We start from the raw sequence: 72,089 nt of genomic DNA, 5'->3' as shown, positions 1-72,089 counted from the left end.
ACATGGAGTCTTTAACTCTGTGCACCTGATGTGAGCTTCAGTGGAAGGTAAAAGCGGTTGAGAGGGTCATTTCATCACTAGATCCACACACTCCACACAGAACACAAGTCTGTGCCGATGAGTTAAAGGATTTAACACAAGCCACTGGAATCACCTGACTAAGACATTTATAAATGTTTATCAACTTAAAAACAAATGAATTACTCTTCTTAAAAATAGTGCTTTAGCAGACCTGCATGTTTGTGCTTTTGAACACGGACCAGCTATCAAAATTTGCCAATAAATCATATACTGATCATTTACTAATGGTTTATTCATCATTTGAGCATGAGATAATTATACAAAACAATTTTGACAGAAATACTTCAATGATTTATAAGTGATAAATAATGTATCAACTAATAACTTATAAACCATCTACTAATGATCCGTTTGATTTATTTCATGATTTGAACTTTTTTTAAGATAACTTACAACACATTTGTAAATCGTTAGCATACTCCTCATTAATCATTTATGAACATATAGTCATGTTTTGTAAATGATTCGTTCATCATTAACCAATAACTTATAAGTGACTTATAACTGAATTAATAAAACATTACTAAAATGTTAACTTATTACTTATTAATCATTTATGAATGTATAGCCATGTTTTGTAAATGATTAGCTCATCATTAACTAATAATTTATAAATGACTTATAACAGAACGTTATTATAAAGTGTTACCCCACATTTTGCTGCTTTACAGCCTGAAATGAAGATGCACACAGTTTTTGTTTTATCCAGCTGTATTTACTCAGTGCAACTTACAACTTTCTTATAACATGCAAGGACATTCACCTTTTTCTCCTTCAACCACTGTGTGCTCAGTTTTGCGGTGTGCTTTAGGTCATTGTCATGTTGGAAGGTAAGCCTTCTTCCCATTGATGATAAATTCCTTCTATCCTGACAAGTGCTCCAGAACACCCTCATAACAGGACATTACCACCTCCCCAGCTAACAGAATTTTGTTACAAGAATATTCTCCAAATATTCAGTGTTGGTTCTAGAAACATAAAATATGTCCAGTTTTCTTGATGTTAGAGGAACGATTTTAAAAGGTATGATGTTCCTCAAAAATTCTGTCGACTTAATTTTGATTTAAAATTCAACATTCTAGGAACATTGATTTGTAACATTCCAAGAACATAAAAATATCCAGTTTCCTTAATGTTAGTAGAGTGTTATTTAAAGGTTAGTGTCAGGCCCGGTTCTTGAAGGCCATAAAAGGGTGGACTGGCAGATATCCTTGGTGGGCAATTTTTAGTTGTCATATCATCACATATTCACATAGAAGATATTTATACTGTACAGATTGCTATATTAACTATATTATATGTACACTGAAAAAAGCTTTCATGGGCAGCATAGAATATCATGCACTTTCACAGAAAAATTAACTTTTCTTTCTTTATTGAATAGATAAAAAAAACCCTCTTTGTCCTTTTTCTCTGGATCGTTTTTTTTTAATCCAAACAAGGCTGTAATCATATCTAGAACATTGAATTGTTTTGAGGAAAATATAAAGTCCAGACCACTATGGTAATAGAATTTATTTAAATAAACTAAATAAATAAAGGATTTAAATGGATTTAGGGGAATAAATTAAAAGAAGAAAAAATAACAAGAATAAGAATTTTTTGTTAAGTAATCAATCTGAACTGCAAATAATATTTTTATTTTAAAATATGTACCCATTCAATTTCAGCTGTATTGTTGAAAACACATAGTTGAAAATGCTATGGTCGTCATAATCAATTATAAATTACTGCAATTTTCTGGTGTTATTTTATTATTGTTGGGGGAGTCTGCAGCTATATCTTAAACTTCTTAAATTACAGTCCACTTCAGATTGATTTTAATCACTGCATAAAAAAAATTCTGATTGGGTGGGCAAGACATTTGGGTGGGCTTAGCCCACCCCTGCCCATGCCTAGAGTCGGCCCGGTTAGTGTGATGTTCCTGAAACATTCAATCATTCAAACACCTGCTGTGAACAAGCACTGAAATAAAGAGAAATAAGAACACAAACTACAGCTTTCTTCAGCAACAGCCTTAGATGAACTGAAGATAAAAGATATGAAATCTCTCAAGATCTGATTAAACAACTCCACAAACAGCATTACCAGCTTTAGTTATTACTACCCAGATTGACTTTATTTCAGTTATACGTCTACATGAGTTCTTATTGAGAATTAACAGCAGTTTAGATGTTGACCTCTTGTTGAAAATGTTTAATTCATCATCATGGAGATCAGTGTTTGCTTTAGTTGGGCTCTTGACCCTTGACTTTTCCTGAGTTGCTTTTTTTGCAGCAATTGCAGGTGTTTTCAGAAAACATTTATGTGTTACAAAGCATGACATGTCTGTTTTAATAACAGGCAAATGACTGCTTTAAAGTAGTTTAGACAGCTGTCTTATCTGTTGTTTTGCTTACTTTTGGAATTGAAATGTTATATGAGAAAGAAGTAACAAACTTAAATGTGAAAAAAAAATTACACACTTAAATGATTTCTGTAAGCTTGCACAAAACTATTTAAAAGTCTAATACTTTACACTTAGATATCAGCACTCATCATACAAACCTCAACAATGGTGACAATTGCAGCAATGCATGCTGGGAGCCATGAATGTGTTTTGTGTGCTGGCATGAAGTATGTCACCATTGTTGTGTTTCATATTCCGAAAGTTGATGTCTGTGAGTGTATTAATGACACAAAACATGTTTTAAACAAAAAGTTAACAATGACAGTATTTATACACTCCCAAACATCAACGTTCAGCATCTAAAGTACAACAAAAGTGTTACAAGTTATTTATTTTCACAATGTTTGAGTTTAATCTAAAATTTAAATTTAAACGTTATTTTAATGCCGTCTTTTGTCTGTTATTAAACCAGACATGTTGAGCTGCTTTATCACTGCAGAAATGTTTTCTGAAAACACTTGCAATTCTTTATATGACTTAATAGACAGCAAGTTAATAGACAGATTTTTGCTGAAATTCATTGTGCTGTTATTGTTAATATGTATGGTTTATTTGCTCTGCCTTAGGATTGCAAGTGTCCTGGGACAGGTGAGGGAGTGAGTGGAAGCTGGTGGAGCTACTTAGGGAGGACATCAAAATCCAGAGAGAGACAGAGGACAGAAGAGCACAGGAGAGCAGGGAGAGAATGGAGAGACTGTTTTCTGTTTTCTTGTTTTCTTGAGAGAATGCTTAACAAATACATTATTTATTAGCCATTATTATGTAAGAGAAAGCAGTGGAAAAAAACGTGTACATTACAGTTTTTCAATATCTTTTTTTAAATGTCACATTTTCAATGAAACAACCTAATTTCTGTAGTTTATTTTTGTGATGCAAGTTAAAAGTGAAATGAATAAGTTGTATACATTATTCATTTTTGTAGTGTAATTTATTTGTAAATGAGAAAGTACATTTTGTATTTTTGTTTTGCAAAAGTAGTCATGTACATTGTTTAATTTTTTTATGCAGCTTATACTTTTTACACAAAACTTTCTTGTATATGTTTATTTTTTGTCCTGTAATTTTTTTACAAATTAAAACAAATTGTTCTCATTGGATCATGTTTGATGGCGATAGGATCACCCTTTGATGGCGATGCATGCATAATCCTTCACTCTGCTCACTTTATCAAATATTCTATAATCCTGATAGTAAATTTCGAACCACTCTCTATCTAACTCATCATGAGTACTTCAATGGTCAAGGACAATTGGAAAAGAGAGATTGAGCAATCACCAATAAAGAGAGGACCTCGACGGCGCCATTGCTAACGGTATCAAGCTAGCACTTAAAGAACAACAGAGTACTTTGGATTTGGTTGTGGCCTCAACAGTAAAAGATGCGATAGACTCTGTACTGACCCCAGCATTGTGTGACCTACATATGGACATACAAGCGACCAACAATTCTGTTAAAGAGCAGAACTTGAAAAGTTAGCTAGTGCGACAAAACAGACACATGACCGGGGAGATTCTGTTCAGGCAGCTGCACATGAGGATAGGAGCACAGTCATGAACTTGAGAAAACAGCTAGAACAACTTACCAATAAAATGACAGACATTGAGGACAGAAGCAGGAGAAACAACTTACCACTGGTGGGGTTACCAGAGGGTGCGGATGGTTCCGACGCAGCCAGCTTTCTCAGAGCTAATCTTTCCAAGTGGATTCCTGCACAGAAAGGCCACGACATCGAGATTGATCGTGCTCATCATGTTTATGATGGAAGAAAAAGTAACTCTGATCAGCCACATACTCTCATCTTTCGTGCACTAAGATGGCAAGACAGATCAGCGATCCTGAAGGGTGCACGGCAAGTGTACCCAAAGGTCAAAAGAAAGAGCTTCAGCTCAATCCTGAAGAATATGACGGCACTGGGTCTGCAGCCTTTTCTCATGTATCTAGTGGCAATTAAATTACGGCACAACGGTGAGCAGATGATGTTCAACTTTCCTTAGAAAGCGGAGGATTTTATCAGCTCACTGCAACAGAAGATAACATATGCTGCTCTACAGAGCAATGGGAAGGCAACGGATACCGTCTCCATCTCCTCTGCCCAGCGAGGGGAACTTAACGACCGTGATGGTGGTGGTGATCTTAACTGCCCATGAGAGGAGAATAACAAAGTGGACATGGACACTTGTTAAGTTTCTGCTGTGATTTTGTACTCTTTATCCTGCACACTTGTCTAGTGACTGGTAAGCTTTAAAATCTTTTCTTGGGGCTAATGGAGAGAAGGTTAAATTACTAGTTCTTGACACTGTAGGCCTTTCGGGGACATGTTTTGCGTTGGAGTGGACTGGTCATGTATCAAAATATTTTACTGTTTTTTAGTCAGACCTATATTTGGAATTACGAAATCTGCAATACGAGGATTCTGTATAGCTTTTTCTTCCACTTTTGCAAAAGCGAAAATTCATCAGCTTACGCAATTAGAAAGTAAAATCCAATCATTAAAAAACCTTCAAAAACTAAATTTTACTGATCAACGGGCCACACAATTGTCCTCCTTGAAAGAAGAATATGATTTACTTTCACATTCAAAGGCGGAGTTTATTTTGCATGGGATTGGGCAAAAATATTATTTCAAATTGGAGAGACCTAGCCACTTACTCGCTTTTAGGCTGAGGGAATGTGAGTCCAAAGCATATATCAGCGCAATAAAATGATCAGATTCATTCAGGTCACCACAAACCCTACGATGATCATCGACATATTCAAAGATTTTTATATAAATTTGTATAAAGATGAAAAAGATTCTGAGGAATCAGTTTGTAAACAGTATTTAGCTAAATTAGAATTCTCTATCAATAAAGAATCTTTGGAGGCCCCATTCAGTTTGGAGGTGCTCTATAAATCACTAAAAAGCCTACAAAAAGGCAAATCGCTGGGTCTAGATGGTCTTCCCCCTGATTTATATTTAGAAATCTAGGAGTTGGTAGGGACACTCATGCTAAACTCTTTTAATTTTGCAGTTGAGCATGGTATATTTCATAGAGATCAAAACACATCGCTGATATCATTACTTCTTAAAAAAGGGAAAGATCCATTAGACTGCTCCAGCTACAGACTGATATCACTTATCTCAGGTGATCTAAAGGTTTATGCTAAAGTTCTTGCCTTTCGCATAGAGAAGGTAATTCGTGGTTTCATCAAAGAGGATCAAACTGGTTTTATAAAGGGGCGCCACGCATCTGACAATATGCGCCGACTCTTCCATATACTTGATTTTGCAGACTCTCATCAGAACCCATGTGCGTTTTTTTCACTTGATGCAGAAAAAGCCTTTGACAGGCTAGAGTGGAACTATATGTGGGCAGTTCTGCAGTGTTTTGGCTTCAGTGAACATTTCATTTATATGATTAAGACTTTATACCACTCACCTGCGGCATCAGTCTTGACTGGCAATATTATTTCTCCCCTGTTCCTTCTACAACAGGGAACGAGACAGGGATGTCCACTTTCCCCTTTATTGTTTTGTTTATCTCTTGAACCACTAGCACAAGCCATCAGGAAGTCTGAAGTAGCATCGATTAAGATTCATGATCAAAATCATATTATTTCACTGTACGCAGATGACATTATTTTGTATTTAGATCATTGATCATTTTAGTGGTTTATCAGGATACAAGATCAACTGGACCAAATCTGCTTTAATGCCAGTTATCAATGTTAAGTTTAATAATTCTATTCCCCCATTTATTCCTATTAAGGATTCTTTCACCTATTTCTGCATTACCATATATAAAACATACATAGGATTGCCAGAGACAATTTTAATAATATTCTAGTTAAGGAGATAAACTCTATACTTTCCCATTTTATATGGAATGGTAAGCACCCCAGAATCAAACTTACCACGTTTCAGCATCCTATACGCACAGGAGGACTGGCTGTACCAAATTTTGAATTGTATTATTGGTCGTTCCAACTTAAGGCTCTTCATAATTGGGTTGACTCTCAATCTAAAGTTTCATGGAGAGTGACTGAAGCTGACAAGGTTAAACCAAACAGACTTCAAGATATTTTATTTGCTGGCACAGGGAAAAAAGGCGATAATTACAAATTTTGCCCGGTTATAGTTAATTCTATTAGAACCTGGATGTCTGATAGGAGGACACTTCAAATGTTGTAAGAGTGCACCGTCATGGCACAATCTAAATTTTTTATGTGGAAATCATCCATTTGTCCAACCATCTTGGCCTTCTTTAGGCATAAACACGTGCAGTGATTTATATGATGACCAAGGCCTTTGCTCGTTTTAGGCATTAAGAATTAAGCTTTGTTTACCAGCATCATCATATTTAGTCTTTTTTCAGTTACATTCTGCTCTCAAAGCACATGGAGTTACTTGGGCATCTCCTACTTCCTCTCTCCTATGGGAGATTGGATTGCACCATCTTCTGGTCGACCATCTGTTTCCTTAATATATAGTAAAATTATTGATCGCATTACAAAACCTCTTTCTATCAAATCTGTTTGGAATCGGGAACTATCTGACCTTAATTTATCTGTCGACTGGGAGAGGGTGTGGTCTAACCTCAGTTTAACCTCTAGAAACTTGGCTCATTGTCTAATACATTTCAAAGTTATTCACAAAGCATACATAACTCCTTAAAAAAGATTCAAAATGAAACTACAACCAAATTACAACTGCCATATCTGTAATACTGTGTCATCAGGTACTTTTCTTCATATGTTTTGGGAGTGTCCTGTTGTCAATAATCTGTCAATAATCAATAATCAACCAGGTCTGAGCCCAAACAACATAGGGGTCCTGGTCTGTCTCGGTCTGAGGATCAGAGACTGGCACAGAAGGCTAGTGTTGCGGCTCGCGCTCCTCCCCCACCTGTGGGTAGATGTAGGAGGAATCGCAGGTCAAAGGAAGATAGGCAAAGGGAGGTGATCCAGACAAGGCGTCATCACTTTCGTCCGGATCAGAGTGATACTTGAGTATCTACTCACTCCCTTTGGGGGTTTTACATCTGCCTTTATCTTCCCCTTCCTAATTCCCCTATAACCACCAGCTCTCCACCTGACTGAGGTTAGGTGGGAACTTCCAGCGCGGGAACCAGGGTGGGTGAGTATGATCCATTCTATATATACTTATATATGTATTAAATTGCTGGTGGTTATGTGTGTGAGTTTTCTTTGCAGTGCTCAATCACAGTGTTTACTAAACACTCATCAGCATTATGTCCAGCCGGTATGATAGCCCTGATTCTCAGCTTCATGCTTCCCGTGTCAGGTGGCCAGATCATAGGTTTCTGCGGGAGCCTTCTTGATCATCAGGCCCGGTGTAAGGGAAACAGGTCAATTTATCTCAAAGGGAATCATTTAAGATTTTAAAGGGAATTTGAACAGAATCACTGTTTCACGGCTGATCACTGAAACGGCCAGCGATTCACTGAACGAGCCGTTTAACATCAAATCTGCGCTGGATATTAATATCCAAAGTATAGTGAAAACACTATTAATTAGCACAGTAACAAGATCGGCAGTTTAAGACATTAACTTGTAAGCACAAAACACAAGATACTTCTCTTTTCAATATGAATAAGGCTTTATTAGATAAATCTAAGACATATAAACTAACACATAAGCACACGCACTCACATTCACACAAGTTGCAGGAAGATAGAAAGTTAGGGAAGAATGAGTTTAAGAGAATGAAAATGTGAAATCCCAAGTTTACAGCAATACGTGAAATTGCATAGACATGAACAACCATATATCACTTAATTAACCCTCGCAATGAGTTCATCAATTAGGTTAAAATTATATTAGATAACACCAGTACAGATCAGAGTCTGGAGGTACGTTACTTGTGATGCCTTTGTAACGGGGTTCCCTTTGTTGTCGCTGAAAAGGGGGTTTCCCGAGGTTGCTGATTGGCTGGAAGTTCAGTAGTCATTGAAGTGACGTCTTGGGAAGCCCGTGGTTGGGCGTTGGCTGAAGATGCGGAGTTGTGGGCTGGTTGAAGTTTCAGACGGGCACGCGAGGTCAGACTCGGAGACACAGCGTTACAAAACTTAACTCAGAACACGAACTCTCAAACGGAAAAGAAAAGAAACTAAAGTAAAAGAATAGAGGTAAAGTTTGACGAGACTAGGTGGTGTTTCTTCTCATCGTGGCTAAGTAGCAGCAGGCATGCAGACCGAAGCACGCTGGAACGGTGCTCGAAGAACGCTAAAAGTGATGACAAAGCATGACTAAAAGCAAAGGCTAAAAGCCGGCCTGACTGATAGCAAAAGCTAAACGCAAGCTAAAAGCTAAAAAGCATGACTAAAAGCTTAAACTACAAGCAAAGCTAAAAGCAAAATTTGATGGTGTCCTGAGTATTTAAACTGGCATTTTGGCCACACCTCAAATGTTGTCTTGACCAATTAGATATTGTCTTTTCTCGGGGTGTTGCATTGTTTGTCGCACCCATTCATAAATCATGTTATCTTATCAAGCACGTGGTCCGAATTTTCCCGCTCTTGCAGGGTATAATTTGGACATGATTCCTATAACAAGAATATGATACATTTGACAAATAACTGATGGTCAGAAACGTTTCAAGCAAGAAGATTCGAACACACACATACTAAACATGAATATGATCCCTTAAGCTATTCAAGAGTTATTTAAAAAGACATACACAATAAGTGATTCGAAACATTATAATCAAATATGTGGGTTACATGTATAAAATGGAGTTAAGCAATGGACTGATATCCATTTAGAAGTCTTTTTTGAGTTCATTTTGGTGCATATATGCATTGGAAGGCATTCTCTGTGCCATTCTGGGGAGTAAGGATATGTCCTGTGAAGACCAGAGGGGTTAACAGGTCTCCTTAGGAATTTCAGTCTGGTTCTGCTAGGGGGGGGGGGGGGGGGTCAATCCAACGATCTTGTTTACTGTCATGGCTTTACATGTGAGGGTCAGACTGTCCATCTCTTCGATTACTTGCCCCAAATTAGACAATCTCTTCTTCGAATTGAAATTGTCAATAATTGTTCTAATGGTGTTAATGTTGAAAGCTGTTCTCTGAAGGAGTTGGTTAGTTATCTTGCTTCAGACTGTGGTGCTAGGAGTTGATTTACAACATCCTGCCTTTCTGTGGAATATTTTATTAATACATTTCAAGCATCGCTTCCCTCAACATGAAGGGCTATTGTGAGCCTGGCGCTTCCCCTTAAGCGCCCGAGTTCTCTCTCCTTGTGAGGAGTTGAATTCCTCGCTCCATGGGCTGTTCTCGTGGTAATTTAGCAGTGCTCCCCTTTACCAAAAAGGGTTTCCTATAAGCGCTACTCTCTTTCCGAATTCGGAGTTCTCCTCTAACGTAAGAGTTGAGTTCTCTGTTTTTCCCAGAGCACCTGGCATCCAGCAGCATCAGATAAACTAGGCCCTTCCTTCGCCTCTCTGATGCGCTGAGTTTTTGGCTAGCTTGCAGTACGCTTACCCTTCTGATTCTCATGATCAGGCTGTAGGTCGAGCCCCCTCTACTGCTCCCTCAGCTAGGTAGCCTACTGCTGGCCATTCCAGCATGTAATATGCTGCAGGTTGAGCCCCCTCTCTCGTGAGAGTTGGGTTGTGCTCCCTCAGCTAAGTAAATTATTGCTAGCTGTTCCAGCTTGGAACATGCGGTAGGTCAAACTCCCCCTCATTTGAGAGCTGGGTGTTTGCCCCTCCCCTCAGCTAGATATTTACTGCTAGCCACTCCAGCATTATTACCATAGATTGAGTTGATGACTCTCAAACGTATTGTTTTGGGATGCACCATTCCATCTATGAACTGCCCTATCAGAGTGCCATAAGAGCCCCCCCACCCCCCCACACTTTAGAATAGTATTTAAACACCATGTTATGGTAAGTGTGCACATGAAGTCTTTGCACACTTTCTGAAATCCACACTGTGGTAAGTTTGCAAGCTAATATTCTGCGTTCTTTCTAAAAATCCTATATGGTGAGGGCTTCGCACGGTTGCTTCGTGCCCTTTCTTGAGTTGGTAAAAGCCCCGTTCATCTTGGGCACCGCTCCACCTATGTATCCTCGGATACCTATCTAAACAGGGTGTTGCTCCTAGGGATCTGCTGAGACAGTTCCTTCAGCAAGCTTATGCAAGAGCAAGCGGTAGCTCCTGTGTGACAGGCAAGACTTAGTATAAAATGCTAGGCTCTTTGCCGTATCCCTTTAAAGGAATCTTTCTTGATTCCAAGCCTTGAGCTCTATCCCGGGCCGAGGCCCTAACAGGTAAGTTGGGTATGTAGCCTAGGCCTTTGGCCGTAAGGGATAGTGTCACGGACAGCCGTCTAACGTCCCAGGGACAACTCCCATGGGAATGGTAGAGTTGGTACTTAGTGCTCGCCATGATTCTGGCCTGTTCCCCATAGCAACCCCTAGAGGACGCAGTTTGAAGTTCCCTTGAAAGGGAACGTCTCAGGTTACGAATGTAACCATGGTTCCCTGAGTAGGGAATGAGACACTGCATCCTCTAGCTTCCTGCCATGCTTCAGACGCAAGCTTCAGATGAAGAAGTGAATGACGTGTTCTCCCGGCGCCTATTTATCTATAGTCGCACCAGTAGTGACGTCAGGGGCTGTCGCCGGCCAACTTGTTGGTGTTTTTTCAATGTATGCTTCAGACACGGGTCACGATGAGGCGTTCCCCATAGCGACCCCTAGAGGACGCAGTGTCTCGTTCCCTACTTAGGGAACTAGTTTATACCACACATGTGTGGGAAAACGTATATTGGATCCATAGTCTTCTTAAAATGGTAGCCTATGAATGTACAACAGTACAAATTAATAAGGCCAAACCTAGTACTTCTAGTGTTTGGCAGTATTTTTTTTTTTACATTGTAAAAAACAAATAAACGAATACATGTAAAAAACGAATAAAAAGTTGATCACAAAAAAAAAAAAATTGTTCTATACATAACTGAAAGTACTTTTTACAGCTGTTTACAACATAGCTTAGGTTTAACATCAAAAAAAAAAAAAAAAAAAAAAACTTCCTTTTTGAGCCCAGCCCTGCCTCCATGTGTTATGGGGTCTTCTTGGTGAATGGCCAGCACCTCCTCAGCGACTCGGAGGACAATGCGGTGACAGTGGAGCGAGGCACATGTCAAACACTCTGGAGACCACTCTGTATGATGTACGACTGGCAGACAAAAGAAACAACAGGGTCTGGATTGTGGCACTTCTCAGTAGATCCAGCAGCACTGTCAGGGCCTCCCTGCTCAGCCGAAAACTGTTTAAAACCTGTCCAGCGCTGGCACATTCAGTTTTATCCTGCAGTACAGGGGTCTGGTCTGATTTTGGGAAAGAAGGAAAAGAGAAACTGTTTAGAGCTATGACAAATTAATTAGTAGAAGAAATATTGAGGTACTTTAGTAAACTACTTTTAGTAACTAATACCACATAGGGGAAAAACTACTAGTCATATTTAAAACCTTAGCTAAAGGAATAGTTCACCCAAAAATGAAAATTCCAAACCTGGAACAATTTAAGGGTGAGTAAATGATTACAGAATTTTAATTTTTGACAGAAATATCCTTTAAGTAAAAGTATTATCTTGCATACTCTAATATACTTAAGGTATTGAGAGTAAAAGTAAAGGTATACGGTATTGTTTTGAAAAAAGAATTCATCAGGATGGCTTTGCATTAACATTACTCCTGCACTAATGTGTATGTTGCATTTTACTTCTGAATATGCTCAAGGTTATTAAATTTAAAGTTGCCTACTAAATATACTGCTGAGTAGTTTAATCTACATCATTGCATCATGTTGTAAAATACCATATTTTTAGTGTTGTCTGTGAGAAAAAAAGAAAACTTAGTAGGCCTACTTCATATTTGTTCGAGAAAACTTAACGAATGTACTTCCATACAGTCCACCTCTGATTATTTTGAAAATGAAAGTATCAACATTTTGTCAGAATATTAACACATTTTGCTAACTATATCAAAGGCTGCATCTGAAGGACTCGGACCGGTCATACAAAGCACTGTTCATCTGTCACTGAACATTGAGCTGTACAATGCTCTATTTTTTTTTTTTCACAGTTTTATTTTTGCTAACCTGTCTACATATGATCACCATGGTCAAGACAATAAACTATATAAAATCGCACCTTTGTAAGATATCAGTCAGCATTTGAACTGCTATGTGTATGAGTGTGTGTGTATTTTGTAGTTTTTTATATGTATCATTACATTATTCAAGTAAATTCCAAGCCAATTCCTGCATTTAAAGGGGACCTATTATGCAAAATTCACTTGTGCATGTTGTTGGCAATGTGTGTTGGCAGTGTGTGTACACAACCACCCTATAATGATAAAAATCCACCCACTCCTTTTTTTTATTACCATAAATCACAAGCAGTGTCTCCCAAATACCTGAAGACAAGGTGGATTAATTTTGTTTTCAAAGAAAATGCTCCCTCAACTCTACTGAAATTTGTTTATGTCTGCGTGAATCATTTTACACAGGATTGCTTTGTGAATGAGGGTCAGTATAAAGCAGGTTTTGCAAGTTGCTCCTGAAGGATGGAGCAGTGCCAACTGTTCGTGATCCAGCTACACCTCCAGAAGAAGTATCACGTGTTAGTTTTCCAAATTCCATTTCTGAAAGAGCTTCTTGGCAATTTGTAAGGCTGATGTTGCTAAAGCTACCATTCTCAGTCTGTTTTCACTGATGCTGCCTTCACGTGCTACCAGAATGATTGTAAATAGGAAAGTGGGAGTTAAAATTGCATATGAAAGCAATGTGAAGTTGACCGTTGGAATTAGTCAAGCTCATAATCACAAGTGGGCCATATAAAGTTTGTATGGCACCATGAGTTATTTTTATTGTGCTGTGCTCCCACCTGTGTAATTCATAAAGTGCATTTTTTATGCACAGTACAATCAGATGACTGACTTTTAAACTGAGTGTGTTTTCTGTAAAGATAACTGGCTTGTACTAATAGTGGAGTGTTTATTTGCAAAGGCTAGCACCAGAACTGCCAGAGCTTGAGCTCTTGAAGCTCCGCCCTCTTCTCCCGATGCACCAGCTCATTTGCATTTAAAGGGAAAGTCGAAAATGGCGCATTTTGGCTCATACTCTAAAAGTTTTAAATTTTCACAAGCTATTAAAAATTATCTTTAAGGTATTTTGAGCAAAAAACTTAACACACACACTCTGGGGACATCAGAGACTTATTTTACATCTTGTAAAACGGGGCATAATAGGTTACCTTTAAAGTTGTAATCCGACAAAGGATGCAGCAAACCAGTGTAACATACCTGGCCTCGGCCTTAGCTAAGCCTGAGGTACATCACCGTCTCCTCCATTATGACGTAAATAATAAAAACAAAAATGACCAATTATGGCTCCACCTATCCTGGCAGCTCTACTCTCAGACCGTTGCTATGTGACAGGGTGCTAATCGGGAATCTCTGGTGTCGCAATTAGGAAATCTTGCAAAGGCGGAGCATCCTTCATGCACTCAGCAAAATGTGATTATTTTAAAGGGGGCTGATTTTACTATACACACTGTAAATAATATTTATATAAAGAGTATAAGATATTTTTTTGTTCATTATTATTCATAACTGGTCACGTTTACAGACATAACATTTAAAGATTTAATGTTTTAGTGCAAAAACATTGATTAGTCTCATCTCACACTTATTTCGATCAGAATATATCACATCCAGTCAGGCCATGGCATACGGCCTAGCTGCAAAGGTTCCAATACAGTATATCAATGCACCTAAAGCGGATAATAATAGCCCACATATGCATATGGTTGGAACTCTGTGGAGCTCCTGTACTATTCTCCACTGTAAATGAAATACTTCCAGTTTGTCATTTGTCAAAGATAGTGAAAAAGGTGGCTTTAGTAATACCACATGCAACCAATAGCGACAGCACATATCATGGTTTGCACCTGTTACATAAATTCAAGGTGACTGGCCTTTTTTATCACTTTTAATATGTCTCACATCAACTTATTGTTTCAGAAGTTTGTTTCAACTTATTGTTAAAGCCATTTAATGGAGTCTTTTATTCCATAGTCAGATTCCTTGGATATATCTAGTCTCTTTAATCAGCCTGAAGCTGAAACAATAGAGGATGTTAGTTTTGGCCCAGTACCATTTCTTCCTTCAAAACAAAAGTCTTTTCTCCTTTCTTATGTGACTTTAACTTATACCAGACCAAGCAGACATCTACCGGTTCTGATCTAGAATGAGAGTAAAAAAACAAAGCTTTGCCCCTGGCTCAGGGAGAGAGTGTTTCAGCCGTATTACTGTCTGTATAGTTCTCCTCCTCATCTGTCCTTTAGATTTATGAAGTGCAAGGGCTGTGGTGTTTTCTCTCGGCAGACTCCCCGAAGTGTGTTTAAACTAGATCATACCGGAGAAGCAAACACCACTAGAATACCAATGCATGTGAATGTAAAAACAAAGACAAGGAGTCAAAGGCTCACTCCTCGGAATTTTGGCAGAGCTAAACATGGTGCAAGGTGTAATCCAATGTTCAGAAATCTGAGCCATAGTATTCTGCACAGGATATGGGTTGTGGAGTATCAGGAATGATAAAAATGTAATGGTAAAACAGAATGTTTGAATAGTGAAAATACATACACAAATAAAAATAAAATAAATAATAATAATAATAATTTGTGGTTGTATGGGCTAACAAATCAGTGAAGTTAGGAAAGTAAAGCAAAGTGGAATGTTGACCCAATTCAGCTGATGCTTTAGGCACTTTAGGGTATCTCGTGAAGGGGAGCGCGAACTGATTGAGGCCCAGGATTTAAAAGAAATTTAATAAAAATTATATTAATTAATAAAGAAAAATATAAAATGAATTATAACTTACTAAAATGCATTTGAACTATTTGCAAATAATATTTTTATTTAAAAATATACATAAATTGACTTATAATCATATGACTAATATGCTGAATGCATCACATTCTTCTACAAATTACACGAATCACGTAAATTATATGTTTTTAATGTCAACATTTGACAAAATAATTTAGTAGTTTGTAGCACTGGATTACTAATGGTCATTTACCATTTCTTTCATAAAACAGTTGTCATATATTAAATGTTTAGCTATAGCATATGTCTTACCTTTGAACTCTTTCTCTGTTAAAACTGAAGCTTCTTGTTGGAATCCGCAGCCTTAAAATCCCAGAGTAACATACCTGGCCTCGGCCTTAGCTAAGCCTGAGGTACATCACCGTCTCCTCCATTATGACGTAAATAATAAAAACAAAAATGACCAATTATGGCTCCACCTATCCTGGCAGCTCTACTCTCAGACCGTTGCTATGTGACAGGGTGCTAATCGGGAATCTCTGGTGTCGCAATTAGGAAATCTTGCAAAGTCGGAGCATCCTTCATGCACTCAGCAAAATGTGATTATTTTAAAGGGGGCTGATTTTACTATACACACTGTAAATAATAATTATATAAAGAGTATAAGATATTTTTTTTTTCATATGTCTTACCTTTGAACTCTTTCTCTGTTAAAACTGAAGCTTCTTGTTGGAATCCGCAGCCTTAAAATATATTTTTAAATTTTTTGTCATCCTAACAACAATGGTGTAGTGCAGCAGAGCAAGAATGTTATATTGGGGACCCCTCAGGGTCTATTGATACTAAAATCATCACCAATATTCTATTTATTTTGATTTTGAAATACGCAATAGGTAATGTATTTTTTTGAACTTTTCACCTCTAAATCAATACTTTTTTTCACTTCATCATGCTGTATTTTGCATCTGATTTCTATAATTTACAAATATTTATTTTATTTTTCTACACAATCAATATAAAATACAAAATTAAAATAAAATTAAAGAACATATGGGTGGGCACAAATGCCTGGCATTCTCTGCAGAACAGAGAGGGGAGAAATTGACTGAGAGGGGCCTTGTATCAACAAACTCACACTGCAACTCGCCATTAATACCTCTATTAATTCATTTAATATAATTAATAATTCTAACATGATCTACAATATCATGTTTCTGTGTTTTAAGCAATAATTTTATGCATTATGAAACAACACTTATTTGTTCAATGGAAACCAAGAAAGGGAAAGAATTCCATTTAAAACCAGCTTTCCGTGTAGTTTTTTAGGAAGTTTCTGTTTAAGCCCCACCTACATCTATTTTGAGCCAAATACAGATCATTTTAGGATTACACATATATAGATGTTGGCTTTGCTGCACATCCCTTGTCCGTAATACAAATGGTACAGAGTTACACACCAAACATTAATACTTGCCTTGGAAAGGACCATTAACTAAATCAACATGGACCCAAAACTGGGTTAGGACGTCACCCGTTTAACTTCATCATGCTGATAATGAGGCAACATTATTGGTCAAGGAGCCTTACCTGTTTCCTCAGGTCTTTATTTATTTATTTTTATTTTTTTAATAGACTGCCCACTGGGTGCAGCCAGTGCTTGCTGGCACACTCTGAGCACAGGACTGGGTAAAATGCTCCCCAGACAGCAGGTATGACCCACTTTTGTACTAATGCTTCGTTCTTCATTCATCTCTTTGCAATCTAAAGCCTGGGAGCATTTACCTGTGAATCAATGAGAAATTAATCAGAGCTGACATACAGAAACTGTGCGGCCTGTACAAAATGTGCTTTCAAACCTTTAAAGGCAAAAACCCCAGGAAAATACATGTGCGCTGAAGTAGTGTTAAACAAGGTCAGCAAAGATGTGAGAAGTTTATCAAATCAAGACTACAGCAGAAGTTTAGAGTTGGCAAAAAATTTCGGACACTCACATTACAAATAGTCCGATTTTGAATGCTGCCTTTGTGTACTGATCACAGGTATCCTGATAAAATCAAGAAACTTTATTTTTTTTTATTTACTAACTACCCTAATGAAAAATAAATATACTTTACATTTACATTTAGTCATTTAGCAGAAGCTTTTATTCAAAGAAACTTACAAATGAGGACAATGCAAGCGATCAAAAATATAGCTGCAAGCAGCAATTACGGGGCTAAGCACTACAGAAGCAAGCCTCAGACCAACTGCAGGAATGAGTAATTAAAACCATTTTAAGATTATTTTAGTCAAAATGGCTGAAAGATCATAAATACAACCACTAGTAATATAATTTCTTGGCTTATCACTTTTCACCAATAGGTGCTGCTGTTACCAAATTAATGTGGCATGGTCAGTGTGAGGTGACAATGGCACATACAAAGTTTGGTGTCAATATGTCAAATATTTGTAGAGATACACCATCAGATGGAGTTTGGCACTATGCCTAAAATTTGTAGCGGCGTTGTACACAAACCGTTTCGTTTATCGACACGAAATCCATAACTTTTTGTCACCACAGTCTGAAGATCATTTGACTCGATTTTGTTGAAAATCTAACCAACGGTTGATGAGAAGTTCAAAAAAGTAGGTTTTCAACATACATCAAAATGATGGACAGGGAGTTTGGAATGTCTAAGTGAAAATTGGTATCTATGTTGTCGGCATGACCCAAGTAATATTTTGACACCAGTTTCATTATGATAGGCTAATGCAATCAAAAGTTATTAGCATTTATGGAAATGTAATAATTAACAGTTAATTAATGGTTTATTACTCTTGACCATAGGTGGCGCTGTTACCAAATTGATGTGGCGTGATCAGTTTGAGGTGACAATGGCACATATATAGTTTGATGTAAATATGTCAAAGTGTTGCAGAGATACAGCCCTCAGATGCAGTTTGGCATCTTTCCAGCAAATTTCGTTGATATGCTAAATGAGAACAGTTTCTTATATCGACACAAATTCCATAACTTTTTGCCAGCATGGTCTGAAGATGATCCGAGTCAAATTTATTAAAACTCGGGTTGACGGTCTAGAAGGAGTTCGAAAAAGTAGGTTTTCAACATAAATCAAAATGGTGGACAGGAAGTTCAGTCAATTTTGGCAAAAATTTGTATCAATGTTCTCGACATGAACCAATGAATTTATCAACATCAGTCCCATTACAATAGGCTAATGTAAGCAAAAGTTATTAGCATTTTTATAAATTTCATTATAATTTCTGACCACAAGGTGGCGCTGAACCAAAACTTTTTGAGTACCATCAGGGCATAGTGTCAAAGATGCTTACCGAGTTTTGTCAATGCGTTCATAAATTACAGCATTTTATGGCAAAATGAATAATGGTCGATGCCCAAAATGGCTGACATGGGAAAATTGGATATCATTCGACTTGGCATGATGCATCAAGTCTAAAGAGACTTGTCATTTTTGACCCACCCATTCAGAAGTTATAAGCAAAAATATGCATTTTTCATATCTCCTGACGACTAGGTGGCACAGTGCCTAAATGCTGCAGGTAGTCTCAGGTCATGCTTGTAATAACACACACCAAGTTTGGTCTCAGTATGCCTTACTGTTGCAGAGATATAGCCTCACATGCATTTTTGCATGCTCTTCGTAGAATTCTTTTGTGTGTTATTCAAGAACGGTTGGACGAATCAACTTGAATTCCATAACTTTTTGCCATCATGGTCTGAAGATAATTTGGTTCCAATTTTCGTGACAATCGGTGCAATGGCCTAGGATGAGTCCGAAAAAGTAGGTTTTACGAACAACTAAAAATAGCGAAAAAACTAAACCTTACGATTTTTGAATTTTGAGTTTATTTCACTCGACATGATCCAAGGATTCAGAAGAAAAGGAATTTTCATTTTCTGGCTTATGGTTCAAAAGTTATTAGCATAAACATGAGTGCAAATTTGGACAGGTGGAGGTACTAAAGAGTTTGAGTAAGAGACTCCAAATTTGCTATGGTGACTTTTCTGACTGTCCTCTATCAGTGTGCCAAATTTCACAACTTTCCCTCAAGCGGTTCTATGGGCTGCCCTAGACTTGCGACAGAAGAAGAAGACGAAAATGACGCTAACGGATACAATATGTGCCTTTGGTGCTTGGCCCCAATCAACAAAAGAGCAGTGATATGCAAGTGCTATAACAAGTCTCAGTAAGCTTTATGCAGTACACGTAACAAGTTTTTTTTCAAATCATATAATGAATTAAAAGAAAACACAAAAATAAAAATAAAAACATAGAATAGGAAAAGATAAATAAATAAATATTCATTATAATTTTTATATCAGTAAGTCTTGAGTTATCTGTCAGTAAATATGTTAATAAATTTGAACTATACTTAGTATGAAATAAATTTATTTTAAATATATTACTTTTTACTAGGGTATAAATATACACGTTGCTGTGATTTGTGCTTTTTCTGTCATGGGAAACCAGCAGAAAAGCAATGAGCAGACATTATATTTACTCACTGTTATTTCCAAACCTGCATGACTTTTTCTGAATTCTGTGGGAAACAAAAGGAAGCACCAAATAGGACCCAAAAGTACCATAACAGTATCATAAAATAATGATAAAAGTGGTTCGTAAAACTTGTGTGCTATATTCCAAGTCTTCTTAAGCCATATGATAGATTATTGTGACAGACAGAAGAAAGTTTAAGCAATTTTTACAGATACTGCAGTAGTCCAGTGGTCAGTGAGCTAAACTTGAGAACTGGATCAGTCCAATTCATGAACAAATCATTCAGATCAGTTTTGAAAAATGGAGTTGACATTCATGAAATGGATACCCCTACTTGTCTCACCTATGCAGCAAGAAAATCTATGGTCGGATGTCAAGATTTCCAGTGCATAACTGCTTAAATTCTGTCTATTTTTCACACAAAGCATGTTTAAAGGTGCCATAGAATGCAAAAATGATTTAATAAAGTGTTTGAACACAAATTGCATTTGAAAGCAAAAGTCAGTAACACGGTCACCACCAGTTAAACCGTAACACTGGTATGCTGGGTCACCAGCTCATTTGCATTAAAAGGGACAAAAACGGTGCATTTTGGCTTATACCCTAAAAGTGGCAATTTCAACAAGCTATAAAAAAAATTATCTGTGGGGTATTTTGAGCAAAAACTTCACATACACACTCTGGAGACATTAGAGACTCATTTTACATCTTGTAAAATGGACATAATAGGACACCTTTAAATTTGATGGGGTGCTTACAAAAATAATGATCATATGAGATTATTTTCCTATTATATTTCCCTATTCATTACTTATACATACAGCGCAGCTTCTCTGGCAAAATAAATAAATAAATAAATTTCCTGGAAAACCAAAGATTTAGAGAGACCATGGTTGTAATGTAAACAGATATTCCTACTGACACACTAACTGGCTTAAAACCTTTTTTTATTTTATGTTATTATTATTATTATTATTATATATATTTTGATTATTATCAAATTAAGTACAACTATGTAACACATAGGTGTGTGTTAAATAAATGGGATGGCATTGCGCCATATAATTAAGACCACTGATTAAGTAAAACCTTTTAATTCCATGAATTCACTATTCTGAGCCTAAACCTGATCGTATTTGTAAGTGCATGTCTAAAGTTGTGCTTAAAACGCATGTTTAAGATATTGTCAGTATGTTTTTAATGTATGTTTCATTAATATCATTAATAATAGTTTTTGTATGTGAAGTGTGTTCTAGAACCACACTTTAAATACAGATACCAACTATTGTTAATTATTGTTTTGAAAATGATAATGAGTAAATAATGCCAGCATTACTGTAATTTTGATTTTAAATTTTATTCACTAGAAATAAATTGGCAGTCATTCTAAAACATTAAAAGGAGATATCTTCAGCTGACTTTTAAATCAGATGTACCCAAGCCATTTTCAATAAATAATGTGCCATTAATTTCCTATTGCAAACTTGCATCATCCGCATTGCTACTGTGCAGGATCGCATTTAGTACCTACAAGGCCAGGTTCATCTTTTGACTTTTGCATTCTGTTTTGATCATAATGTGTCAATACATGCCATAAATGTTCAGTTACCTAGATTCAGTAGCCTTGTAAACTCTGAAAGAATTTCCAATTGAGGAGAAACTCTGTGAGTGTGGCCTTACTGCTGAGAATGTGGTCTGGAGCTGATTGGGTCTATTAAAAGTGTGCTTATCCCTGCCGAGGCTGTGTGATTGATCTCAGCTGACACGTCCTTTTACCCACTGTCACATTAATAACTTGGTGTCTCTCAGGAAAATGACAGACTGCTCAGTCCTGGGAGAACATGCTGCAGGATGCTCAAGGTTAGAGAGCTCACTCATCACAAATCAAGAGCCCAAGTGTCGCTAAACACAGCAGAGCATGCAATTTTCCTTTCTCATTCTACAGAAACACTACCTATTGCACACTGAACTTTAAGTATCCATAATTTATCCATGTTGTTGGTTCTTACTTATTTTGCACCCATTTTAACAGCTTAAAGCATTCATAATGCAAGAGTGTGGTTCCGGTAGTGTAGCACACATAAAACACATTGAAAGGGTACTGTAAACTGATTTATCAGCATTTATGTAGAAACTTAAAATAATGGAGTCAACTACTCACCTATTGTTTGAAAAAAATTAATAAAAAATTGTCTGTCAAGCTTTATGCTTTACACCGTGACAGACACACAAACAGTACTTTCAGCTTACAAGCTCTAAGTGAATCTCGACAATTAACCCTGTAATGTCTGACATAGGAAATAATAGTCAGAAAAAATATTTTGTAATATATACTTGCAAATGTAAATCAACGATATATTTATAAAATTATGGAAGACTAGTAAGACTACATAAAATGCATAGAAATATAAGTTGTCACTATATCTCGCAAAAAAAGTCTTAGTTAGATGATATTTATTTATAGTTATAGTTTTATTTTATATTATAGTTTTATTATCAAAGCTCTGTAGGTTTTTTTTAATTATTTTTTTGAGGGGGCCAAACATATAATTCAATGCAGTACAATGATGATTAAGAAATAAATGGCAATTAAACATTCTTGATGTATCATCATTTGATACTCACATTTTAACAGGATTTTTCTAAAAAGTCATGTATAGATAATACCGTTTTTTTTTTCAGTCCAGTAAGTGTTCATCTTGAAATATTATTTACAATATAAAAGTTATTCTTAAGTTTACTTTATAAAATCAGTAAAAGATTTCACGGCTTAAATGTCTATGACAACCTAAAAGGGAACATTTCTAGAATTATATTAAAGGCATTTTAATTGCTAAAATGTATAACTATCAATCTGAGAGCAGAAGGCATGTAGTATGTTGTAAGTTTTGGTCATGTTGATGATTTAGAGGCCTTAGAAATTTGCGTATAAAATCTGATACATTAATCTAGGCTTTTTATGGTTATGCAATTTACATTTGCAAAAAGGTTAAGCTCCTGAAAGTCTTTCCTTCTAGGTTCTTTCATCTGCATGTTCCAGATTGTTAAGGACCTTCTGTATACCTACTTCAGGGCCTCATCTGTGCATTCAAGAATCTAGGACCATTTTGGCACTCCAGGATATCAGCATCCCACAACACTTCATGTTCAAGGCTGTTGAAATGCATTCCTGCTCTGTTCCCCATTGCATTGTTGTCCAGGAGGAATTCACTACTGGACTAGTTACTCAACTATATGGAACATAAATATCACCTAGCCAGACCTCTTTCCAGGGGTCTCTTTGATCAGATGTTATATAGCTGATGTTAGTTAATAACAAGTAATATTTCATTTATTTGACTGATGCATAATAAGGTTTTTCACCTTAATAGTTTCAGAGAAACAACAGTTATGTAACTCTCTCTCTTTCTCTCTCTCTCTCTCTCTCTCTCTCTCTCTCTCTCTCTCTCTCTCTCTCTATATATATATATATATATATATATAAATATATATATATATATGTGTGTGTGTGTGTGTGTGTGTGTGTGTGTGTGTGTGTGTGTGTATGTGTGTGTGTGTGTGTGTGTGTATGTATGTATGTATGTAACACCTATTGGCGATTTTCAGTTTCCAGGTCACCAATATTCCTTTGTCTTTGGATTGTGGGGGAAACCTGAACGCAAAAATGGTTAGAACATGCAACCTTGAAGGAACAATCTCTATTTGGTATTTATGACTTTCCTGAGCTGTCCTTTCCAAGTCAGGTCTGAAACAGGGCAGGCTACAGAGGAGAAATTAGATACACAGCATCTATAATAGCTGGTCAACCCAAGAAAAGTTACTGCTTTTTCATATATGGTCTTAGTGAAATCACTACTTTCCATTTGGTTTAATTAATCTACAGCCAATCTGAACCCAACCTACAAAAACACAATAGTCTGCACTAAGTGTAGGCTACATTTAGTGTTAGTCTACAGACTTGCAGGATTGGCTTCATCCTTCCTCAATAAGGAATTTATGGATTCTACATGTACTCTATAAATGAACTGCCTCTACCAAAAAGTCAAAATCTATAAACTTTATAGCACTATTAGCAAAGTGAACATGGTGAACTGGCTTTGAGCATCTAGTGTCTCATCCTGCATTATCAACAATCAACGTTTGGAAGATTCACTTTGCAAAGGGATCTCAGTATTGCCTCCAACACAAACATAAATGCCAATAATGAGACAGAAAACTGCTTTTCCTTTTATCATGCCATGGTTGCCCCATGATTCCCATCTCTGATTGTGTGATACTGAGACAGGAGATGACCTGACTGACATAACTTTCTATTTCTAATGCAGAACTGTCCTCAGAAATTATACAGCTTGTTCAAAACAGATACTTGCTTAAATGTTGTGTGTAGATCAGAATTAAAAGATGTTTGCTTATTGTCTCTGTGGAAAGAAGCAATGGTGTAAGTTTTTCATCTCACCTGTAGTACCTTTTTAATGCTGTATTCCACCAGTCCACTTAGAAACCTAGAAAGTTGTGCCATCAGGATCTAATGACTTGATGTTGTCAAAGTTGATCAGGTTATTTCCATTAAATAAGTATATACTGTATACAGTAGTCAGACTTGCTTTTTGCTGTAAATGAATGTGCCTGAAGAAAGTTTACATAAATATTATGTGCAACACAAACATCATTAAAGCAAAGAAAGCAATGTCCCAGCTGAATTGTGTCAAGCGTGAATGATACTGTTGCACAAGGCCTTGGTCATCTGTGCATTCAGCCAAGCTGTTTTAGTCAGTCCAACCTGTTGTAGACACACTGCTGTTGTATTTGTTTACATGAGTTTTATCCATAACAGTTTATATTTTAGATACTTATATATAACAAGTAAATTTTATTCAGTCCGACAGAAGTTCCCTGTCTCAGTGGCTGGTTCTTGGCAAGAATAAACTGCAAACTGGACTAGGCTTTGTTCTGATAATCAAAAGGCAGTGCTGGTCATGCACAATAACTCCTAACAGCATTAAGACCAGTGCCTGGATGCAGGTCCACTCTGTATCCTTACGCTCTGGCTCAGCTGTGATCTCAAAAGTGTGGCGTTACACCTCTATAATATTCTGTAAAATCAGCATGATCAGAAGTTAATAGGCTACCTCTTGATCAGGCTGAGAAATGCTGCTCACAGTATTTTGAGTCCTACTAACTCACAGTCACAGTCGGTGCACTCAATCAATTTTTTGCAAGATCTTTTTAGGTGATCAGACTGCTGTTCTTTTTCCATTGTGCTGGGATTTTCTGACACAATTTTCCACCAATATAGCAGGGGAACGAGGAAGCAGAAATTTATCAGGAACCAAAGACAATGGGGTGTCACATTTGTGAGCTCTGGAAGAAGTGACAGAATTAATAATCAGTACATTGCAAAAAGTAATTTGGTCTTTCTATCAGTGACTATACTTATCTGGTTCGGGCTAGTTTAATTTTGTTCGCTCACCTGTCAGGCTTTACTGTTGGATCTATTTTCATGGTACTTGAGCAATGCTGACTGATGAGCAGAGGGATTGAAATCACAATAATTAGCATTACGATATTCTGTTAGATACAGTTACTGTCTTTTTGAATACACTGGCGTGCAATAAACATTTACAAATGATCCAAAGTTTTGGAAGAAGGAAACTATCTGTCTTAGTAAAGATTAGGGCGTCATACTGAGGGCAGAATATGTGGGTAGTTTTAAATGGAAACTGACATTTGCCGTGGCTAGAGGAGTCCCTGGTGGCCATATTGCTGAGATAATGGTAACTGTCTTCTTTGGTTAAACTGCCTCATTGCTCAGTGCAGGGTGTAACACAGGGTGTAGGAGTCCAACACATCAGTATTCTGAGGATACACACAGCTCGGAAGCCCTGTAAATTAACACTCAATCTGTCTTCTGCAACCAGTGGAATATCCGGGAAGGCTAATGCAGATGGATGGGAAAGAGCCATTAGCTGAGGAAGTGATGTATTAACACAACACTGCTTATGTCTCTAAACTGCTTTATAGCCATAGCAATGTTCTTTTAGGTGAAACAAAATACCACTTTTTATGAAACATAAATGCATTTAGCAATAACATGCTGCCATGTTGTCGCCAAACCTAGATTTAAGTGTAATGGGGTCAGTAGGCACCATAGTTTTCAAAACTCTTGGCTTGATAAAGCAAAGTTTAAAGGTCAGACATGGACATCCCTTTAGTTAAAGAGACATGGTGAGGACATCACTTTCGAACAAGACACTTTTTTGAGCTTTTCATCCCAGGTTTCACCACAAATTCTCCAGTTCTCAGGACCCAGATTTTAAATTTGGAAAATTGGAAAAAGCACAACCCCACGTCACTCATGAATATACCTTTGACATTACTAAAAAATATATATATAGAAGAGTTTTCTCTTTGCTTTTTCCATGATAAGTTTCTTTTTATTCTAATAATGCATGGTAATTTAGTATTGCTTTTTATTCACACTTCATATTTACATTGTCTAAATTAATTACAAATGTGAAAACAAACAGATGCTGTTTTAAATGGAAAGTAACCACTGCCCTGAAATTAAGCAAGTTGTTTAGACCGGATTAATCAATAGTCTTTAAATTGTTTGCCTGAGTAATTAGATCACCTTGGTCTTCATTGGAGTATTTGTCATGAATTCTCAATGACAGTGTCCCCATAAGATATCACACCAATTATTAATTTCACAGACAGAACTGGATGACTGACAGAAGGACGAACATGATGTGACAGATGTGATTGTCGAAGTCGATGGTGTTCACGGATACAATGTCTGTTCTCTCATTTGTTTCTATATGTCATACTCTTATCATGCCATTTTTATAGGAGAAAAGTTGTGGTGGTGTGACTTAGAGTTTAAATGGCTGTGCTGAAAAAAGTTGTATGTATAATGAATAGCTATGCTCTTCTTAAATTTGTTGTTTCATTCAAATATCAACATTTGTTAGATTTAGGCAGACTAAATAGTCTTTTGGTTATTTTATCTGATTTTGTGTCTGTGGAAAATAGTTATCTTTGACATTGTAAAAAAAAAAATAATAATAATAATGTTGTTATTTTGAAGTGTAAATTTACAATGAGGGTAAGATGTGCTCCCATTTGGCACAGAAGGCCTTGAGTGGTGTGTTGATGCTAGTGTTATTAATTTTTTTAATTTAATATATGGGATTATTATTCAATATCTTCACGATATATACTGAAATCGTTCAATTTGAATTCATAATATTGCTATTATGACATGTCTTCAATTAAAATATGGGCAATTAAATATTTATATATTCATATACCTTTATGTCATTAAATAAATTTACCATCCAGATTAATCTTTTTAACTGGGATTCTGCTTTGTCTGTCATCATTTATTCAATTAACTAAATTGTCAAAATACAATTTAAGTAGAATAGTTGATTTAGTATTTTATATTAATGACTCTTTAAAAATATAGAAATATTTATAAGAATGATATCAACAGTTATTTGTACATTATGCAGTTGTTTACTCTATGGGCTTCTTGTTATAATCTGCTTCCCTTAATAACACATTGGTTGACTCATCATCATCCTGCCAAACATAGCATGCAATTTTATTTAATTTTATTTTATTTTATTTTATTTTATTTTATTTTATTTTTAAGAACAAAACATATTATACAAACCAGAGTACATATAACATTACAACAATACGTAGCAGGTATCTAAATATGTTTTAATTTAGTCTAAAAGAAGATGAACATTGTGGTGCATCTTCCACCAGTCTACCATATTAATCAATTTTTTTTTTTCGTTATAACAATTACATATGGTATATGATACGCCTATATAAATTCCGTACAATGTATGCTGTACTCTTTTAATGTATTTTTTTTCCAATGATTTGACTGGAATTGTCCTTCTCTTCTCCAAACATCGCGAGACGGTATTTCAGTGGCGTGACGTCAGAACACACATAAACAGTGAACATGTCGCTGGCGAGGTAAGTGGTTCCACTTTTGCATTTAAAGTTAAATATTAAGCGATTTACGTATTTTTATTTGGCCACGTATGATTTGCGGTCTTCATTAGCTGAGTTGTGTTATTTGATGCGTTGAGGCCTGCGGTGTTGTGCTCTTTGTATCACAGTGATGCTAAAAAGCTAATGCTACGTCAACAGCAAAAAAAAAAAAAAAAAAATACTTTTTTTTTTAGTTGACTATCAAATACCTGATAAAAATGTTTCATCCCCATCCATGCTTGTAAAACTCTTTATTAAAGGCTTATAACGTTTGTTACGTCTCCATTCTTTGAGGTAATATGTAACGTTACGTTACCTCTTGTACGTTAGTTACGTTAAGGAGACGTTTGTTTTAACGTTAGCCTTTCTTAATTTCTCTCTGTTTGAAATACTCGGTGTTCACATTTTCTACGTCATACACTCATATACTAATGTGTATAAGTTTACAACAAATATATAGGGATCATCACCCGATGATTTAATATTTGCTGTTTTCCTCACTTGCTTTGTTTTTCCATCTTGTAGTTTTCTCCCTGCACCCACCCAGCTGTCCCAGGACCAGCTGGAGGCAGAGGAGAGGTCTCGTGTTCAGAGGTCCCAGTCCACTGCTTTGGTCTCCACCCGCAGAGAACCTCCTCCTTACGGTTTCAGAAAATCATGGGTCCCCCGGGCGTTAGAGGTACTGCACAGGAGATATGCATATTTTATATATTAGACAAACATACCAAGTGCTTTCGAAATACTAATCTTATGTTTGATATTGTTTTAAAGGACTTTGGAGATGGAGGAGCTTTTCCAGAGATCCATGTGGCCCAGTTTCCTCTAGAAATGGGTAGGAAGAAAAGGACCTCCAATGCTTTGGCAGTGCAAGTGGACGCAGAGGGCAAGATCAAATATGATGCCATTGCTAGACAAGGTCAAAGCAAAGACAAGGTGCCTTATCATCTTGTTTATTGAATTATTAATTTTTTCAGTGGCTCACAGTTGAAGAGGATATGATGTCTTTTTTATTTTTTATTTTTTTTTTTTACAGGTCATTTTCAGTAAATACACAGACATGCTTCCTAAGGAAGTGCTGAACGAAGATGATCCTGAGCTGCAGAAACCTGATGAAGAGGCTGTAAACGAGGTGAGATCACAAAAGAACAAAACATTTATTAAAATAGTGGTTTTCACTGCTTTTCAGCGGTGTCTGACAGATCCTGGTCTGAACTCACTATCTTTAATATAATGCGATTTTTCTTAACTGGTATCAAAAACATTATTAGTACTATTTTGCCGTGCATCGGAGAGGTTTAGCCAGACTGCCAGATTTCCAGTGTCCTACCTATAACTAATTTGGCTGGACCAATAAAAATCTTTAATTTTTTTCAGTTTCACACTCTAGTGTGTTAAGCCTTTGTAGGGCAGTATTGTTGTTGTTTTAAAGCATTTTTAATCAAGCAATAATCTTCAAGAATTTCTCATACTTATGAAGTCAAGCCAGCGTGATACTACTGTTCTTTTTTTCCTGTTGCTGTAGCTTACAGAAAAGACCAGAGCAGCTCTGGAGAAACAGGTCTCGCAAAAAATTGCAGCCGCCATGCCTGTACGTGCTGCAGACAAACTGGCCCCAGCACAGTATATCAGGTAAGAGTAGTTCCACTGACAAATGCTCTTAAATTTGGAGTATATATAAATGTGCTGGGATCACTAAAGTTAAACTATATTAACAGTACAATGTTCATTAGCACAGCAGATTATTTAAACTGGTCCCTTATTTAAAAAGTGGAGCTTGTGCATGAATTATTCGGTACAAGCCAGTTTATTGTTTGAGCTTTAAAGTTGTCTAAATCATCCTTTATGAAGTGGTAATAGTGGCCCCTTTGTGCTTCCATTTTAACTGCATTACTATAACAATTTTTGCTTTAAATACACTGAAAGGGGAGTCAGTTATTTTCTAAGGTAATAGACATTATAATAATAATAATTCCTTACATTTTTATATAGCGCTGTTCTAGGCACTCAAATCGCTTTACATTGTGAGGGGGGATCTCCTCAACCACCACCAATGTGCAGCATCCACCTGGATGCCACAGATGCTGTCGACAGAGCTTATATCGAACCTGAAATATTTCTTTAAAGTCAGTCTGAGATTTTCTGATTTTCTGTGCAGTTGTCTTTGTATTGCAAGATGTTGACAGCATTTAGTATTTGAGTTTAAGTTCACAGAATGTTTCATTGTTCATATATATATATATATATTATTTATTTATTTATTTAGGTACACACCTTCGCAGCAAGGACTCGCATTTAACTCTGGAGCAAAACAGAGAGTCATCCGTATGGTGGAAATGCAGAAGGATGCAATGGAACCTCCGCGATTCAAGTATGTCACCTTAATCTGAGATTTAAGATTTAAGAGTGAGAGTGAGTGTGATCTGTTTGGGGAAACTCACAAGAAACACAGTGTTTGTGTTTTCTAACAGAATCAATAAGAAAATTCCTCGTGGACCTCCATCCCCTCCTGCTCCAGTCATGCACTCTCCAAGCAGAAAGGTAGGAGTTTGGCTTCCGACAACTATTGATCTCAACATCGATAGCATCGGCTTTGTTTACACTCAGAATCCACAGAAACCTGTCTGGAGGAAATATTTCTGAGAACATCTCAACTAACCTCAAAGTGTCCCTGTTTTTATCTCCGTTTTTTTTTTTAGATGACAGTGAAAGAACAGCAGGAGTGGAAGATTCCACCTTGTATTTCCAACTGGAAGAACGCAAAGGTATCACTGAGCCTCCATCAATTATTCATCTTTTTATTGTTGGTTAAAAATATTGACAATGAATACAACTGTGTTGCTTTCACACATCTCTCATTGTTGCTTCTCAGGGTTACACCATTCCACTAGACAAGCGTTTGGCTGCTGACGGACGAGGACTTCAAACTGTCCACATCAATGAGAACTTTGCCAAGCTGGCTGAGGCTTTGTACATTGCAGACAGAAAATCGTCAGGACTTCGTCAACCTTACAGAACAGTTTCTCAGGCCAAAATTAAACCCGGTAAATTAACCCTCTGGAGTCGATTAACGCGTATACGCGTTTTGGGGTATTTTCTCCTGATAACCCCGAAAAGAACTTAAATTACACTTTCAGTTTTGATCGTACAGATAAGTGCAATACATCAATCGAATCTGTAAAGGGTCTACTTTTTTTTTGTATACAGACATAATAACAACAAAACTTTGTGCACTTATAAAATAAAGATAACAAACAAGGAGTGCTGTCTGCAGCCTTTGTCTGCGCTGATCTTCATATACAAATGCGTCATTAAAATGAACTGTAACTCAGTGAATACTCAACACAGAGACATGAGATAGATATCTATAGAAAGCCTGACATGTCTACTTTTAAACTAAACAAGTGCTGCCGAGAACAAATATTCTGTGATAAAGTAATCCATATGAAAACAACGCGATGTCCGTTTTTCACGTCTCCCTTCATTATCTTCTAATGCGACCACGCCCCCGCGCTGAACGCGCTTTTGAGATTCAAATGTTTCACTGAAGCGCGTGGCTTTTGAATACGCCCACACAACAGAAGACAACAGCGAGACTGTTCTTCAAGTTTTTATTATTTTTACTGTTTGCTTCGCGATGAGAGGAATAAGACATAATTCACCCCAAAAAGATGTGATGTGGTTTAGGATTTGAGATTTGGATTTCCTCAGAAAAAAAGAATGAAGCACTATTATTCAGCAGAGATCACAAACATGAGTAAGTCTCTTTTTTTTATTTATATACTTGTACTAGTTTTCACATAACGTGTAAACATTTTACTGGTTAGACTTTTTTCCAAAGACTTTTTCCAAACTATAATTCCTGACTAAATGTATAATCAAGTGAAATATTATGAAGTTTCAATAACAATATACACTACTATACCATTCAAAAGCTTGATGTAAATAATATAAATGTAACAATAAATGTAACTGTAACAAATGTAACGATCATTGCTGTTCTTTCAATTTATCCCCCCTAAAAAACCTAAAAAAAAATATTCTCAGCTCTTTTCAACATTAATAATAATAATAATAATAATAATAATAATAATAATAATAATAATGATAATAATAACAATAAATGTTTTTTTGTAGAAAATAAGATTGTTAAAAGGATTTCTGAAGGATTGTGTGACTGGAGTAATGAGGCAAAAAATTCAGTTTTGAAAGTCAGCTTTGATTTTTTCCTAATAAACTGTTTAACTGCACTCACAAGTGAATATTAAATTATGTTGTGGGATAATTAAATATATTCTAAATAAACTACAAACATAAAACTATATAGATTTATTTTGTCCTCACATTCTTTCTTGTAACTCATCCCTCTCAGTGACACAGGTGACTGAATGGCTCATTATGCAGCTCATTATGCAGGCCTTTGTCTTCTCAGGTGTGAATTCATGATAGTTGACGCCTACTCGCATATGACTTTTACCAACAAAAAGTGTCTTAGAAAATTTAAATCAATATATTGTTTTCTGTAAGTGAGTAAACAAGATGATTTTCACATCATTTAGAAAAAAAAAATTCTAGGCTACAAGCTCCAGTTCTCAAAATTCCTGGGAACCAATTTTCTGTATGTGTTTTATTGCCTTTTTCAAGTGATTTAAACATTTTTAGATTTTCATTAACCACGCATAAATTTTTTTTCTCAAAAACACAATCATGTACATACATGCTGCTCACATATTATTATAGCCTAGTTTGTGCTGATTACAGTGAGATTAGACATTAGCCATTTAGATATTTATAAGAAACTGAAAAAAGCACAAATGTCAGGGCATGACAAAACTTCTCCAGGCCCCAAAAATACCCTTAGACTCCAGAGGGTTAAGAAATCGTCAGGACTTCGTCAACCTTACAGAACAGTTTCTCAGGCCAAAATTATGTCTGGTAGAGGTCGACCGATTGATGGGTTTTGCTGATAGTTGATCGCTGGAACTATCGGCTATGGGCAAAAATGCTGTTCGTATGTATAATGACTTCACCCTGGGCTGGAAGATTGTGTATTGTGCACTTTTCAGCGAAACGTTTATTTTTCTGTGGCTCTTAAAGTCTGTATGCTTCATATAGAGAGCTTCAGTACAGATCGCACCTTTTTTTTTCTGTTTTGCTCTAAACTTCAAACTCATCAACGCCACTTCATTCCTATTGTGAACATTTGCCTGTTTGGTGATTAAATAAGCTGTTCTGGACAGCTGTGGTGTGTGATACCTGAGTTATATGAAATAACACTTAACAATTTGTAAGATTCCATTTGTAACATTAGCTAAGGTTAATATAAGCTGTAGAAGTATTGTTCCTTGTTAGAGTGTTAATATCAATACCAATACTTTTTTTAATTGTAAAGTTGCATCTGTTAACATTAGTTAATGAAGTATGAACTAACATTAATGATCAATTTATAATTAATATTTCATATTAATATTTTTATTCCATTTAAAAAGCATGGTTGTTGTTTTTTGTTTTTGTTTTTTTATTAAAGATCAGCACTATTTAGTTTTCATTCAGTATCCATTTTAAAAACTATTGGTTGTGTGATGTGAACAGGCCAGAGAGGCTGTGGAAATGAGAGCTCAAGTGGAAAAGAAGATGGCCCAGAAAGAGAAAGAAAAGAAAGAGGAGAAGCTGAGAGAGTTGGCTAAAATGGCCAGGGACAGGAGAGCTGGTATCAAAGCCCACGGTGACAAAGGTAGAAAATAAAAGCAAAGAAATGCACACACCATCACTGAATGTTTAGTACGAAGTAGTTTAGTGGCAGTGTCATACAATGAGAATTGAGAATGCCTCTTGAATTTTAATTGAATTCTTAAGAAATTCTGTATCAAACTGGATTCAGAGTTATTTAAATTTGGTTTTAAAGTTTAAGTAGCATAAAATGGAATGAATTTAAAATGAATTATTCAGTATAAATGACCCTTTTACATGTTATCATTATGTATGGGATATTTCCTGAAACATTAGTAAATGGATATTGCTGCCGGAATTTTTTTTTTTTTTTTTTTTTTTTTTTCATTTAAGATGTATTTTAAAAAAATATATATTTTGGAATTCAAAAGGAAGAGAATTTGACCTCAGACCTGGTTTTGACTGAACCTTGTGTCAGGTCATCATCAGTGTGCTGTCACATCTATTGGCAAGATCGCCATCTGTGTCTTTGATTTTGTCTCAGGTGGTGAGGACACAGAAGTCAGGGAGCGTGACGAGATCCGTCACGAGAGGAGGAAAGAAAGGCAGCACGACAGGAACATCTCCAGAGCCGCCCCTGATAAGAGGTACATGCATTTTTTACACTTTTGCCCTGAATCATTCATGTTCCGGTAGAACTGGTGCACACATTGCACTTAACCTACATGATTTAGCGTTATTTTCTGTCCTCTGGTCTCAAACGAGTCCCACAGGTGTTCATTTTTACATCAGACACCTTTTAGTGAAACAAACTGACACATACTTTAAGCAGACTAAGTTTATTGGACTTCTTAAAATGCATTTGATCTGTACTTGTAATCACTTGAATTATTCATGCTTTTTCCTCAAAAGATGTTCGTGTGAGAATTCCCGGTTTGAACTTCCAGTTTGAGACTTGTGTAATGTAGCGTGATGATTGTGGCTGTATGTATAAGGTGTTAATGCGAGTTTAACTGATGTCAGTGTATTTTGGTCTGTCCAGGTCGAAGCTACAAAGAGATCAGGACAGGGACATCAGTGAGCTCATTGCCCTGGGCCAGCCGAACCCCCGTACCTCCAGTGAGGCTCAGTATGATCAGAGACTCTTCAATCAAAACAAGGTAATTAACCCTCGGCCTTTGCTAATCTCAGATTACTGATTTCAGGTCAGTAAGGAGATCATTAAAATGGGAAGGTACTTTTTGTATGGAGCGAATTTTGTGCCAATATTCATCAAACAAATCCAGCATATTGTAAATAAACAAAATCTGCTTTGCAAGTAAAAACTCGACTTTCAAACAAAACGCAAAGTGATTTGCAAATGCAAAACTCTATTTGAGAGAAAATGTAGAGGTATGGACAAATATATGTAGTGTGCGTTACAACTGTGAGACACATTTGTGAGGGAAACTTGGCTTGATTTTCTCACAAATGCAGGCAGATATTCCCACATGTATTAAAGCAGATTTTCTCACAAATGCAATTGAGCAACTATCTTTTCCAAAAACAGGAGATGGCGCTGTCCGTCAATTTATGCTAGTCCCCTGAGACCTGAAACACCTGTTTACCTTTTCAGGGAATACAGCAGACCAACATGAGTTGGGAACAGGTGAGTTTCTGTCCATTCTCCATACCTCTTATCCTCTGTAGGATCACGGGATATAGAATATATACATGTTGATAAAATTGTTCAATGTATAACAAAAATATTGTGTACCAAAAAAGAATGCTTAGACAATTTAATTTAGTATCAGATATATCACCCAAGAGGTCATTAATTATTAATAACATTTTTAAAGCAAATCACATTATTTAGTACAATATCTAAAACTTTTTAAATGTTTTAACATTGTGCAATCTAATCTTTGGGGTCGAAGACCGTGCCAGTGCGTTTTGTCCTGTTTTGTTGATGACCACAAAAATAATTTAAATTACAGATACGAGAATGGCATCGTTTGAAACTGCAAAGGGTCTGCGTTTATTTGTGTATTGTCAACAAAACAATGGTACTTTTGTAAAATAAAGAAAACAAACAGGGCGCGCTCTCTGTCCAGTCTCAGTCTCTGGGAACTTTCTTGAATAAAACAACCTGAATCTCAGTAAATATGTGCCTCACATACATGGTACATCTATGTGTAGAAAGCCTAAAATGTCTAATTTTAAAACCAATTCAAATTGAAAACAAATATTCTCTGATTATATAATCCGTATAAAAGTAAGGAGAGGTAAAGATTCTCCTGTTTCACCTCATTATCGCTAGCGCTCTGTTCACATGTTAATGATCTGAGGTCAGCCAGGTAAGCATGTAGATGAACCCCGAAAAATGCCATCAAAACGTCAAGCTTCATCATAGAATTTAGCCTACTTTCTTTTTCTGCCCATTGGATGTTGGTGCGCTACACGGGTGAAGACACACTCTGGAGAGCAAGGATATCTTCTCATATTGGTCTGAAAAGGTAAACAGATGTTTCGGATCTCAGGAGACTAGCGTAAATTGACCACACAGCGCCATCTGTTGTTTTTGGAAAATAAACTTGCTCAGTTTGCATTTGTCAGAAAATCCAACTTGACGCATGTTGAGAAAATCTGCCTGTATGCATTCGTGAGAAAATCAAACCAAGATTTCCTCATAAAAATGCAAATGAGTCTCACAGTTGTAACACACTATAAATATATTTGTCCATACCATTTTCTCTCAAATAGAATTTTGTATTTGCAAATCACTTTGCGTTTGTTTGAAAGTTGAGTTTTTCTTTGCAAAGCAAATTGTGTTTATTTGCAAAATGCTGGATTTGTTTGATGAATATTGGCACAAAATTCGCTCCATATTTTTGCCTTTTTGTATAGATTATTTAGGTGTGGAATTAATTAATTAATTAATGAAATAAAACTATACTTTTAATGTTTTTGTTGGTCTTACTGTACATGATTTATCTGTGTTTAATCAATAAACTTTCATTAAAATTTAAGAACTTTATCTGCCTCTGAAACTTTTCTGTTAATGAAACTATGACCTTGTGAGCGGGGAACTTGTTCTTATCAAAGCCCTTTTATATCATCTAATCAAGTATTGAATTCCTTGAGAAGTCCTGTATTACATCACTCATCACAAAATGTTATATTTTGGTGTCTATTTGAAATACATAGCAGTGCTTGTCTTATGCCAAATGGTGGTCTAAATAGACATTACTAATCTAATTGTTTTCAAATGATAATCAAAATATGATTTTTAGACTGGGGAAATTAAGTCAGGAAATGTATACTGCATAGGAATGTTTCTAGTTGTTTAAAATATTTTGACTATAAAGTGTTACAAAATTAAAGTCCAGTAATTGCAAAAGGCTGTTAGATTATCGCTGTTAGTTTGGAGTATTTTCTGTAGGTATGAAACTCACTCTTTGTCTGTGTTCTTCAGGGGATGGACAGTGGTTTTGCTGGTGGAGAGGATGAGATATATAATGTGTATGATCAGCCCTTCAGAGGTGGCAGAGACATGGCACAAAATATTTACAGGCCAAGTAAGAATGCGGATAAGGACATGTATGGAGACGACCTGGACACACTCATGCAGAGCAGCAGGTATGGAGACACCTGGACTCTATATTTGCATGAATATTAACTTAAAAAAAAATGTCAGATCAAAAACATTTTTGAAGAAATAAGTGAAATTTTGATTTGCTTTCTAAAAGGTGATAATTACTAAAACTTATCAATTTGCTTAGAATGGATCTATTTGTCTCGTGTTTATTGTATAACTATTACTTCTGGTGCACACAATTTAACCATGTCCCTTCTGTCTCCAGGTTTGTTCCTGATCGGGAGTTCTCAGGTGCTGACCATGGCCCCCGCCGGGATGGGCCTGTGCAGTTTGAGGAGGATCCTTTCGGTCTGGATAAGTTCTTGGAGGAAGCCAAACAGCACGGAGGCTCCAAAAGGGCGTCCACTAGTGGGCGCTCCAAAGACTACGATCATGAAAAGAAACGCAGGAAGGAGTGAGACGACACTGTCCACAGCTGCAGGGTCAAATCCTAATTTTCTGTAGCTGGGAAGTGAATGATGACATTTTAGTAATATTGTATATCATCCATTTTTTTATTTTTATCCTCCTCTTATCTAAATGTTTTTTTTCCAGTCATGTTTTCTTCAACTCAGAAGTGTGAACTTAAACTTGTTGTACTGCAAACCACCCTAATAAATTTCTTGTACAGGATTACATTGAATGTGAAAGATTGTTTATGGCGGGTGTGACATTTGTCTAAAGTAATCTCTTAACAGTGCTCCAACTGATTTGGTGCAAGGTGAAATTAATTTCAAATGACTCTCTCCATTAGTCGTATAAATACAGTCCACAGCGGTTTCATCTGCAGAGTCGGCTGTTTACACCCTAGAGCAAATTAAGCCTCTCGACATACGTGTGTTGCTTGAGTTTGTTCGAGGGAGGAAAGATTAGTATTGTTTAGTTAGTTTTAGAGCTTTATAGAGAATGCACTTTAATGTTCATTGGTCCTCTGTTAATAAATGTTAAATACTTCTTTCTGGCCCCTAGAATGGTTTAAATGTACAAAAAAGAAAAAGAAAACAATAAAATGGAAAGGAAATACCTTTTATAAGGTATTGATTTAATTTCTTTCCGAATTTGGAAGGTTAAATACTGGAAAAAGTTTTGGTGTTGAAAAAAAATTTCATTCAGAAATTGTTAGTAAATTTAACAAATAGTTATAAAGAATCAGCAAGTAATGCAGTGAATACATGACATTTTAAAGTAGAAAGATTGTTTTTTTTTTTTTTTTTTTTTTTTTTAATTTACAAGATTTTTGCTTTATTTACAACTTTATTTAAATATTAAAATAGTGACAATATCATTTGCATTTTTACAGCAGGTGATCAGTGTACAATGCTGCTGCTTACATCACATGATGGCTATAGAATAGTGACAGCGATGAAGAGATGTAATGGTGTAATAATCATTATCAGAATGTAGTTTATGATGTTAGTTGACTGCTATAGCTACAAATACTTATCCAGCCTTTTATGTAAAGAGTTAAAAATCTCCTTGCAGTTTGTATCAGAATTCACTTAAAGGTTAAGACCATGATTGCAGTTTGAAGAAGATTCCTTTAAACTTTCAAGTAGTAAAAAGTGCCCCTAATATATCTGAAACTGTAATTTCTCTTCATAATACTGAATGATTTCAAAGGCAGTAACAATATCATCTGACATTATGCAGTGCTATATGTGAGTGCCAGGGATGCAAGAAACTCGCAATCTAACTCAAAGACGTCTTTCTAAAAGATCTTTTATTTAGCCTTGTTACACATTGTAAATGTCCAATATAGAAGTTGTTAATATGATTTAGGTTTCCTAACTGAAACATTCTATCCTTGAGTAATTTCAAGACATTTTCAATGGCTAGTTGTATGGGTTTTTTTTTTTCTTACGTTTGAATTATTTCTTGAAAAATGAACCCAGTTTACATAATGATTAAATGAATTTGGCCCCAATGAATTTAAAGGGCCAATAAATAACAGCAACTTCTCTGCTCCAAAAACTATTCAGAGATTTATGTGTTGCTTAAAGGAATGTCAGTCCCATTTATTACCTTTGATTACTATTAATATATCACTGGAAATTTAGCAACCACCAGTTCCACAGTTGAAGATAATAATGAAAATAAAAAAGAGAATCTAATTTGCAGTTTTTTAGCTCATATTTCATTGGCTAATTTTAAATGCATATGACACTTGGGGAGGATGTAGTGATCAGGCCTGTGTTATTTTTTTTTTAAAGTAATATCACTTAAACCCTGCTGTATCATAGTTAGTAGTAGTAGTATCTACCAATAAGAGCTCAGTTTAATCTTTTACTAACTTTTTACAAAGATTTTTCTTGTGTTCAGATTCTGGAAATATAGTAATGTGTTTTTAAAAAAAAATTTTGGGGGGGGGTGGGGGGGGGTATGACCATGATATGTTTTCATGAGATTTATTCAAAAGTTTTATTTCTACTGTAATTGTCTCTTTATAAAGCTTATTCGAATCCAGTGAAGAACAGATATGCTTTATAGATCAAGACCAAATTTATGTCTTTTTACAGCCCCACACTCATTATCATAATATCCTTTCTCATTTTGTTTTTCATTTCAATTCAACATTGTCCAGGTGTTCAGGTGTATTTAATTCTTCAGGACAGGCAGATAATGAGTCCTCACTCTTCTGTTGTTTGTATTTCTAAATGCATAGAGCAAGAAAAATGAGTTTCTCATTGATGACACCCTAAGGAAATTGGTTCTTTTGCTAGCTATTGTATGGTTTGAAGAACAAACAACCAGCACATTGTTTCGTGTCATAATGGAAACTTTGGCAAGCAGACAAAAGCTAAGATTGATAGGTTCTTATCTGCTGTCCATGAAGGAACAACCAGCAATATTCCAGGCTGGTTGTTTCAGTCCATTGAGCAAAAAGCTTTTTGTTCTTTTAGAGCAGAGACCAAAACAGCATTCAAATAGCATTCATCTGCATGTCTGGAGCTCAGGAGCGCTTCAGAAAAGAAAGTATGGTTGTGTCAGTCAAACAGAGTCATTTTTAAAATTAACCAGTAAATAGCAATTTATATGTTTACTAAGAAAACTTTACTTGCTGTTTATTGGTGATTCTATGGGCACTTTTGGCCCTGTGGTTTTTAAAATGAAGTTATTTTAAAACACACTTGTCCAGTGTTTAAGAGGATATAATCACAGGAGAATCACACCCCAAGGGGTGAAAACTTTTTGAATTTGAAGATCAAGGTAAATTGTACTTTATTTGTTTTCCAGGAAACATCCAAGTATCTTCTGTTGCTTCCGAAGGGCAGTACTAAATGGAAATTATATATATTACTACAAAATAAGAAAAAGTTCAAAAGTTTTCACTCCCCGGCTCTTAATGCATCGTGTGTTTGAACCTTTTTTAATAGTTGTGTTTGAGTCCCTCAAATGTTCTCAGTGTGAAAAGATGGATCTCAAAATCATACAGTCACTGTTGGAAAGGGTTCAAATATGCAAAAGATGCTGGAAAACTGAAGATTCCCCAGGACATGGAGGATTTTTCTGAAGAACAGAGCACAGTTTAACTGTTCAGAACAAAGAAAAACAAGGGACTCATGAACAAATTAACACAAGGAGGAGTGTTAATTTGCAGAGACAACTATTAGGTTGATTTCTTTGAAATGTGTAAACAATACTGCCAAAAAATGTCAGAATATTAAGAAAACTGGAAACTTGGAAGTCACTCAGAAAAACAGAGAATGTTTCATTTGAATGAAAAGTTGAGGTTTATGATATAGAGATAAACTACTGTATGAGAATCCTCAGTTCTGCGAAGAATTACATAATGAGGTTGTAAAGGGCTGATGGTGCTAGAGATATGGCTTCACTCCACAGGTGGTGCACTGATGATTGCTACACTATATTATACCTACAGCCCATGAGTCTGCATCATGATGATGTCAAATTATTATCATGTACTTACATAATGGCATGCTCTACAGTAGTCAACATTTGAAGTGGATCAAAACCTTTCATCAAAGCTGTCCTAAAACCTAAAACCAATATGTGTTCTTGTCTTAGGACAACTTTGATGAACTCTTTTGATCCACTTCAAATGTTGACTACTACAGTTGACTTTGTGCTGCTGGAATGTGGCCCTTAGAGCATTTCCTTCACTTTATTGCCAATAGCTTTTATAATATAACGTGTTTCTTATCAGTCAAGTCATCTGAGAGTCAGCGTGTGAAAGCGTTACATTCTGATGGAGCCACAGAAGCCTCACCTTGGAACGTACTGGAAGGAAAAGCCTGTTTTGGATGCTATATAAAAGTATGTCACAGTATTTAAGAACACTGTATATGTATATTGTGTTATTTCTAGTTTTAGGGTATCAACAGGGATTGTTTTTTTTAAAGCCAAAAATCCCATTGTCCTTGGAGTGAGAACTAATATGTTAGAAAAGCTATTATCTTACATAAAATTAATAAAGCATGAGAAATATCAACCTTAATACACATCAAAAGTTTGTCTTTCTTTTTTGAGAAATACAATTTTGTTAATAACTAAAAACCAACGTTTGGTGCCAAAGCTAGACTGAGGAGGTCTGTAACACATGAAGAAAGCTGTTAGCATTCCCATTCATCTCAATGGCAGTTTGTTTCTCTGCTGGTGTAAGGTGTGTGAAATAAAACTTGTGTGATCCTGCCCATAATTCTGGATACACTTGTTTATGAGTCATGCCACCCAAGTCATAAAAGTGAGTAGGACTAATCAATGAACAGGAACATATGTCATAGCGATGCTGATGGCTTAATGGCACCATGAGAATACAAAGTCCAAAGCCCTTCACTTGCAACTGTCATGAGCAATGCAGTCAAGGGCAGTAGACGAATAAAAAAAATATCAGAATACACTTTAAATATATATTTTTTTAAATGGCAGTTAAGAAGATTGTCCACAGAGGGTGTTATGGTTATGGCCTTCACCAGCAGGGGCTAAAAGGCCCATGCTAACTAGCCAAACTTAAACCCCATGAGCTACCTTCTACAGATTTACAGCATGGAGTGTAGTAGAAGGAAATCCAAGGCACTCTTCTTTAGAAAATTATAAAAAGCCTTTATTGAACTTTATTGAACTATTGTGACACATACCTTGAAGAAGGCTGTTTGTGCCGCTACGCGTGGGTTGTTTTTTTCCCCTATGTCTTTTAAATTTTCTATCATGAAATAGCCAGTTCAATAAAGGCTTTTTATAATTTTCTAAAGAAGAGTGCCTTGGATTTCCTTCTACTACAATCTACTGAATTCCCGACCCCAAAGAGCACCTTTAAATGATCCTTTTTTGAACTCCTATATAACCATCTATCTATCTATCTATCAAAGCATGGAGTGTTTTATGTTATTTTTTTGTTTATGTTGTGCTTGCTATTATGGCAGACATCTTGGATTTATACTGAAGCAGAATTAAGAAATTGTTTTCCTTTCAGATGCCACTGGAAAAATTTGCTCATATTACACATTTAAGCTAAGCTTTAAAAAAAATCACAGTATACACCGCAGTATCCATGCTCACGACATAATAGACAACAATATTTTAATGATTCATAAAAGATAATTACTGTTTGACAATCTGAGATTTCTGTATGAATATAAAGGTTATATTTTCGGTAGTATTACAGCACACTGTGACTGTATATTAACATTGTTTGTTGTTTGCTTGTGCAACTAATAGAGCGTTTGAACCCAGAAACTACCCAGGAATGTGTGACGCCAGACTTAACAAGTAAATAGTAATAATCAGCCGGTCATGTGATCTTAATATAGCAGCCCTCATATGAGACAACTCACTCCACGCACTGTAAGTTAAAACAGGTTGTTAATGGGTGCCCTCTTAAATCTGCCAGCATTTTGTCTTGTTTTTAGCCTTTAACCTACAGGAGTGATTGATTTTATTTTATTTTTTATCAAGGTTTACTGCTAGAATCGAGTGAATTTACACAAATCAAGGTTTTAACTTTTAACCAGATATGTCCCAAAATGTGTTAATCTTAAATAAAAGCACATACAATGTTTAGTTTCACCTCCTGAGAATCATTTTCCCAAGGTCAAGGCCCTTCTTTCACTGAAAGCACAGAATTTCTTTTTTTGCTGTTGTTGACATTTTTAGCTCTCCAAATTTTGTACATTATTTGTAAAAAAAAAAAAAAAAAAAAAAAAAAAGTGCAGATGTGCTGTGTCTAGCATGAAACTCACATTACATTGAGGTAAATATTTAACGTATAAGTCAGAGTTTCCATTACTCTTATAATAAAAAGCGCACTGTGTGACCTACAGATAGAAGGCGGGGCGGTCCACGCCCTAAGGGGTTACGTGGGTTAATGACGTCACGTGGTGATAAATATGTATGATAAGCCACGCCCACCCGGCGCTGCTCATTGGCTCATTTGCTGCGAGTTCGTGTGGAAGGCGCGGTCTGTCCTGTAATCTAGGAGTGAGCGTAGTTTTGTCATTCGACGGTTTGGGAGGGTACGGGAAATCTAGAGCGATTAAACAAATAGAAGCCGGAGACCCAGCACACATCGCCGGCCTGCCATGACGCAAAACTCCGCTAGCAAGCTACTGAATGGAGACACCTTACACCGGACGAAACAAGACAAGAAAGCGGGCGGAAATGGGTTCGTGAAGAACCACTGCTTGTTCCAGCAGCAGCAGAAGCGATACCGCCGCCCGGCGGAGAAGGTGAGGCCGCCTCCTGCGCCTCATACACCCGGAAACACGCTCAGGGTCCACACAGGGGCCGCTTAGGATGTAGAGTTAAATTACAGTAGAAGTATTTCTGTTTCGAATTGGTATTATATTGAGAGTGTGGTTTCGGAAAGGATCGTTCATCTGGTTTATATTCGTGTGGGATTGGGTGTGTATCATGGTTTCAAGTGTTCATGTGTTTAAACATTTAACCGTTATATTTAGCATCTTCCACGTATAATTTAAATGTACGAACTGCTATTTAAAAAACTAAAAAAAAACTAAAAAAAAAAAAATCCTTATAGACATTATTTATTAAAAATGGGCTTGTCTTTTGACACAGTTAAACCTTTTAGTTGACATGTTTATTTATTTGTTTGTTTGTTTTACTCAGCTGCAATTAAATTATGGTGGTAAAATATGAATGATATTATGATATTAAAATTTTAGTTCATCATAACATGATTGACAGAATGATGCTAACTGAAGATGCAACATTAAACACCACTGCTGGAGAGCATTTGTATAATTTTGACACAAGCATTATAGTTATTGAAATATAGCCCTTGTGGCAACAGGCCCATGATGGTCTCCTCATTAAAATGCCTGAAGCCCCTTCAGTTGTGACTAAATGGACTATATAGCAAATTTACTATAACCTAAAGTGCCCTGTTGCTTTTGCTTAACAGCTAGGGTACTAAATCCTATAAATTATTAAATTAAATAATAATAATAATAATAATAATAATTTTGGTCATATTGTCCACCCCTTCAGACCTTCCAATATTTTCACTTTCAAGTAATTACTGATCTGTTAAATATTAATGTTTGTTCATGACTTAATAATAAAAGTTGAGGTTTTTATATAGTGCCCACTTTTAATCCTCAACATGACAAGCATCAGCAGCGCATGACATTGAGATGAATGGTTATGGGATCAAATGAATTGTTTGGGCTTAGCGTTTTACTTGTCTCTGTTTGTATTGACACAAGCATGGAAAATAACAGTGCCGTGTTCTGTCATGTAACTGGAGAGCAGCACTTTGTTCTCTGCAACCTGAGGATGTTTGCCCAAAGCACTTCTGAGCTCCATTGGAGCAACAGAGAATATGGGTGTGTTGTCCAGCTAGTTTTTCTTGTCCTAGCTTCTTATCATCAAAAGGGACCTATGGTTTAGGTGTGTAGCAATATATATATTTATTTATTTAGAGGTTACCTTAAATCTAACATGCTAAATGTGCAAGCACACATGCAAACCATGTAAAGTAGTTCTTGCCAGTACGTTGATTATTAATATAATATATAGTATTACATATATAAATTAATTTCAGTTGCAAAAAATAAAAAAGTTAATAAGATTTTTTTTTTCTGCAAATCAGGTCATACTATCTGTTTCAGTTAATCGAATCAAAACTGATTTTGAACAACTTGTTTGCTCAAAAATGGGATTCGTCATTTACTAATTAATTACCATATATCGTCATTAGTCTTTGTTTATATATATATATATATATATATATATATATATATATGTGTGTGTATATATGTGTTGTATTTATATATTATGTGTGTGTGTAATTAATAATATTATTATTATTATTATTATTATTATTATTAACATTGCCCATAATTAACATTTTTTCTTTATTTTTTTTTTCAGCTGTTCACATTTTTTACATTTGGCCAATATCAGATTTGAGTGTACATATTCCTTAATATGTACATTTTCTATTGCCAAATCAGAATAGAAAATATCTGAAAAGATTTTTGGACCACTTTTGTCTATTTTCTAAATGTAGCCTTTTTCTGGGGGAAAATTTCAGAAAAAGTACATTAACATAGGGACATATAGGCTAATATATATAATCAAACATCTCATTTTACAGCCCTACTGTAAGCAGTTTCAGCAGTTTGAGTAAACATTTCCAGTCCTTATTAAAAGAAGATTTGTCTGCCTTTTTTCAGGAAGGAACTATGACTGACTGACTTAGAAACTGAACAAATATAAGATTTTCCTGTATTTAGCAATGGGGTTTTCCTACAAAGTCTTTCATACTTAGTGCTGCCACAAACTGTGTTAACCCTGACTTAACTCAGCTTTACATAAGAAGGCTGATTCAGGGATCTGCAACAGTGGGATCAAGCCATTCCTTACCGGAAGGGCAGATTATAGAGTGGATGCAGCTGAGAGAAGCATGAGTTTGATCACATGCTGCTGTTAAGCAGTGTGCGTATAAAGGCAAACTCTGCTTCATTTGTTTGACTGGAGTAGTAAATGGAGTTCTGCTCTTCTGATCATCTCTGGTGTCTGTAACCTCATGTTTAAAGCTGTGAGCACTTTCAGTCCCAACTACAGTTTAACATTTTCCATAGAGAATGTGAGTATGGCTGGCTACCAGTGTATTATTATGCAGTTACTAAAATGTTCAGGGTGGTGTTAGTTGATTTTGGCCCAACTTAAAAGAGCCCATCCCTAAATGTCAGCATTATTCTGGTCTCTTTATTCTTTCAGTGCTCCACCTGTACTGAAATAATTTGTCTTTAATCTAGTGTGGACAAAATAATTATATAATTTTTTATAAGACTAGCTGTACAATAATGTTGTTTTTATGCTGTTGATGTTTGCTTTGGTTTTGTTTATGAGGTGCATTAATCTTTCATTATAGATTCACTTCATATAATTTTTTTTCCCCCACAGAGCCATCATGCTTCACGCACTTTACTTTATAAAAAAACATTTGTGGAGTCGTTTGAGGAGACGCCTCTGCTGGTTGCCGTCCTCACCTACATGGGCTACGGCATCCTTACCATTTTTGGCTATCTGCGAGATTTCCTGAGGGACTGGAAGCTTGAGAAGTGTCATCTGGCCAGAGAGAGAGAAGAACAGAAGGTACAGTTATAACGTATTTGTGGTGCTTGCCTGACTTTTATTTATTTAATGCTGCCAGTCGTTATGTATTTCACATAACAGATGTTTTTGTATAATCTTCAAGACAAAATAAAAATGTAATTAATCTTTTGTACAAGTGTAAATGATATTCTTAAAACTTTGCATTGTCACCTGGATGGTAAGTGACTATTTACTTTGTTTTAGTGGTCGACCGATGTATCGGCCGATATTTGGCATTTTGCAAATATCGGAATTGGCCGTTAAGTTTTTCTGCTTGGCCGATGTGTTCGAGGCGGGACTTTTATTTTGACGGCGCTGAAATCGGCAGCACCTAAACACACAGTGCTCACATTCTCCCTCTTGTTTGCCGTAGTGAAAGGTAGTTCGGAAGATTTTACCGACTCAAACCTTTGAGTCTCGTTCAGCAAAATGAACAAATCTTTTTTTCGAGTCATTTCAATAATTTTATATAATTAAAATGTTACGTGTTACTTCCCTTACATGTCCACTAGTACTTATGCAAACGTTGATCACACTACAAAAAATACAAAACTATAATGCTATAAGAAACAGAAAATATTAATTCATTGTTTACCTGGGTCTTCAGTCTATGATTAACTCACCTCACCTCTTATCTGACAAGTCTTCAGGTTTGAGTCGTTCTTTCATCACGTGACAGCCCCATAAGCTTTAACCATAGACTGTATAAAAGTCTTTAACCTATTGTTCGTTCTTTTGTTACGTGACGTGACAGCATTGGATAGAGAAATTAATTTACAAGCTTATTATATTATTATAATTATTTACTCTTACAGTTACTGCGCTTCTGGGCCCGTATTCATAAAGATTCTAAGAATCCTCTCAGAAAACTCTTAATTTAGCTTAAAAACTTTTACGTAGGAGTCTTAGCTTAAGAGCAATTCTGGACCGATCTGAGAGCAACTCTGAGTAAGGAAAAAACAAAAACTTTCATCTTAGCGAGGAGGCGGGGTTGACCCCATTGCTATGTATGACACAATCTTTTGAAGACTGTGATTGGTTGGTTGGTCAAGAAGGAAAAAAAGAGTGATTTTAAGTATAGGGTCTATTCTAATCCTTCACTTTGTATTTACATTCGTAATTTTTCCTATTTGACCGTTCTCTCTCACACACACACACACATTATATGTGTGTATATAAATCCTTTTTTTTATTGACCATGCTTTTAATTTCCTATAAGGTATTTGATTGGCTTAGAATGATAAAAATTGTTCCACTCATTCCAATTACATTGATTGCTGTCTATTTAAGTGGTGGTTTTTTTTTTGGAATGTTGGTTTTAATGTATCAAACATGGAATCAAAACCAAGAAGGGCGAGAAAGCCCAACTGGACAGAGGAGCAGTGTTTACTGTTAGCCCAGTTAGTGGATGAACACAAGGCCATTCTTAAAGGAAAAATGGCCGGGTGTCACAGCACGGGACAAGAAGCAGACATGGGATCGTATAGCACAAAACTATTAACGGTTCATTCCCCCTGCTTGTGCGGACCAGGGGAAGCCTGCTATATTCATAAATGCAGTTTTTGAGCCTGCAAGGGTGGGAATGTCCAGTGGAAACGAAATGAACTGCAACACAATAAGAGGTTCTGAAAGTGCTGTAATTGTTTGTGTGATCACTCTGCTTACAGAAAGTTTGTGACAGACCCAAATCATCACTACTGCATTGTTGCATTTTCCCAGTTGCCAAATATCGTAATGTAGTGATTACTTTCAGTTCTGGCGCTATGGCATTTTCTGCACTGTGTCGGAGATGTTAGCGTGTCTCTAATAAGATCAGTCACAAACATGATCCCTGCACGATCTAATCTATAGCGTCTTATTAACTCCCTGTCATCCATACGTCTGCAACACATTTCTTCTCCCTCTTCGTCTTTCTGCCATTTTCTCCTCTGCTAAGGAAACTCTTAAGCATCTTAAAAGTCCTCGTCCGTGCTCCTAACAAGTTTGACCTTAAGGGACCTCTTTTAAGGGTTAAGATGCTTTCTGAATTACTTTTTTTCTTTGACTAGGATTTTTTCCTTAATTTTTAAGAGTAAACGCCCACATTTCTAAGAATTTTCTTAGAATTTTGTCACTAGGAGCTACTCTTTGCATTAAGATTCTTTATGAATACGGGCCCAGGTCTCAAATTGGAGCTTTTAACTTCTTACAGTTTATAAATGTGTGAATGTCTGTCATGATGGTTATTTTTCCATACACTGAATGTTGTAACAAAGGTAATAAAGAGTTGGTTATTATTATTATTATTATTATTATTATTATTATTATTAAGTCTCTTTCCGACTCAGACTGCATTGGTTAAAGGTTATGGGTCTGTCACGTGATGAACAAATGACTCGAAAAACCCGAAGACTCAAGAGATGAACTAATTAGGGCTGCACGATTAATCACACGCAATTAATTGCGATTGTCATGCACATTTAATCATTAAAGCCTGTTCTTTGATTGGCAGTAAATCTCCATCACCTGCTTTCAGGTGGAGCAGCATTTACTACGCAGAGACATAGTTCTCTGACAAGCTATGTAAAACCGCGTTCATAATCGCAGACGATCAGTAAACTACGGCTCTGTGTAGTAAATGCTGCTCCATCTGAGAGCATGTGAAAATACCACATTTAATAACATGTTTTAACTCCAAATTCACTTCATAACGTCAGTCAAGTGTTTAAAATAAATCCTTCTGTGAGATGATGTGGCTTCTTAAACAGAATAATTAAGGCACACAATAATTCATTGTATTCTAAGCAGTGATAAAGGCTATGTCGATTAGCATTTCATTATAGATATACTTTATTATGATGAAAATTATAATAATAAGAACTCAGATAAACCATATATTGCCGTAGTAGTGTGTTTATTAGTCACGTTGAATCAATGAAAGCAGTTAAATCTTCTGTTTATCCAGCTGCAGCATTTCCTGGATTTCTTCTTCGCGCCATATTTGGATTTTCAGCGCAAGAGCGCCCTCTGGCCTTTGGGTGGAGATTTACTGCTGATCACAGAACCGTGCTTCACTGAAAGATACGCATGACAATCGCAGCTTCTGCCTAATTGTGATTTATTGCCTTTGCGATTTAATTTTCGATTAATTGTGCAGCCCTGGAACCAATCAATTCTCTTTCTGGCTCAAAACTGCATTGGTTACGCTTATGGGTCTGTCACGTGATGAACGAATGACTCGAAAAACCCGAAGACTCTAGAGATGAACTAATCAATTCTCTTTCCAGCTCAGACTGCATTGACTGAAACAGGTGAACTAATAAACTAATTCCAGTACAGAACCTATAGAATATTGCTCATGCGCGACTGAACGAAGACTCTCACTCCCTGAGACGACTCGTTCTTCCCGAGCCACATTAAAGATTCGTTCAGAATGAATGAATCGTTCAAGAATGACCCCATCACTAGTTCGCCATTGTCATTAACAGTTCTGTCTAATAGAAGTTTGTCTAATAATCAGATATAACAGTTAAACAAAGGAATTAATGTATACAAAAAGTATTATAATGATTGCTTTTATATTATTAGTAATAGGCAAACATTATAATACTTTCTCGTTTGCCCGTCAGCATTAAGCAAATACGCATTTATATCATTTAAACAAATCTTTGAATGACTAATGAACATTTAATATCACAAACCATGCAAACTTAGTCGAATCCAGCTGTGAGATCTTGTGAAGTGTGCATTTTTATCCAGCATGATCGCGTGTTCTGTGTGTGACGGTCGCTCCGTGTGAATTGACTGCTTTAAACTTTAAACTTGTGATTTCAAATTATGCTGCGCTTTATGCATTTGCCCACTGTAATATTCATGTCATTTTCACTGTGTGCTGTATGTAAAATGAGTGTTACCCTGGCTTTATTTGAAAAAATATGATTCCCAATGCACACAAACTTCCCAGAATACTGAGTCCCAGAATTACTTCCTTTTTAATTATATTTTTATTAAATATTTATTTGTGAAAAATAATTTTACACATTTATTTTTAATCCATTGTCAAATGATTTCAGATTTTTTTAATATTAATCATATTAATCGGCCCCCCTGCTTTCCAAGATATCACATCGACTGTCAAAAGATCAATATCGGTCGACCACTATTTGTGATACTTGTTCATGAGTCCTTTGTTTGTCCTGAACCGTTAAACTGACTGCTGATCTTTGGTTTTAATGCAGCTTCACAGTAATAAACAGGAAAATAACAGAACCAATGATGCAAACTTAATCAGATATGAGACAAATTTAAATGCTGCTGCAAGCCAGCTCTAAAAAAAGACAACAGTGTTATTATTCAGCTCCAGTCAGTTCAGTGTTGGTTCAGATCATTTCATTAACTGTGTAAAGTCCATCAATAATGAAATGTTCAATTCAGCTATTAGCTATTAGCAGCTCTACAGAAGATAACCGTGGTGTTATTTAGCTCGAGTCAGTTTAGTGTTGATTCAGTCAGGGGTCAGTGTCTCCTCTGGCAAAATGAGCGAACATGGTGTGATTTATGATTCCAGGCTGCATCACAGCAAGTCATATTTGTGCATTGATATTATTCAAATATAATTTGAATATATGTTCTGCTCCCAGGATTTTGTTCCACTGTACCAGGACTTTGAGAACTTCTACACCAGGAATCTGTACATGAGGATCAGAGACAACTGGAACAGGCCCATACGCAGCGTCCCTGGAGCCAAGATGGACCTTGTGGAGCGGGTCACACCTGACTACAACTGGACCTTTGAGTGAGTGTTACGTTGCGCCAACAAACCAGGAGGTTGGATCCAGCCTACCAGATCCCGCCAGAAGACATCTGTTTTGACTGATATCCCAACTAATCAGCGGGGTTTCGTCTGATACCTAAACCCTGTTAACAGAAAGCCTGATATCCAAACTAGTCAGCAACTTATTATTCCAACAGTCCAAGAGACAGAGAAAATTAGAAACAGAAATTAATTACAGAACGGTATCAAATATAAGTACAATGTAAAAACATGTATATAAACAATAAGTGCATTGTATTAAATAATAATTTAAATGTAAGTACATAGTATTTAAGGACAAATCTGAAAATTATATAAAACGATTCAAGTGAGTATATAAACTACCTGTCAGAAGTTTGGATTTTTTAATTATAATGATAATATATTTTTAATTATAATATGGCTGCTGAAAACAGAAAGTGATTTTAGATTGCAATAATTCTTAATATTCTTAATATCCTTGTTACATGTACTTACTATTACAATAACAATTAATTATGAATAATTACATGCAAGTAACCCTAATTCAATCCCAAATCCTAACCCTAACCATATAGTAAGTACATGTAGTTAATTAATATTACTCAGTACTTATGTATAATTACATTGTAACAAGGACACCTTAAAATAAAGTGTAATTGACACTTCTTTCAAAAGCCTTAAAATACATTAACTATTCCAAACTTTTGACTAGTAGTGTATATGTAAAAAGTAATATGAAAAAATAATAATAATAAGCTTTAGAAGTCATATATGCTCTTTTTTTGAAAGTAACGTCATTTTTATTAGTATTATTATTTTTGAGATGTTCATGTTATTCCTTTTTTTCCTTCATTGCTCTTTCTTTCAGACACACAGGAAAGGTTCTGAAAGATGTTATTAATATGGGCTCGTATAACTACCTCGGCTTTGCTGAAAATACTGGCACATGCGCTGATACTGCCTCTGAGTGCACGGAGAAATACGGCGTGGGGGTGTGCAGCACCAGGCAAGAGCTAGGTAATAAATACTCACTCTCTCAGGCTTTACAGCCACTACTTCTCATATGACACTTTTTGGGTAGGTTTTAATAGATTTTAAAGGACCATATATTTGGTCCTCAAAAGTCCTCTTATAAAATTAATCAAGATTTTGACTTTTTCATGATCATTTTCCAACCTCTCACTGACACTTAGAATATTTATTCATATATTCAGTTCTTATTGAGTCATTCATCCCACCAGGTGAGGATTTGCTTTTATGGTAGAAAAGAAATGTGTGTCACTATGCAAAACTCGTTTCTTATCTAATTTTTATCACTGTGTCCCTGGAGTGTGATGTTTACAAAATGGCAACACGAAAAGGAGGAAACAGTTCTATTGTGATACCAATCTGTTTTTGCATCATTAAGATATTTGCTCTCTTGCAGGAAATATTGACAAGCATGAAGAGCTGGAGAAGCTGGCGGCCAGGTTTTTAGGGGTGGAGTCATCCATGGTCTTTGGAATGGGCTTTGCTACAAATTCCATGAATATTCCTGCGCTCATGGAAAAAGTAAGTTGTTCTACTATGACAAACACAAACATCAAGTCAAATGGAATGCTATGAAATTCCTTTTTAAATCAAAGCCAAGTAAAGTGGTAAAGAAAATTTTGGAACGGGAGTTCTGTCTTTGTTCTTTTATTGAAATACTCCCAATGATCATATCTCCTCTTTCACAGATTTCTTTGGCTCACACAGGAAATTCACGTAGCATGTTATTGAAAGCCATTATGCTTTAGAATGTATGCACACATTCCTGGTTTGTGTGTATTTCTCTTAGGGCTGTAAAACAGCATGTGTATTTCTCTTAGGGCTGTCTGATCTTAAGTGATGAGCTCAATCATGCATCTCTGGTTCTGGGTGCCCGTCTCTCTGGCGCTACCATCCGTGTATTTAAACACAACAGTAAGTTTATGCTCATTGTTTTGGCAACAGTGAAAATAAAAATGCTTTGCAAAACAACCACAACCAGTTAGATAAAATTTGATGGTTAATATAGAGGATTGTGGAGCAATATGAGTTCACAGTGGGTGGCTCAGACATAGAAACTCCTCATTACTGAACACTTTTGTTTGCTGAATAAATTATGTGTGATCAATGTAACTGAATTGGCATTTTTCCACAAAAATCTAATATAAGTGAACCTCAGAGGAATAAATTGCGATAAAAAAATCTTATGCCATACTTTTTAAAACCTGCTCACTAAGAACAGCATTCGCAGTAACATAGTAAGATGCCTGCTCATTTCTAACCCTTCTCTCAGATATGCAAAGTCTGGAGAAGTTGCTCCGGGATGCTATGGTGCATGGCCAACCTAGAACCCACCGGCCCTGGAAGAAGATCCTCATCCTCGTTGAGGGAATTTACAGGTATAGCAGAAATCTTTATCTACCTTCTTCACTCTCTATACTCGTCTTTCAGACTTGAGCAGAAACCTGATGTGTTTTGTGCAAAGCATATGCAAAAGGAGGCTGGTTTGCATACCCTTTTTCTGGTTCAGATGAAGGCCATTTCATTCTTTATGAAATTATCCATAAAGTGGCAAGCAATAATAATAATAATAATAATAATAGCATATTTAGCACATGTACATTCATTGTAATGCCAAAGGAGGATAGGATGAAAGTTGTTGTTTTTTTTTTGTTGTTTTTTTTTATTTAACATTTTCAAATAAAAATAAAAAAGCAGTATCTAGTCCTTTAGGAGAATGCATTAATAGTACACCTGCATTCTTCTTTTTAGCATGGAGGGCTCAATAGTGCGACTTCCTGAGATCATTGCCCTAAAGAAGAAATACAAAGCCTACCTGTACCTGGATGAGGCCCATAGCATAGGGGCACTAGGACCAAGAGGCAGAGGTGTAGTGGACTACTTTGGCCTGGATCCATGTGATGTTGACATCATGATGGGCACTTTCACAAAGAGCTTTGGTGCCGCTGGAGGATACATCGGAGGAAAGAAGGTTTGTAATCAATTCTGTAGTCAGTCATATTACTACACACACAAACACACAAGAATCACACGTGCTGGTTCGAGTCTGGACTGCAGCCTGTTATTCCAACTCTCTCCCCCAACTGCAGTATTTAATAATGGATACAAAGTGACTCCTCCAAAAAATGTGCTTCTCAATATTACATATGCTTATAATTCAGGATTGCAGTATACATTAAGTAGCAATTCTTATGTAATATTTTTTATTTATTATTTTGTTTTAATTAATTAATTAATTTGATTTATTTATTTATTTTGAGAGCTGGTTGATTACCTCCGCTTACATTCTCACAGTGCAGTTTATGCTACCTCAATGTCCCCGCCCATCACCCAGCAGATTATCACTTCAATGAAGTGCATTATGGGAGAGGATGGCACCACATTAGGTGAGTTTAGAATTTTATTCTGGATCAGTTCTAATAAAGATTTCTTGGGTGGAATAATATTTGTGTGAATTTTATTCAAAATATTATTTGTATCCAATATCCAATACAGTAGCAATATACACTGCCTGGCCGGAAAAAAAATAAATAAATCACCATTTGGATTTCAATAAGCAAATACTTAATTTTCTAGGATTGGATTATTGCATTATTGCAGTGATTAATATGTTACATATGTTTCTGCCATGTTATACGTTTGGCAACGATTCTTTTAACCCAAACTGATGCTTTGTTTAGCTTTGCATTTCTTGAACAACCATCCCATGTCTATATTCCAGGATGACAATGCCAAGATTCATTGGTCCCAAATTCTGAAATAGTGTTTCAGTGAGCATGACGAATCATTTTCACACATGAATTGGGAGCCCTGAGCTTAACTTTATTGAAGGTTTTTTTTTTTTTTTTTTTTTGGATGTGCGGGAGTCGACTCTTCACAGAGTGGTTCGACTCTTCCATTGTCAATACAAGATCCTGGGCAAAAATGTATAAATGGATGGAAATAAATGTTGTGATGTTACATAACTTTGTCAAAACAATGCCACAATGAAAGTATAATATTATTAAAGCTAAAGGCAGTCCGATAAAATATTAGAGTGTGTGACTTTTTTCTTTTGGTTAGGCAGTGTAACGTCTACTCCAGCACCTCCCAAAGACTTTCAATGGAGTTGAGGTCAGGACTCTGTGCTGGCCAGCTTTCACCGTTTGAGCCTGATAAATCTTAGCATTGTCATCCTGGAATATGTATATGTGTGTGTCTTCAGGCATGGTTGTTTGTGAGATAAAAAGCTACGCACTGCATCTGTTAGGGTAAAATAATTGTTGCATGCCAGAAACATATTAATTATGATTCTGTCACATACTATTCATTACCAGCCAATTTAAATCAGGCAGTGTCATAATACTGTATTTGTACATTAAAAAATGTAATGTTAAAAAGAGCCACAAGATGGCAGCATTATTTCATAGAATACTGTTGTGAAATGAAGAGTTGTGGTTATTTAATTATAATATAACAAATGTTGCATAATATAACCTGTACTTTGACTTTCATGCAGTTCCCCTGTGTACTTTCTTGTGTGTTTTTGTGTATATTACACAAAACTTTGACTTGGCATGCAGTTGGATGCTTGTGAACAAAACACTTGTCTTCATTTGAGAAGTGTTGAGCCTCTGTTGAGGCCAGAAATATAGTTCTCACAAGTATGCAAATTCAGATAAAAATGCTTGGCCAATGCATTGCAAGCACTCGTCACTTTTCTGTAGTGGTAACAATAACAAACTTCTGTATTAAAAGGAATAACCTTCCAATGTCTGTGAAAATAAACGTGATTTCGTTATTCAGTAAACTAGATATAATCTGCTCCACCATGAAACTAGTCAATCTGAAAGAAAAGAAAAGAAAAGATTCATTGCATATGTTGCATATTGAACTTTGTTCTGATATATTTGGGGATGCAGTGGAATCTGAGACCGAGCGTTTGCGTCAGTGTACTCAAATTCCTTGAACTGCAAGAATATTCCCAGTGTTGAAAAGTGTTAATTATCAGCAGTCACACAATCTCTTTGAGTTTGTTTAGGAAAAGTAAACTCGATGACTCAGCGATTGGTTACACATGCTAACTCCGGGCAGCAAACTCAGTTTCACCCCTGATTGATTTAGCAGGGCGTTCGCTTGGAGAACCACATCTATATCCCAAACACACACAAACACAATGCATCTGGAAACTCTTCGAGCCCTTGCGAGGCTTTAGCGTGAGAAAAGAAGGGCGTACATTACTCTCTGTGGGATAATGGATGCTGACGGACCTTGAAGACGTAGTGAGCTCCTTCACCATTAGGTTCTCAAATCTATAGGAGGGGACAGGTGTTATGGAGGTTTGGAGTTTTTGTCTGGAAGTTTTTGTTTTTTCCAAAAAAAATGTTTCATCACCTGAACGACTGGTATGTTGTTAAACAACAGTACAATACATTAAATGCATTGTGCTTTTCTCCCCTCACAACCTTGTTTTCATTCCTGTCAAATATTACCACTACCCTGACTAAGGTCTATTGGTTCTCTTAGCAACATGAGACAAACTTGTTTTATTCAAATTGTGAATTGATTATACCCAGTTAATAGGTATTAAGAAAATAGGGCTTGATAGCAGTCAGTCACTGTTCAGCGCAAGTTCACTGAGTTTTGCACTCTTACGAAAAACCTGTTATAATTATAGATGTCCCGATCAATTTTTTTTGTACCCCCGATTCAATTGAATATTGAGTATCTGCCAATACCGAGTCCTGATTTGATACTTGTATATTCCTAGTGTTTGGTGCACAATTCAAGTACATTAAAGTTATTAAAATCAATCAAATGTATACAGAGTTGTGCAGAGAGTAAAAGTAATATGTGTGTGTGTGTATTCTAAACATTGTAAACAAACTGTGGTCACAATTATTAATATGGGACTACTGATATAAACTTCTTTTATTTTATACTGTATGTACAATAAGCAGAATATTTGCAACATAAAGGGAAAAAGTAAGCAATAAATTTACTTTCCTCACTGGTTCTCACGCACATACATTTTTGAACAACTTTTCCTTTTAATGCGGGTTTAAAGGTGCATACCGCCTCCTACTGCACGACACCATCATGACAGCTGATGTAAAATAAGGATCATGCTTAACAGAGCAAATACCAATCAGTTAAAAAAAATGCTTGATCGATCCCAATCCTTGAGATCAGCTTGGGACATCCCTAGTTAAAAATCAAAGAGTTAACTACACTGAAATATAACTTTCTTATTTTCATCTTGTCTACAGTTTGTTGTTTGACTCAGTCATGAAAGTGACTGAACATATCTGTTTTGAGCAGATTTCTTCTGCGCAGAGACTGATTTAAGCATCTTTGGCTGTTGCATTCATGTCCACAACCAATATGTCTATGATTGCCTACAGTGGTCAACACTGCAAAAACACATTGTAAATAGTAATCTTTGTTACGGGAGTAAATATAAATATAATGCTGTAATCACCACTTTTCATTACTAGGTAATCACAATCAATTTTCCCATTAATTGTGCAACACTAGAGGAAAAAATGATTCAAACAGAATTAAATTCTGCTGTAAAGTGGCTCTGAAAAGACAATAGATATCTGAACAAGCACTTGCATTTTTCGAGATTACTGGATAATTTTGCTATTGTTCATTTATAATAATAATAATAATAATAATAATAATAAAATGTAATACTTCCAGGCAGCACAAATGGTTAATGATGTTCAGTTTAAGCTTAATTTATAAAGGACCAGACTAGCATTTCCTTGTAAGCTATCGTAGGTTGGGTTGGACTGTTTTCTACATGTCTTACCAATATTCTCAATCATGAATATTGTGAGAAAGAGCTTTTCTTTCTCAAAAGCCCCTCACTATGAATGGAATGTCAAACAAGTGAAAACTAATACTGGAGAGTATATCTCTACCTCTCCCCAAAGGGGAGTTTTTTTCACCAGTTGAAAATTGTAAGCCTGGGCACTTTGAAATGTAACAGCACACTTCTCTGTATTAACAAGCCACACAATTTGAGATATGATTCATGTCCATACTATAAACAGTGTGGGATGAGATACACACCGAAACGTACTTGATGCATGAGCAATAGTAAGCATTAAGCCAAGCAAGCACCATTAATGAATAAATGGCAAGGACACACTATCTTGAAAAGGCTCAGAAGCTGGTTTGCAGGGATGGCAGTGATTTGTATTTTGTCTTTTTTGCAGGTCAGGAAAGACTCTGTCAGCTGTCAGAAAACACAACCTACTTTCGCAGGAGATTACATGAGATGGGCTTTATCATCTATGGGAACAATGACTCCCCTGTTGTACCCTTGATGCTCTACATGCCAGCTAAAATCGGGTCAGTCTCAATTTTTGTTTAACTGAATCGTGGCTGTTGTACTTGATGATATGCTCAACAGAGGATATGCTTTTTGATGTTGTTGTTTTGATGATTTAAAAAAAATCTACTTGATTTTGCAGACTTTTGATTGTTTTTATGAATTTATTTATTTTTTATACTGTTGTTTAGAGCATTTGGGCGGGAGATGCTGAAGAGGAACATTGGGACAGTGGTGGTTGGGTTCCCTGCTACGCCCATCATTGAGTCCCGAGCTCGTTTCTGTGTGTCTGCCGCCCACACGAGAGAGATGCTCGACACAGTGAGTATCACATGAACACTAGTAAAACAATAATTGCAAAAAAAAAATAATAGTAATGACAAATTTATTTTTGTCTTTTCATTTTGATTTTGGGGTAAAATAGCACTCTGTACGGAAGCCCATTTCCGCCACTGAATAAAAAAAATTAAAAAAAAGGTAATTGTGACTTTTCATCTCACAATTCTGATTTTTTTTTTTTTTTTTTTTTTTTTTTTTTTGTGCAATTGTGAGTTTGCAACTGTGACTTTTTTTTTGAGAATTGTGGGATAAAAAGTCACAATTGCATGTTATAAAGTCAGAATTGAGAGATATAAACTTGCAATTGCGAGTTATAAAGTCTATATAATAACTCGCAATACAGATTTTTTTTTTTCTTGCAAATATCAACATAAAACTACCAACACAAACCAACATACTCAGAACTTCGGGATACAAAGTCGCAATTGTATGTTATAAAGTCAGAATTATGAGATAAACTTGCAATTGCGAGTTTTAAAGAATTTGTATCTGTCAATTCGGACTTTTTTTTCTCCAAATTGTAAGATATAAACTCACAATTGCGAGTTATCAAGTCCAGTTCTTTGGAAAGTAAGACTATTTCCTTACAATTGCGAGATAATATCACACTGTTCTGACTTTACGTCTCGCAGTTCTGACTTTGTAACTTGCCATTGCAAGTTTCTATCACGTAATTCTAAAACAAAAGTCAGAATTGTGAGATGAAAATTTGTGATTACCTTTTTTTTATTCAGTGGTCGGAAACAGGCTTCCATATCTTTTAAGATGTTTTGTGAGCTTAACCAATAAGTCTATTAGTGTATTAGACAAAAGGTAAAAAGAAAATGTAAAATATAAAACACAATCATTTACTTACTTTTTTAACTTCCAAACTAGTTCTAAACTTTACCTATTACCTCTTGTGGGTACTTTTATGCAACATCTGACCTCACAGCAAATGTTTTCAAACCCCAAGCAGCAGCGGAGACAAAAATCAGTGTTCCTACGCTTCAGTTATTCATTCATGAATCTCTGACTCACCTCACAGTCAACCAGAGTACATAAACATTAAAGGAATAATTAATTCCAAAAATAAACATCCTGTCATTGTTTAGCAATTACTCAACATCATGTGTTACGAAACGCACCATATTATTCCTCAACCAAACATTTATTCAAGTGTTAATAACCCCTGTGTCTCTTCTTGACTCTATCAGGCTTTAAATGCCATCAGTGAAGTTGGAGATCTACTCCAGCTGAAATACTCCAGAAAAAACAGACGTGGGAGTGAAGGAACTGACTGTTTTTCATATCTGGAGAGCCACCTTGACTAGCACTTTCTCATGATGGACTGATTGTGTCTTTCTTCCACCCCAGAGCGATTTATGTCATACTAAAGCATCATTTTCATGTTGATTCATTTCAGTGGAGACTCATTGAAGCCCATCAACTGACCAAATTTCAAGTCTTACCTTTGGGTTAAGTAAACAATATTCATTTCATCGTGCAGTATCAACTGTAGTGAAGACTCCACATCACTGTGTTCAGCATCAGAAATGACACAGGATAAAAGTTCATGCCTTAGTGTCAGGGCTAATGTATCCTTCTACACAGTCTGAAACAAATGAGAGTACACAAAATTATTTTCTGATATTTTATACAAATATGATCGGTGTTTCTGTCTTGTTTTCCATTAAAATATGTTAAATAAGATTAATTTACTCAGGGTTAAGGTTAGATAATAGTCTTTTTACTCCATTTGCAAACAAAGTTCATAATAAATTTAGTAAAATTTAGTAAGATTTATGCTTTAAACGAAAAAACAAAACAAAAAACAGCCAGTGGAGGACAATAAACTTAATTCAAGACATATATTGTCTGAGAAGTCTTATTATATTATAGTTTTATTTTCAAACTAGTAAAGCTTTAAGCAAAATTTAAGGATATTTAGATTTTTACTGCAAAACAAGACAGAAATCCTGATTAAGAAAATGATTTTTTTTTTAGTGTACAAGAAAACAGTGACCCCCACACTGGCATATATATAAAGAAATCTACTTATGAAGGACAGAAATTATTATAAACCGTAAATAAGAATGTGACTTCATATCTATATATATGTATCTAAAAAAATAATAATATTGACGTATTTATTAATGCACATTTCAATGTGTCTGCATTTAACTTATCACATACTTGCTTTGCGAAGGTCCACAAATCTTCAAATATCAAATATTTTTTTCACAATGCAAATATCACCAAGTAGCTAAATTAGCGATGTCTTAATGAACCATTTCAAAAGGAATATTAACAACATTTGTTTCATCAGAACTTTCTAGTATGGAAAATTATGATGTTTTCTGTATTTTAATTTGAGTTGTGGTACTTTCCACAAATAGGGTACAGTTTGGTGTCCCTTTATTTATTTATTTTATTTAGTTTAGTAAGCACTAGAGGAACAAAGCCCATTAATTAGCCCATACATTTCCAAACATTATTTGGACATTTTTTTGTTTTGTTTTTAATTTAATTTTTATTGATAAATAGAAAAAAAATAACAATCACATACATCCTGGATTTGTTAAACTGTATGTACACGTCTCAAATTTGGTAATAATGTTTTAAAAACTGCAAACATCATAAACATATAATATTTAGTTAGACATTTTCTGAAGGTTATGCCTTACACTCGCCATCTGTTTAAAAATGCACTTTTTACCCAGAATTTCAGGACTTAATTTGTGCTCTATTTTTGGAAGGTGCCTTTATGTCTTACTTGAATGTCTGTTACTTGCTGACAGTTTGCACATCTCACAACTAAGTATGTCATCTGCACTTACTAAGTTTATGATGTCTTAGCCAGGGCATTTCACAAAGACAGAAATCTTTCATTGAGCCAACAGAAATAGACTGACATTGTTCATTCGTTTCATTCTTTGTCTGCTGTTAACAGACAGCAGTGAAAAATGTTTGTTGCCTTTTGTATTGTTATATAGTTGCTTTTGATTTGCTCATTTTAAGAGAAATATTTTTTTTTTAAGAATTTGTGTTCTTCTAACCAAAGTGCTAAATACGGGTCACTGATATATGATATGAAATGAGCTCTTGTCTGTATGTATGATGATGTGGCTTATGAATGCCTGTCGGATGTACATTTTTTTCACCTTAATGTTTTTTTCTCCATTCCCTGTTGTGTTTTTTGAGTCTTGTTCTTAATCGGAAAGGCAGCTCTGAATGTCTCTGAAAGCAGACATAATATGTAAGTGGGACTATTATGAACTTAGAGCTACTAATGACTGTTAAGAGATGCAGATATGACGTCGGCACACTGGCTTTAAGCAGCCTGTATAAATGCAAGTAATGCCACCGAGCTGCATTTGACTGTGAAACCAAAGGGCATTCCACAGTTTTTCTTTGTTTTTTTCTTATACATTTTGAGTTGCATTTTTCATCAGATATGCATACTATCACATTTGTCACACTTCTCCATGCAAGAAACTGAAATTCATTGAATGTGACTGATCAGTTGTTTCTGAAGATAATTAAATAACTTATATTGAACATTGTTTTCTCCAGAATCCACATCATTGTAATCATCAAATCTCAAATCTTGCTCTTACGGTCTGTTTTTTATAAACAAAGACCAATATTTTACTCAGTAATCATATTCAGACTGTATGACATTTATGTAAGGTATAATGTATATTCAGTGGAAAGTTTAAAGTTTAGTTAAATTTATTTCACTATTGAAGACAAATAAGACTAAAAAAAATTCCACCTACTTTAGCTTAAAAGCGTCCCAGGTTATGTATGTAAACATGGTTCCCCAAAGGGAACGAGACGCTGCGTCCGAAAAAAGCTATGGGAACGCCCTTCAGCGTGACCAGCTCTGAATAACGTGTAATCAGTCCCATGAATGGGCGTGTTGTCATAGGCGGGTGACGTAGCGACCAGGAAGCTATAAAAGCACGTGAGGTGGAACGAGCATCAGCTTCTAGGAATGAAGCGAACTCTGGCAGGGATGCCGGAAGTATGGCCTAGAGATGCAGCGTCTCGTTCCCTTTGGGGAACCATGGTTACATACGTAACCTGGGACGTTCCCCTTCAGGAACTCGAGCTGCGTCGGAAAAACGCTATGGGAATGAAAATGCCCATGCCGCCAGACTTGCAAGTCCCTGCCTAGTGTGTATATAGGGAGCACAGCTAAGGCAAGAGAACAGAAGAGCCTGGAGTGGCTTGCAGAACTAAACCATAAAATCTGACAAATTTGAGGGGCGTGGACCATCCAGCTGCGTTGCAGATGTCCTGCATGGACACACCTGACAAGAAGGCCTTGGAGGCCGCCATACTGCGGGTAGAGTGAGCCTTGACTCCCAATGGTGGAAGATCAAGGGACTCATAGGCAGTAGTAATTACATCCACTATCCACCGACTGAGGGTCTGTTTTGTGGCTGGAAGACCTCTCTTAGGGGGACCATAGCATACAAACAGTTGGTCCGGCTTTCTCCACATGGCAGCTCTGTGGACGTATGCGTCCAGTGCTCGCACTGGACACATACAGTTTAGCTTCTGCTGGTCTGGCTGCCCGAAGAGAGGAGGACTGAAGGCCTGCAGTGCAATAGGCTGCGGGATAACTGAGGGAACCTTCGGGACATACCCCGCTCGAGGGTAGAGAAACACTTTGGCCATGCCGGGCGCAAAGTCTAAATAGGAAGGGGCCACTGAGAGGGCCTGAAGATCCCCAACTCTCTTTAGAGAAGTAATAGCTAGAAGAAAGGCAGTCTTAATCGTAAGCTAGCGGCCAGCGATTTCTTCAATAGGCTCGAAAGGAGGCTTACAAAGAGCTTCTAGCACCACAGCCAGGTCCCACGTGGGGACACGGGAACGTATCGGAGGCCTCAGCCTCAGCTTACCACGGAGGAAACATGAAACTAGGGGGTGTCTGCCCACTGATTGGTCACAGAGAGGGGCATGGTAGGCCGCAATGGCCGCCACGTAGACCTTCAGGGTGGAGTGAGTCAACCCCTGCGGAGAAACGGGCCTGCAGGAACTCCAGCACTGTACCGACTGGGCAGTTGACTGGGTCAAATTGGCGATCTCCGCACCAAGAAGTGAAAAGTTTCCACTTCAAGGCATACAGTTTCTTCCTTGAGGGAGCTCTGGATTGGAGGATGGTCTCAACAACCTCGGTTGAGAGACCAGAAGCTACGAGATGTGCCCCCTCAGGGGCCACACCCGTAACTTCCATAGCTCCGGGCGGGGGTGGAATATCGTGCCCTCCGCCTGTGAGAGGAGATCCCTCCTGACAGGAATCTCCCATGGAGAGCCGTTGAGGAGCGAGATCAGATCTGAGAACCATACTCGGCCCGGCCAGAATGGGGCTACTAATAGAAGACGGACCCCATCCCGGCGTACTCTCGCCAGAACTCCCGGGAGCAGAGCAATCGGGGGAAAAGCGTACAGACGAAGCCTCGGCCACATCTGTACCATAGCGTCCAGTCCCAGAGGAGCTGGACGAACTAGAGAGAACCAAAGGGGACAGTGCGATGTCATCTGAGTCGCAAACAGATCCACCTGAGCCTGACCAAATATAGTCCATATCTGCTTCACCACCTTGGGGGGAAGCCTCCATTCCCCGGGCCTCGGCCCCTGCCTCGACAGGATGTCTGCTCCCATATTCATATGCCCATTCATATGTACTGCTCTCAGTGAAAGGAGTTTGCCCTGGGACCACACAAGGATCTGGCGTGCCAGCTGGTACAGGGGTCGCGAGTGCAGACCTCCTTGATGGTTGATATAAGAGACCACCGCTGTGTTGTCGGTGCGCACTAACACATGGTGACCTCTTAGGTCTGGGAGAAAATAATTCAATGCTCAAAATACTGCTAGCATCTCTAGACAGTTGATATGCCATGTCAGATGGCGACCACTCCACAGACCGCGGGCAGGATGGCAACTCATGACCGCACCCCAGCCGGTGAGGGACGCGTCCGTCGCTAGCGTCACGCGGCGACAAGGAGCCCCCAGCACCAGGCCCTGAGACAAGAACCAAGGCTTCCTCCACATGTCTAAGGCACGTAGGCATCGCCGCGTGACCTTGATCGTGCGAAGTGCGTTTCCTCTCGGGGAGAACCCCTTGGTCTTGAGCCACCACTGTAGGGGTCTGTGTACAGCAGGCCAAGATGTATCACGTTGGACGCAGCTGCCATTAACCCCAAAAGTTTCTGAAACTGCTTGACAGTGAGTGACTGGCCTTCTCTGGCTCTCTTGACTGACGTGAGGATCGACTCGATACGAGCAGGGGACAGACGTGCCTGTATCGTGGTCGAATCCCACACCATGCCCAGATAAGTGGTCCTCTGTAATGGAGAAAGCACACTTTTCTTGCCGTTTAATCTTATCCCCAACTTTTTCATATGGGCGAGAACGACATCTCGATGTCGAACCACCATCTGCTCTGATTGAGCCAAAATCAACTAATCGTAGATATAATTTAGTATGCGGATGCCCTGGAGTCGTAGTGGAGCCAGCGCAGCATCCACACACTTTGTGAAAGTTCGGGGTGAGAGTGCTAGACCAGTGCTTCCCAAACCTGTCCTGGAGGCCCCCCTGCCCTGCACTTTTTGTATGTCTCCCTTATCTAACACACCTGATTCTACTCATCAGCTCGTTAGTAGAGACTGCAAGAACTAAATTGGGTGTGTCTGATTAGGGAGACATACAAAATGTGCCGGGCAGGAGGGCCTCCAGGACAGGTTTGGGAACCACTGTGCTAGACCAAAAGGAAGAACTCGATACTGGTAAGCTTCGCCCCTGAAAGCAAACCGTAGGAACTTCCTGTGATTGGGAAGGATGGAGATATGAAAATAAGCATCTTTTAGATCTATCGTGACAAACCAGTCCTCGGACCTGATCTGAGACACGACCTGCCTGATAGTAAGCACTTTGAACTTCAGTCGCATGACTGAGCGGTTTAACTGACGCAAATCTAAAATTGGACACAACCCCCAATCCTTCTTTGGAACTATAAAGTATCGGCTGTAGAACCCGGACTCTCTGTCGTGAGGAGGGACCACCTCAATGGTTCTTTACTTCTTGTTCCAATATCAGAGCCTACTCGGGGCCCACTAGTGTGGGAAAGACCCCGTTGAAAGGTGGCGGCGGAGCGCCGAATTGAATTCGATAACCTTTTTCTACAGTCTGCAGGACCCAACGAGACACATTTGGCAGTAGCTTCCACGCTGCTAAATAGTCTACTAAGCGAAACAGTCTCTCGAGACTGGTCTCTGATGTACTTTGAGCTGCTAGCTCAGTGCCCTGAAGTGGAGGACCGGCAGGAAACAACTGAACTAGCTGCTGTTGAGGGCTCTGAGGAGAGACGGGCACCGTGTAATGCAGTGCACCCTGCTCTTCCCCAGTAGGGGTCACCCTCACCGATCCTGCTTTTTGATGTTGATTGTCAGGAACGCTTTGTCAAGGGCTTCCTGGACTGAAGCACGACCCGCAGATCGGGCCTCGTCTTAGAAGCCTCCTGCTTAGAGCGCCACCGACCTCGGTCCCGTTGCGGGGGGAGCACGAGAGGCGACGCTCACTTTTTGCACCTCTCTGTATGAGGAGCTGGTACACGGCCGGGGCTGCTCCCTCCCAGCAGCCCCCTGAGCTAGAGAACGACGAGGGAGGAACCGCTGGAACGCCACCGCCTGTTTACGAGCCTTCTGGTATCTGTCGACGACGGAATTGACGGCGTCGCCGAACAGACCAGAAGGCGCAAGCGGGGCGTCCATAAGGAAGACCCTGTCTTTCTCTTTTAAATCAGACAGGGTCAACCACAGATGTCTTTCCGCCGCCAGGGCTGCCATGGACCGCCCAATCGCGCGGGCGGTCTCCTTGGTGGCACGGAGAGCTAAATCAGCGGTCTTCCTCAACTCAGAAATATTTTCCTCTTTAACTTCCTCGTCTTCATCTAGCTCTTTTAGTAGATCAGCCTGGTATGCCTGTAACACAGACATCGTATGCAGACATGAACCAGCCTGACCTGCTGCCGCGTACCCCTTGCCAATCAGCGCTGATGTAGTTCGCAGCGGCTTGGAAGGCAAGACTGGTGACTTTAATGATGATGCCGCGTCGGGAGACAGATAGCTCGCGAGCGTCTGTTCTACCGGGGCATCACTTTATATCCATACTCATCTAACTGTGCCACATTGCCATAATAATTGGAGGCGGGGACAAATAAACGGGACGAGAATGATTTCGCCCACGATCTCGACACCTCGGTCCCAGATCCCAGAGAGCGAACGCTGGATCTGGCAGGTGGATCTGGCGATCCCCACGAGTGCAGCTGCCGCTCCGCCTCGGCAAAAGACTCTCGAGAGCCGACTCTGCATGCTGTGCTCCCAAGCAGACCACGCACAAACTGTGTGTATCCTTGCTCGTGATGTAGCGAGAGCAGGGAGGAACACACAGCTTGAAACGCGATCCACTTTCGCCCAAATGCTTTGTCTTACTATCAGCCTTTCTTGCCATGTTCTGCTTGTGCAACTTTGTATGACAGACAACAGTAAATAAGACTGACAGACACGTAATGGTAACTGACAATCACAGAGCTTCGCTGAATGACAGAAAAGCTGACGCTCGTTCCACCTCCACCAACGTGCTTTTAACGCCTATGATGTCACGCCCATTCATGGGACTGATTACACATGTTATTCAGAGCTGGTCACGCTGAAGGGCATTCCCATAGCGTTTTTCAGACGCAGCTCGAGTTCCTGAAGGGGAACTTAAGTTCAGCTGCTGCCTTAAATTAAGTATAATCAAATTGGCAAGTTACAAGTCATTTTGACTTAAATTATATTAAACTGCGTATAAAAATCGAGTTGAATCTCATATTTAGAAATCAAAGGAACACCGTTTTCGAATCCATTCAGCCGATCTCAGGGTCTGCCGGTAGCACTTTTAGCTTAACTTATGATATTACGCAGTGCCTGAAAATAGTCCCAGCTTGTTAACTTCCAATAAGCCTACTTTCAGGCGCTGTGTAATATCATTGCGCCTGCTGCACCCATGGTACGGCAGCAAAGTTTCGGAATGAGAGTATAGTTCCTAGCCATATCGGCCTAGAAAATCACAACTTTTAAGTTTCCGTCGGTCTTAGTACACGATGTAACTACAGAAGAGTCAAGTTTTAATTAGAAAAATACTGAAACTCTTTGGTAATTTTTGAGTGAGATGCTACAAAAGTGGTACTGCCAGACCCGGAGATCGACTGAATGGATTTGAAAATGGTAAAAAAAAAAAGAAAATCACCTGTTTAACTCTAGGGGAGTTGCAAAATGAGCCTATTTTCAATAAAAGTGCAGTGTTCCTTTAAAGTTGAAATTTGTTAAATTATTTTAATGAGTTGAAGTAATAGAAAAACAATGTCTTAAAGGGATAGTTCATTTCACCCAAAAATTAATTCTGTCATTAATTACTCACCCTCATGTCGTTCCGAACCCGTAAGACCTTCGTTCAACTTCGGAACACAAATTAAGATATTTTTGATGAAATCCGAGAGCTTTCTGACCCTGCACAGACAGCTATGCAACTACCACATTTAAGGCTCAAAGAGGTAGTAAGGAAATTGTTAAAATAGTCCATGTGACATCAGTAGTTCAGTCGTAATTTTATGAAGCTACGAGAATACCTTTTGGGCGCAAAGAAAACACAAATATCAACAACGTCATGGCACTGTTGTAAATGGCGGCGGATACTCACAAGTAAGGAATTGTTGAATAAAGTTACCTTTCTGGGCCTGGGAACATTTCAGTTGCATTGCTGTCTATGCAGGGTGAGAAAGCTCTCGGATTTCATCAAAAATATCTTAATTTGTGTTCAGAATATGAACGAAGGTCTTAGGGGTTTGGAACGCCATGAGGGTGAGTAATTAATGACAGAATTTTGGGGTGAACTAACCCTTTAATGATTATATAATTTTTACAGTGTGTGAAGAATGACATGAAGGATGAAACTATAACAGCTAGAAAACTGCCTGAATGTTTCATATGCACTATAGAAAACAAATGTACTGTTTTCTAACAAATGGCTTTGCATTCTGATGATTTCAATGATTTAAAAAAAAAATGTACACCTCTCAAACACATGAGCATCATTTGGCTCTGGAAAATGATTCTCCTCCCTTGCTGACCATTTGAGATCAGACCATCCTGCTGTTATTTCACTGCTGCGCACACAGCTCTGCAGCTCAAGTGTACATATCTTTCGCTTCCTTATGATATCTGAGATACCCCCTTTTACAATAGTAACGTGTCAGTAATGATTCAGTGCTCTGCCATCTTACAGAAGAAGAGAAGTGAAAGTTTTGTAATAATTGAATAAGGATGCGCTGGTGCGGACTGAAGAGCTGCAGTACTTAAACTGAGAGACGATCAGTCCACATGGACAGACTCAGTCAAGCAAGACGCTTCAAGTCACATTTGGTGTATTTGGGAATTGGATTAACAGGTGAAGATTATCTTAATTTATAAAATTTATAAAATGTTCATACCTGTGCGAGTTTTAATGAAGTTTGGATGAGGATGAAGATGAAGAACAGCGTATTGAAGATCTTCGCCAGAAGGAAAATGCACAGAGCTTCATAAACAACTATTGCACATTTAATACTTTAGCGGTATTCTGTAGGCAGATACGCAACTGTGCAAAATGCTCACAGCGCGTAAAAGTTTATGGGTACTTTTGACTGTGCTGCTGGCTGTCTGGACAGAGCGCGCGATCAGCTTCCCTGTGAGGCATCACGAGAGATCCAGACACGGCGACTCCAATGAGGTGAGGACAAGTGGATCGATATATCCTCGATCTTATTTCATGGTTATTTCATGGACCCATATTTCAGTTTTTAAATAGCATGTAATGTTAAATAACACAAAATAACATAGTATGTAAATATCATTTTGAACTGAGTATTGTTCGTATTAGAAGTATTGTTGCGTAATCTGAACAATCTGTGCTAGACTGTGAATATGTGGTTACACTTTATTTTAAGGTGTCCTTGTTACAGTGTAATTATACGTACTGTGTAATATTAATTAACTACATGTACTTACTATAATGTTAGGGTTAGGATTTGGTTTTGGTTTACGGGCTACTTGCATGTAATTCTGCACAATTAATTGTTATTATAATAGTAAGTACATGTGACATGTAACAAAGGACACCTTAAAATAAAGTGTTACCGAATATGTTATTGTGTGTATGTGGATACATGATACATGTATTTGGATACAAAATGCTGTATAACAATAGCATGACAAATGCATCGGGCCATTTTATTTCAAAAATGTTTTAAAAATAATTTACACTACGCATTTCCCAATACAATACATGAGGCTAATTCGGAATGAATAATATTAATAATAATAATAATTTGTGGAACTGACTTTTGTTGATTCAGACAAAACTGCCTATAACTGAAGAAACTGCACCATGGAACATAACAGTTATTCTGAAAGACCCAAAAGCACAAATAGACCAAACTATGCAGGTTTTATTCATTTCAAGTCTTTAAATATTAATAATGTACATTGTGTCACTTAAGCTAAATGAATACAATTTAAAATATGCTGAGGATATGACTATGTCTTTAGAAAAGAAAGATTTTGAGGTAACGTGGTTGACAGTGTTAGAGATGATACTGCTAATAATAGTGATCATGAAGGAATTAGAATTGAATGCTTGTATTTCTATATCCAGTTTTTAATTATTTAATTAATCAGTTGTTAAATGGTAAAGGTGTTGACCATTTAAAATGTGCCTTCCCCGTGTGCCTTCTGGAATGACTCATTTGCTTATTTGCCATGCCGTTGTACAAATGTGGCAGATGTCATGAATATTTTGGTTAGAATTACAAATCATCTTAATTCATAAACACCCCATGGGTAAGAGTAGCATCTTGCTTCGTTAACATGACTAAAATGAGTGACACTAATAAATGCAATGCTCTAACCCTGTTTTTATTATTTCACCATGCAAAGCGGTCCAGAATGGAGAGAGGCCTCATACAGTAGAGCAGTACAATATGAGGCCTTACATAATACTGGTCAAAAAACACTTAGTTTCACTCTCTCCCACGGGGTCATAGTTCAGCTCCTAAATTATTTTTTTTTAGCCCCTCTTCTGTGTTAATGTGGAATTTCCTGCATTTTGGTCTCCTTGGTGCTATGTTTGTGCACAAGGGAGCCACGTTTAACCTCTCCAAGAAAGGTCCTGCTACTCTAAGCTTTGTATTACTAAATGTCTCTTTTGTTTTTACATGTGGGGCAGGGGTCATCAAGGGTAACAGGGGTCTTAGATTATTGTTTTTCTTCACTGGTTTGGAAATGGCATGGTCCTGGGACTTTGATGTTGGAGGTCACATAAATCTAAGCTGCACTGCAGACTGCTTTCCCAAATGCCCCAACATCAAGTGTGTGAGCTGATTGTGTCCATGTGTCTCACCAATGAGCTCACTAGGGGCTGTGTGTGTATCGTATGGTCTTTCACTTGCTGAGGCTTTGTTTTGGATTCTGGAATTCATGCCATATTTTTATGATGGTTAGAAAGCCCACTGGCAGGACAGGCCACATTCCACAACCAATATCAGCACTTCTTTAACTCCCAGTGACCATGGTACCTGCTAAGTATGAGTTAGATAAAACCAACATTGCCACAGCTCATCTTCAGTACATATTGGTCAGGCTAGACTGATGCAAAACAAAACCAGATTGCTCAAAATCTCAAAAATCTTTCACTGAGGAAGCCTCAAATGGAAACTGCCTACATGGCACACTGATGGACACTTGGTTCTTGTAATAAAACCATTTAACTTCTTAGAGTAATAAAACTGTT

General features: G+C 37.1%; 2 protein-coding genes across 2 annotated transcripts; both read left to right on the top strand.

Annotated features, from left to right (window-relative positions):
* Positions 1–27,764: 27,764 nt before the first annotated feature.
* LOC109066833 (SNW domain-containing protein 1) lies at positions 27,765–37,821 on the top strand. The gene is made up of 14 exons (XM_042777408.1): positions 27,765–27,887; positions 28,431–28,584; positions 28,677–28,838; positions 28,939–29,034; positions 29,428–29,534; positions 30,169–30,273; positions 30,374–30,443; positions 30,602–30,667; positions 30,775–30,889; positions 33,493–33,636; positions 34,117–34,219; positions 34,615–34,732; positions 37,027–37,190; positions 37,415–37,821. Exons 1-14 carry the CDS (start codon positions 27,874–27,876, stop codon positions 37,605–37,607), a joined length of 1,611 nt encoding a protein of 536 aa, XP_042633342.1. The 5' UTR covers positions 27,765–27,873; the 3' UTR covers positions 37,608–37,821.
* A 5,755-nt stretch (positions 37,822–43,576) lies between these two features.
* On the top strand, positions 43,577–62,771 carry LOC109059611 (serine palmitoyltransferase 2-like). Its single transcript, XM_042777406.1, has 12 exons — positions 43,577–43,871; positions 46,576–46,767; positions 51,387–51,541; positions 52,410–52,558; positions 52,968–53,092; positions 53,392–53,485; positions 53,844–53,949; positions 54,323–54,543; positions 54,832–54,957; positions 58,777–58,912; positions 59,084–59,213; positions 60,428–62,771. The coding sequence occupies exons 1-12, from the start codon at positions 43,725–43,727 to the stop codon at positions 60,542–60,544; spliced, it is 1,698 nt and encodes a 565-aa protein (XP_042633340.1). The 5' UTR covers positions 43,577–43,724; the 3' UTR covers positions 60,545–62,771.
* The last annotated feature ends 9,318 nt before the right edge of the window (positions 62,772–72,089 follow it).

Source organism: Cyprinus carpio, chromosome A20, assembly GCF_018340385.1.
Source record: "Cyprinus carpio isolate SPL01 chromosome A20, ASM1834038v1, whole genome shotgun sequence".
In the NCBI taxonomy this organism is placed as follows: domain Eukaryota; kingdom Metazoa; phylum Chordata; class Actinopteri; order Cypriniformes; family Cyprinidae; genus Cyprinus; species Cyprinus carpio.
The sequence above is the reverse complement of the archived record's forward strand: the minus strand, read 5'-3'. Positions and strand labels throughout refer to the sequence as shown.

Coding starts and splice junctions, on each gene's coding strand:
- LOC109066833 (XM_042777408.1), top strand. Junction 30,890..33,492: donor TTTGTACATTGCAGACAGAA/AATCGTCAGGAC, acceptor TGTGATGTGAAC/AGGCCAGAGAGGCTGTGGAA. Junction 33,637..34,116: donor CAAAGCCCACGGTGACAAAG/GTAGAAAATAAA, acceptor ATTTTGTCTCAG/GTGGTGAGGACACAGAAGTC.
- LOC109059611 (XM_042777406.1), top strand. CDS start 43,725: ATGACGCAAAACTCCGCTAGCAAGCTACTGAATGGAGACACCTTACAC. Junction 43,872..46,575: donor ACCGCCGCCCGGCGGAGAAG/GTGAGGCCGCCT, acceptor TTTCCCCCACAG/AGCCATCATGCTTCACGCAC. Junction 52,559..52,967: donor CAGCACCAGGCAAGAGCTAG/GTAATAAATACT, acceptor GCTCTCTTGCAG/GAAATATTGACAAGCATGAA.